We start from the raw sequence: 70,995 nt of genomic DNA, 5'->3' as shown, positions 1-70,995 counted from the left end.
CCCGGCCCGCGGCGCGGGGTGGAGCCGGCGCCCGCCGCGCGCTCGGGCCCGGCGCTCCCGCGGTGCCAGGGCGGCCGCCCGCCGACCGTCCCGCCCGCGCCGGCCTCCGCCCGCCGGCCTCGCCTCGCAGCCTCCGGGGCGCTGGGAGCCCCCCGCCCCCCATTGACCCCCGGAGAGCGGGACGCGGGGGCCCAAGAGGCCCAGGGAGGGCGCCCGGCCCGCGCCGCGCCCACCAGGCGGACGCCCACGACCACGGCGCTTTTTCTTTTTTTTTTTTTTTTTTGCCAGTCCTGGGCCTTGGACTCAGGGCCTGAGCACTGTCCCTGGCTTCTTCCCGCTCAAGGCTAGCACTCTGCCACGTGAGCCACAGCGCCGCTTCTGGCCGTTTTCTGTATATGTGGTGCTGGGGAATCGAACCTAGGGCCTCGTGTATCCGAGGCAAGCACTCTTGCCACTAGGCCATATCCCCAGCCCAGCCTACTGGTTCTGGAAAGCGCGTGGACAGCCGGCGGGCACGGCTTTCAGCACAAGGTCTGTGTACGGCCTCTCCATCACGGGGGGCCTGTCCATCACGGGGGGCCTGTCCATCACGGGGGGGCCTGTCCATCACGGGGGGGCCTGTCCATCACGGGGGGCCTGTCCATCACGGGGGGGGGCCTGTCCATCACGGGGGGGGCCTGTCCATCACGGGGGGGCCTGTCCATCACGGGGGGGTCTGTCCATCACGGGGGGCCTGTCCATCACGGGGGGGGGCCTGTCCATCACGGGGGGGGGCCTGTCCATCACGGGGGGGGCCTGTCCATCACGGGGAGGGGGGGCCTGTCCATCACGGGGGGGGGCCTGTCCATCACGGGGGGGCCTGTCCATCACGGGGAGGGGGGGCCTGTCCATCACGGGGAGGGGGGGCCTGTCCATCACGGGGAGGGGGGGCCTGTCCATCACGGGGGGGCCTGTCCATCACGGGGGGGGCCTGTCCATCACGGGGGGGCCTGTCCATCACGGGGGGGGGCCTGTCCATCACGGGGGGGGCCTGTCCATCACGGGGAGGGGGGGCCTGTCCATCACGGGGGGGGGCCTGTCCATCACGGGGGGGCCTGTCCATCACGGGGAGGGGGGGCCTGTCCATCACGGGGAGGGGGGGCCTGTCCATCACGGGGAGGGGGGGCCTGTCCATCACGGGGGGGCCTGTCCATCACGGGGGGGGCCTGTCCATCACGGGGGGGCCTGTCCATCACGGGGGGGGGCCTGTCCATCACGGGGGGGGGCCTGTCCATCACGGGGGGGCCTGTCCATCACGGGGGGGCCTGTCCATCACGGGGAGGGGGGGCCTGTCCATCACGGGGGGGGCCTGTCCATCACGGGGGGCCTGTCCATCACGGGGGGGCCTGGCCACGGCTCGCGCAGGCTCCTGGGCGCCCCGCTGCGGGAAGAGCAGCCTTTCACAGCCCTGCGTTCATTCTGGAATCATCCAGGCTTCCGGCGGAGCCTGGCAGAGGGGTGGGGGGAGCGGGAGGCGGAACGCGAGCCCGGACTTCAGCTCAGAGCCGTGTCAGGCTCGGGGTCCAGGGTGCCACACCCGGAGCGGGAAGGCGAGGAAGTGGGGGAGCGGCTACGGCCCCTGCCCGCCCGAGAAACCCCTCTGGTGACCCCAGCAGCGAGCGGAGGGCACGGTGCTCCGCGCTGTTCTAGAAGCTTTCTTCAGGACTTGGCCTCAGAGAAAGCAAAGCGCGAGGCGAAGGAGCGGGGGGCTCGCTGACGGCCCATGGAGGCTCTCCAGGCGGTGGCCGCACATATGAAGGCAAATGGCCGACTCGGGGCCTCCTCCCGAGCGGTCTGCGGGGTGCTGAGGTGCCAGCCACAACCCAAGGTCAACTTCTGGGTCCAGACCGCGCAAGGCCCAGCCCAGGGCTGGAGGACACCTCCCCAACTCCGGAGGGGCCGCGGATGAGAGGGGCGCGCGGGTGGGAAGGCCACCCCGAAAAGCTTCGGGAGCGACAGTGGAAAGCGACTGTAGCCCTAACTGCTCTGGAGGCTGAGCTATCAGGATCATGGTTCAAAGCCAACCAAGGCAACAAAGCCTTTGAGACGCTCCTCTCCAATCAACCAGCTCACATCCCAAGTGGAGGTGGGGCGCCCGCCCCCCGCGAGGCCCCTCCGGGAGGGCACAGCGCCCAGGCCCGGGTTCAAGCCCCGGTGCTGTCACAAAAGCAGACACAAGAGGGACTTGCCGCGTGTAGACTACTTGGGGTTCACGACACGATTGACAGACAGTACATTAATCTGTCAAAATCCACTTCACTCCACTCACCAGTGTTGAGTTCAAGCCCCAGCTCTGGCACAGAAGAAACCCCGAACACAACGGCGGCGAGCGGGGCTGGGCCTTCGCCCTGGAGGCTGGCGGGTGGGGCCGCGGCGTGGGGAGCGGGGCCCAGCCCAGAGCGGCCTTCCTTGGGGCCTCACGGGTGACGGAGGCTCGGGACCCCCCACGACCGAGAGGAGGATGAAGGGAAGAGAGGACGGGGGGCTGGCTGGCAAGTTGGCTCCTGAACCTCCAGAGCGCCAGGCGGCGCAGTGACACCACCAGGCCCCACGGTTACGGTTCCACGCAGGCCCGACAGGTATGTCCACCCGGCGAAGCACGACGGCCGATGGAGGCCACGCTAGGTGTGCGACGTGAGGCCAGTGATGACACAGATGCAAACGAGTTTTCATCCTATCCTGGGTCTTCTGACAGGTCTTTGGGCAGTCAGCAAGCATGAGGAAACCCTTGTTTTAAACCCTGCCTGAAGCTGGGCCCTGGCGGCTCCCGTCATTCCAGCCGCTCCCGAGGCTGAGATCTGAAGATCGTGGTTCAAAGCCAGCCCTAGCAGGAAAGTCTGTGAGACTCTTATCTCCAATTAACCACCAAAAAACCGGAAGTGGATCTGTGGCTCAAGTAGTAGAGCTCTAGCCTTGGGCACAAAAGTTAAGAGACAGGGCCCAGGCCCTGAGTTCAAGCTCCAGGACTAAAAAAAAAAAAATTAAACTTGTCTTATTCATGTCTGAAATATCTGTCTTCTGAATACATATTCTTAAAATAAGACACAGAAAAGTCCGCTCTCAGGGCTGGGAATATGGCCGAGTGGTAAAGTGCTGTCTGTCTCGTATGCATGAAGCCCTGGGTTCCATTCCTCAGCACCATGTATGGAGAAAAAGCCGGAAGTGGCGCTGTGACTCAAGTGGCAGAGTGCTAGCCTTGAGCAAAAAGAAGCCAGGGACAGTGCTCAGGCCCTGAGTTCAAGCCCTGAGACTGGCACTGGCACCAGCACACACACACACATTTTAATAGGTCAAAAATCCGAGGAAAGCTAGTACTAGTGATCTACCTTCAGCAGTGGTTTTATTGGGCACATTCATGTAACAGACTCCAAAACCAAGGAAATAGGGCCTGGGAGGGACCTTCTCTTTCCTTCCTTATTCCTAAGCCTTCCACACAGAGAGACACAACTGCGAAAAGGTTGAACAGCTGCTGGCCATTTATGGAAAAGTTGCATTGCTGAACCCTCAATAGATCAGAGGATTAGTTCTTGCTTGTTTACACGTTGCCTAGCAACAAAAGGAAAGGCAAGAGTTGTTTCCTTATGTGATAAGCCCAGGAGGTGTAGCGCCAGGGCCAGAGCTGCGAAGCTCACCAGCCCGGGGCTCTGGCTTCCCGAAGGCCGAGCCTGGGAGACTGAGGCTCTCCCACCTTTCCCGACCCCAGTGCAGGTGCCAGTGTGTGTGTGTGTGTGTGTGTGTGTGTGTGTGTGTGTGTGTACATAAAGAACCTTCCCTGACGCATTGACCTAGCGGCTCACTGCAAGATGTCACAGATGGCTGGCATGCTGCTTGCCTTGAATTAAGGAGCAATACACTTGGCAATTATTTAAGTCGGTAGCCCTTGCAGTGATTAGCACTAAGTACCTGAGCGAAATAAATAATCCAGTCTCCTCTTTGACCTCTCCCTCTGAACTGCTAACTGGCCAGATGGTCTCGTGATGACATTCCTTTCACAGCCCTTCTCTTTTTCTCTTTTTTCTTTCATCAGTCATGGGGCTTGAACTCAGGGCCTGGGTGCTATCCGTGAGATTTTTCACTCAGGCCTGGAGCTCGACTACCAGAGCCACAGCTCCACATCCAGCTTTTTATTGGTTACTTGGAGATAAAAGAGTCTCAAGGACTTTCTTGCTCAGGCGGGCTTTGAACTGTGATCCTCAGAGCTCGGCCTCCTGAGTAGCTAGGATGACAGACACGAGCCACTGGTGCCTGGCTAGAAGGGGTTGGTTTTAGAGTTAATCATTTAACAAGTTCTTTTAGCTAATTCTGGTAGCTACACTAGGGACAAGGCCATAAGTGCTTGTTTCTGGAGCGGGTGGCATGCTGGCGAATGAACTGGAACTGGAAGGCCTGACTGTAAGGTGTTTCAGTGTCCTGCCACAGCTGATCTCTAGCTACCGGGTCACCAAATGCAGAGAAGAGGTTTTGAGAGCAGACTCTGCTTTAGCTTCCCACGGCCTAGAAGCAGCAGCCATTACTCTGCGGTGTTTCTGATGTGATTCACACTCAACCCCCATTACACTGACAATTCAGTGGCCCTTCCCTTAGGTGAGGAAAATGAAAACACTGTCTAGTACCAGACTGCTTCTCTCAATTTACTCTGCTGCCCATTCGGCCTTCCCGGGGTGTTTCAACGAGGTGCCTCCCCGTTCCTCAGTCTGCTTGCCCCTGGCTGGTGCTCTCCCACGCCCTCCCCTCGGGCTCAGCTTCCTGGGGAGGGGATGGTTTGGAATGAATTCGGTAGGAACTTCCTGTCCCAAGCTGTCTTTGAACTCCAGTCTTCGTGATCTCAGTCCCCGCAGTATCATTCTTCTGCTAGGGTTTCTCAAATTTGATTGCACTTCAAGTATCAGCTGGGGGGCCTTGAGACCGCCCAATAGCCGCCCCCCACTGTCACTTAAAATTCATGTACTTCCCTTCCTCAGGTCTAGTTACAAATCCAAGATAGATGGGCCTGAGTGGAGTCTGCGTCACAGGCACGAGGCCAAGTTTGATCCTAAACACCGAAGGGGGAAAAAAAAAATCAAATGTTATCTGGGGACACTGGAACAGATTTGTCCAATATGGACAGATGAGAAGCCTTAAAACCTACAACTGTGCTCTCTAACAGAACTCCACGGTCATGTTTTTCTGGTTACAGCCCTCCCATGAAACTTTGCAGAGGCCAGACACGGTGGGAGAGAAAGAGATCAGTGATCAGGAAATGGACTCCACCCTGGGGACTTTGACTGCCTAGAACTTTCCCCCACTTTACTATCCTTTTCGATTTCAATGCTCCTATGCCCTTGAGTGGTGACTAATAAAACTGTTACTAGCTAGGAGACGTGGGAGGTTGACTTTGCCTTTTAGCCTAAATAGGGCCACATTTCCCATCTCGGTGAGCATTGTACACTATCACGGGTGGGGTGCACTTCACCTCCCTCGCCCTCGTTTGGCTCCTAGCAGAAGGAACAGAAGGAACCACTAGCTGACGTCACGCGCATAGGTAGGTGTGTTCTGCTACCATTCCTCCAAGATGGGTTTCCCAAGGCAGAGTCTCCAGTGTCTGATGAAATCTGAATTCATCTCGCCAGATGCAATCCCATGTAGACTTTTTTCTGGTCTTAATATGCAACTGTAGTATTATGTAAGTTTTGTTGTTGCTTGTGGGGCTTGAACTAGGGGCCTAGGTACTGTCCCTGAGCTTTTTTTGCTCAAGGCTAGTGCGCCATTTCCGGTTTTCTGGTGGTTAATGGAAGAGTCTCTTGGACTTGGTTGCTTGGACTGACTTTGAACTGAGATCCCAGGTTTCAGCCTCCGGAGTAGCTAGGATTACAGGCGCAAGCTCCCGGAGCCTGGTTTCACATACATTTTGTTATCCTCACACTGCAGTCTCATGAAATGCCATCTTTGAATTCCCAGCAAGCATGGCGGAGCCGGCCAGAGACCCAGTAATCGCTCCGTAATCGCTGATGTGTAAAAGCAATGCTTATGACTATTTGTACAAGACCTGCACTCTTGTACACGGGCTGAATAAAAGCAGACGGCGTGGAGTGTGCAGCCGTAGTCCTAGCTACTCAGAAGGGCGAGGCTACAGGACAGGGAGCCCGGAGCTGCAGGCAGTGTAGACAACAAACCCAAACCAAGCTGGGGCCCGCGGCTCCGGGCTGTCCACACTCCATTTCCTGCGACAGGCGGGGGCGTGGCTGTGGCCGTCCAGATAGAGACAGGAGGGAAGGCCACGAGTTCAACCCCAGCACCTGCACACACAAAACCCCAACTCAAACCCTGCACGGAGCCATATAGACTCAAGAGCTCACACAGCTGCCCCTTGCAGGAGGCAGGGTGGGGGTTGGCTGAAGAATTCAGGAGGTTAGTGTGCAAATACATGTGCGTATGCGTGGAGATGTCAAAATGACACCCCTGCCCATGTGTTTAAACTTAAACAACAAAAAAAAGTTCACTTCCACATTTTCTGGTAGCACACACACAGAATTGCAGAGGCCACTTTCTCAGTTTTACTGTCTAATCTAGACTAAAACATTACCTTTAGGAGAGCCATGTTTGTACAGGGCAAATCAGCTTTGCAATGAAAAACGTTTCCTTAGCAACTGTCAAGAGCAGTTTCTAAAAATGATGACTGCCTCGCCCTTTTTCCAGTCCTAAACATCTAACACAGCACTTTATCAAGCCGGGTGCCACTGTCCAATAGCACAGAACAAATGGCCGCCTGCCATTTGTTTGAATGTTCCCAACAGTTATTCAAACCATCTTCTTTCTCTGAACTACGAACACTGCAGGCTTAATATGGTAATGTTGACAAAAGGCTACATTTTTGCACCCACACAAGACATTCTGCTCCATAAATGACAAACTAAGGCACTGTTCTCTAGAATTAAGGGAGAGAAATTCTGTTGAACTCACTGGCACAAATCTGGGTGTGTGGAAACACTCCAAAAATGTAAATATTCATAATCACAGATGAAAACATATTGATCAAATGGGGTGGGGCGTGCCAGCGCTGGGCTTGAGCTCAGGGCCTAGGCACTGCCCCTCAAGCCTTTCACAGAAGCCGCAGCTTCGCCTCGTCCTGCTAGTGAACTGGAGGGAAGTCTTAAGGCCTCTCTGACTGGGGCTGGCCGCGAACCATGAGCCTGCCCTTGGCCTTCCGAGTAGCTAGGGTTATGGGGATAAGGGACCAACACCTGGCTCAACTTTGTAAGACATTCTATTCCTGGTTATTAGACATGTCACCAGCATAGCTAATTCAATCTCTTGGCAGCTAAAAAGCCCAAATAGCTACTCTATTCTTCTTCTTCTTAACACACAAATACTGGAGATGACCAGCTACGAGGCCAGTGGACAGTTGAATGAATGGGGGGTCTGGATTGCAACACTCGCCGGGACACCTGAGTACATACATCTTCCTGGGCTGATTTTCAGTTGACAACTGTGACTCAAGTACCCAGTTCTAAACAGGGGCTCGTAATGAAGCAGGAAAAGAACCAAACGGGCAAGTTGGTAAATTCCTAGTAAGCGCACGACTGACCTTCCTTTCATTCGTGCACTCAAGTGGACAATGGGCAGGCTCCTTTGGACAGCTGTCTTGAGACACAGTATGATGTTGTAGAGCACGTGAGATGAGTGCATTTTTTTTTTCTTCCAGTCCTGGGCCTTGGACTCAGGGCCTGAGCACTGTCCCTGGCTTCTTTTGGCTCAAGGTAGCACTCTGCCACCTGAGCCACAGCGCCACGTCTGGCCTTTTCTATATATGTGGTGCTGTGGAATTGAACCCAGGGCTTCATGTGTAGGAGGCGAGCACTCTACCACTCGGCCACATTCCCAGCCCACACGATAGGAGTGCATGTAGAACACACCAGCTCCCCTTCCTGACTTCCGCAGGCCCTTATCCGTACCTTTCCCAGTGGCCCTACCCTTTCGCCCTGTCACTTCACGGTTCCCCCTTAGAAGGCAACGTTTTACACATAGAAGACTCAGTTTCCACCTTCTAAACGTGAATGCCTAAGGAGAAAGCTTAAAGCCACCCAACTTCCGGTCACTAATCAGGTGGAGATCATGACCTTGCCACACGGGCGGCCTCCTCCTGTAACTCCAGCTACTCAGGAAGCTGGGGACGTGAGGATTCTGGCTCGGAGCCGGCCTGGGTGGTAAAGTCAGTGACTCGTCTCCCAACAGCTGGGGTGGGCCCGCGGTGTCCTTGAGTGAAAAGGCCAAGGGACAGTGTCCAGGCCCAAGTTCAAGCCCTACCACTTGCGTGTGTGTGCCCATGCACACAGACACACCCACCTTCTCAAACTGCTCTTGACATTCGGGGTGTGGGCCTAGGGCGATGGCTGCCCTGGCCATTTACACGTGCCAAGGCTGGCTCCCAAAGCCAGCTGTGCTAGCACTCCCGAGCAATGCCAGCCCTCGGAGGCGAAGGCAGGCTGATCGCAAAGCTTAGTCTACCTCAGAATTGTTGAGGGATAATCCAGTAGTAGCAAAACCCTACAGTACGGTATCCTGCAGCAAAACACCCCCCCCCCCCCCAACTTTCTATCAGGACAGTCACCTGCCTATTACACACGGGCCCAGCACTGCCCAAGCTCAACACATGCACTTCTTTCTGGAACAACATGCTACTCCAGGCTCGTTTTCTCTTCCCCCGTCCTAGGCCTGGGATGGGATCCTTTGCTGGGACCCACACTGCCTTTAGTGGTTGTCCATGTTTGTGTGACAGTAGTGGGGCTTGAACTCTCGGCCCACCACTCTATTCTCATTGGCTTTTTCCATCAAGGCTGGCGCTCAGCCCTCGAAGCCACAGCTCGACACCCAGCCTTTTGCTGGTTAACTGGCTATGTTTCAGGGACTTTCCCACCTGGGCTGGCTCTGAACACTGACCCTCAGATCACAGCCTCTAGAATAAGCTTTCAGGAATGAGCCACTGCTTTGCCATTCACACGATTCCACCTGCACTGTCCTAAAACGGAATAAGCCATTGTGCATCAATATACTGTTGTGATTAAAACAATGAACAGCCTACTTGGACCAACTCACATTTGACTTGCTGCCAGCTCAGCTATTTCATAAGTAATTTTAAGGCTAGCCTACTATACCTAATAATGCCTGGTACTGGGCCTGGAAGTCGGGGCCTAGGTGCTGTCCATCACAGCAAAAACAACAAAACCTCCTCCAACAGAGTAAGAAATACATCTGTCAAATCCAAACTCCCAGATGTTACTAAAAACATTCTTGTAGCAGTAGTAGTAGCAGAGGTTCCTGGGGAGGGAGAGCTCTCCAAAAACGTGACAAGCCATGGTTAATAAAGCCTGTCCTTAAAGGAATAGGCTAGGAACAGGGGTTGGTGGCAATATAACCATTTGCACATCATGGGCAAAGCTTCAAGGATGGCACACCTCGAACAAGCTACTTGTTTGCGTTTTCTTTGCGATGTCACATAGGCCCCTCACACCTTGGTCTTGCATCCATTATTGTTTAAAACCTAAAATATTACTACATACCCTCTGGCCCAAAAGAGGCCTAAGTGTTCCAGGCTAGCCAGGAAGGAGCCAACTACTCAAGTTCACCTACAATGAATAGTGAATTTTCAGCTGGGCTAAAAATGTCTAGGCCAGGTCTTAGAAAATTCCCACGGCTCCTTCTAGTCATCGAGTTAAAAGAAACTGTTCTTGGCACCTTGCTCACTAGATTCTAACACCCTTGCACTTGATATATTATAATGGAATTAAGTTTAGTATCACAGCATGCTATGCTTGAGACAATGTTAGCACTGAAAGGCTCAATAGTTAGTAAAACCTCTTAGCAAAAAAAATATGTGGACAGGAAACTGGTAAAAGCATGAACTCCAGATATCTGTTTGTAGGTTATAGTTACAAGCACAAGCATTTGGGAGGAGGTAATGAGTCTCTCCCTTCATACATTTTTTATTTTCTTGTTATACCTTCCCAAAACAGACATTCAACAACAGTTAAAATGGCCATCTCCCAACACTGGAAAAAAAAAAGACACCAAAAGCAAACAAACAAAAAAAACCCTGAACCCCCCCGCCCCCCCATGAGCGAACAAATTAAAAGAGGGCAACCTAGAGTTCAGCCGAATAAGCCATTGTGGAGCCTTAAGCAGTGAGGTCTTCCAATTTCAGTCATGTGTCTTCAACTTGTATCGTTTTAGTGGAAAAACATAATGTAATTTTGGTGAAATGAGATTCATCTCCCGACTGGATTTTTAACAATTCACCGAATTTCACATTCTTCTTTTGTGAACTGTGAAGAAAATGAATGGCAGCTAGAGGATCAATGGGATTTCCAGCTTCAGCTGCAGATGAAAGGACACTATACCAGGACAAGAAGCCTGTATTGGATTTACAAAGCTAACAGCAGTTTTAAATCTGCAACTTAATTACAAACCAACTACACCACACAATTTTTCCAAATGGCAAAAATACAAAAAAGTGTTACAAAAATATTTCAGAAAAAGTGCATAGTCTAAGTGCATAGTAAATAAAAGCACTGAAAAATACCTTGCTAGAGGGAGTTCAGCTCGGAAAAGTTACCACCAAAGCTAAACAGTTTTATTTTACACAAACTATACTGAAAAATAGCTTTATGAGGCGGATTTCTAGCTAAAAGTATCGAAGGGTTTGTCGACAAATGCCTTAGCGGACAGGATGGTGAGAAAGAAACGCAGCAGCTGCCTACCCGGAAGCTCAGACTGAACTCGGTGTTCTTCAGGATTATGGTACAAACATATCCTTTAATGGTAGAATGTGGCAATCATGAAATTATTGCTAACGTGGATTTCAAACTTAGAAAGAAAGAAAAAAAAAGCAAACCCCAAAACACACTGAACCGACACCATCTGACCAAACACGTCATTTTACAGTGCTTCAAGATTATTTGACAAAATACCTACATTTACACAATAGGCTCCTGGCAACATTTTCAGACAAATGTTCTTTTAATTTATCCTGACATGCTATAAATGAATAAGTTACACTATTTGATAAGAGTTATTGTCAGTCAGTTTTCCTTTCTTTTCAATCTGAGAGAGTACACAGTAGGACTGAGAGGAAGCGCGCGCGCACACAGGACCCAGAGAGGCGGGCGGGGCGGGCTGGAGGGGCAACGACCACAGGAACATCACACAGAGGGAGGGCTGTCGGGGCGAGGCTGCTGCACACAGCCCTTCCACAAGGACTTCGGAGAACACCAGGCTGCAGTTCAACCCTTCCACGCGGTTCATTCTTTCTCAAAACCAGTCCAGCTGCGAGTCGGGGCGGCGGGAGGGACAGGGCCAACCTCGAGCAGCTGCAGGGCTAAGGACTAGGCCTGCTACTCAGGAAAAACACAAGTGAAAGAATGCCTTTTCCCATTCGACTAAAAGAAAAAAACCCATACAAAAACCGGAGAATTTACACACGAAAGCTCTACCAACTTGCAAAGGAGTATCATGGAACAAATGGCCTGAATTAATTAATCTATCAAAAAATGGGGCCGCTTTTACTTCAGTGAGTTAGCAAGGCATTGTTGTTGTTCCTTAAAAAACATCTCAGAAACAGATTTTAGTTTTTAATGAACTTGTAAACAAAAAAAGCTCCCATTTCAAAATAAAAACAAAATCCCCATCATGTAGATGTTTACAGTGATTACATTTATCTAAGCAACATACATACATGTTCAGTTGTAAGATGTTAACTAAATTTCTGTGACAAATATGCTTTTGTTTTTTTAATACCAAGAACATTATAGAGTTAATGCAGAATCCTAAGGATAATCTAGTAGTCACTACGTTTTCGTACGTCTTCACTGTAGGTGCTGTTATTTCTAGCACAGGTAAGCAGGCAGTCTTTCAGAGGCTCAAACACTGGAATCTTTGGTTGCTACCATGTCAGCTGGCTTGCAAACAAGAAGCCAACCATTTAAAGAATGTTTTAAGTGAACAACTTGCAAACCCTGGGGATGGACAGCCTAAGAATGCACAATTGTGAGCATTTACAACCATCACAACTGTGGCTGAGGACTGTTCATGCCTTTCTTCTGAAATGAGATCTCAAAGCAGTATAGTTCAAAATAAAAGGTTTAAAAAAATTGGCATATGCACAATTTCTCCACCAATTTGTGTGTGTCAACCATTTAGTTAACTTTTCCACTTGAAAAAATGCAATAGAAAACCAGACACCATGTTTCACTATCTCAGTTAATATTCACAATTACAGTGGCTACAACTCAGGACACAGCCTCACCCATGCTGCCCGGAGCCAGTTTATACTGAAATTAAGTTCTTTACACCAAGTAAATGGCTGTCCACAACCACTGGCTAGTGTACATATGAACTAAAATTTCTAGATTTGGGGAGAAACAATTGCTGCTCCGATCATCTGCTCTGCTTCTTCTGCTCCGAGGAATTCATGCTTAGAAACCTATTTAGAGAAATCAAAACAGAAAGAATGTTAAAATTCTGCGCTAGAAAAACATGGATTGATAATTAAAGATAATTACAAGTTGAACTCAAATAGACGTTTACTACATAGTATTTTTAAAACATAGAATTGCTTTACCTACCAAATAATAGTTACTACTATGAGCGTGGACTTTTGTGTACACTATTCTGATATAAATTAGGAACCAATGGGAATCTGTAATAGTAAATGTTTTCAAAGCATAACCCCAGTTGTTGCACTAATTTCTATACAGAAATACTTTTGAGTACTTCCACTGCTGCATTAAGATTAAAATTTCATCACTGACTTGAAAAATGAAGTGATTTTTTTGTTGTATTTACTTCATGTCCTTCCACATTGTATTAAAGTCCCTCTTCCTCCACAAGCATACCCTACAACTTCTTCAAAAAGGCAGATTTGACTATAAGAAACTTGCAAGTAGGAAGAGCTGTATAATGCAAAGAAATTCTTTCTTAATTACCTTAATACTGTAAGTACACTTTCTCCTCTCATCTAGAGCAACTCTGCTATCAATGGCCCTTTGGTCTACCCATTCATTCCAAGCTTACAGGAGAGATCTAACGACAAGTTCAGCTTTTTTCTAAGCTCCTTAGCACACACCACGTTTTCATCATTCATGGTTTCCCTTTCTTCTCAGATATTTGTTTTTTTTTTTTTTTTTTGGCCAGTCCTGGGCCTTGGACTCAGGGCCTGAGCACTGTCCCTGGCTTCTTCTTGCTCAAGGCTAGCACTCTGCCACTTGAGCCACAGCGCCCCCTCTGGCCGTTTTCTGTATATGTGGTGCTGGGGAATCGAACCCAGGGCCTCATGTACACAAGGCAAGCACTCTTGCCACTAGGCCATATCCCCAGCCCCTCTTCTCAGATATTTGATACAACATCTTTTTAGGGTTTCACACAATAAATACTATTTATACTATTCTTGAAATGTGTTTTTCACTAACCAGGAACTTTTTCTTTGGAGACAGAAGTCCTCCTCATGGAAGAGATGCATTGTATTCAAACAAAGATTCAAATGCTTTTCTTCTAAGAGCAGGTACTTAATAATCAACATTGTCTCCTAGTACTAAGTCCACAGGGAATAACTCAGATTGTGCCTCACCGCAGGAGTAACCACCTCCCTAGCGCACGTCATTAATCAAAGTTAATAAGTTACGGACATGGAATTATAACCCTTTGATACAACTACTTAATAAAAGAGAAACAAAAAAGAAGCTACGAACTAAAAGAAATAACCAATATCCCATTCAGGTTTGGGTTCAAGTTAGATTCAATTATCTTTACATAAAAAACAAAAAGAAACTATTTTCACAATTCCTGAAACTAGTGGGTTTTTTTGTTTTGTTTTTGCCAGTCCTGGGGCTTGAACTCGGGGCCTGAGCACTGTCCCTGGCTTCTTTTTGCTCAAGGCTAGCACTCTGCCACTTGAGCCACAGTGCCACTTCTGGACATTTTCTGTATATGTGGTGCTGGGGAATCGAACCCAGGGCCTCATGTATACGAGGCAAGCGCTCTTGCCACTAGGCCATATCCCCAGCCCATCTAGTGGGTTTTTATCATTTACCATTATAGTGAATAACTTGGCTATGTTGAATATTATACAAAGTGGTTTTTAGGTGGAAAATCATGGCACTAATGAACGAAAAAGGAAGTACAAGTTATGCTGTCAAGAAAGTATTAGAAGACTTTCCTGTCTTGAATAGCAGGGAAGTTCTGGGTGAGACTTGTATCTGTTCGGAGTTGCTGGGTCAGTTAGTGACTATGGTTAATTATGGGATTGTTAAAGGCCAGCTGAGTCATGTTCCTGGTGGGACAGAGCAGTCAAACCTATATTAGCTCTTCAGGGAGTCACTGGCAGAACGCTCCACCCTGGCACCAGTTTCCCCACTGTCCTAAAACGTGGTCCAAGAAGCAAAAGCCTTGACACATTCGGCAAATATTCAAGATCCAATCTTCAAGTGTTAATAAGCATCCTTTATAGTCTTTGACTTCGATCTTGCAGAAGGAATGGCATCTTGGGACTTCAGAAAGTTCAAGAACACATCTTCACAGTAATATCAGTTAAAAATGATGGCTAAATCCTACTGTTCCTAAAAAGAGAGGGGTGAGGGAGAAGTTGGAGAATCGATGTGATAACTTAGGAGTTAAGGTTCATGTTTGTTTGTTTGTTTTCAAATCTTCAACTGGGAAAGGGTTTAAAAAAACACACCAAACCACAACCACCACCAGACGATAAATAAAAAGCCTCTATTTATATTAACTAAGATGTCGTCCATCTTTTAGTCTTAGGATCTGAGGGGCCTCTACTCAATGTGAACTCCAGGCTTGAAGACGGCTACTGCTGGCGTCCTGACTCCACCCTTCCCTTTTTGCTTTGCTTTTGAGACAGAATCTCTTTAGGCTAGCCTCGACAGCATCCTCGTAGTTACACTCCCCTATTTTTTCCCTTCCCACGTAGATGGGATGACAATGACAAGTACGTACCACCACCACACGCACATTTTCTAATTGGTTGCTGTGGGGTCAACTTTTTGCCTGGGCCGTCCTTGAACTGAGAGTCTCCCAATCTCTATCGCTTGCATAGGTGGGAAGCTCTCCACCTCTTGAGTAGGTAGGATTACAGGCATGCGTCTCGAAACCAGGCTATGCTAGGAGAATTCTGAACCAGACTGGCAATATGTAAAGTTAAAGGGAAACAACCAAAAAAATCCAACAGCCAACCTAAAACTTTACTACAACTCTTCCTTCCCCACAGAAACTAAAAATATTACTGTGAGAGAAGATAAATGATATATTAAGGGTAAAAGGTACTAATTATCCCTAAACTGTGTCAAAAGACAAATAGTTGGAATTATCTTGCCAACCCTATTCCTAGTTTATTCTCCAATAGGCTTAAGAGGTTGATTCTTAAAACACCTGTTCCAAGCCAGCCTGGGCAGCAAAGTCCATAGGACTCTTATCTCCAATAAACTTACTGAGAAAAGGATGGAGAAGTGGTAGAGGACTAGCTTTGAGCCACGGAAGCTCAGGTACAGTCAGGGCCTAGATAGTTCAAGCCCCAAGACCAGCACAAAAAATAACAAAATACCTGCTCCAACTGAATTCTTCTCCAACTGGCAGATGGTCTGTATGATGTACGTACAGCCGGGAAGCACAGCAACACCGTTATTCTTCTGGCTTCTTTGACAGCTGTCAGGTCCTATCATCCAGACAATCTGACAAGCTGTTCCAGGCGCACCAAGTCTTGAAACCAGGCTCCAGATTACCTCCAATCAACTCGGGGACTCTCAATCTTCATTTCCTATTGAGTTCTTTTTCTGTCCAGCTTTACTGTCCACATAAAGTGAGGATTTCCCAAGAGGCAGTGTCCAGGCACTTCTTTGGATCGTGTCCTCATTCTGGACAGGCAGTCTCTCCAAGCATGTCAGGTGCTCTCTGCTATGAGCCGGGCATGCTGCTGACTGACCAGCCATGATCCCCGCAGCAATTGTTAAGATCAGAAAAAGTGAAGCTTGACATAAATAATAGGTGGAGCCCAGTAAATACTGGGAGGTGATTAGAGGAAAACCATAGATATGACAGGATTGGAAAATATTTCTAGTCTCTCTGATGCCAATAATTTTGATATCCACTTAGGACAAAACTATACTTAATATTTATGGCCGGGATTGCGAGCAAGGTGGTGACAGGAAAAAAGAGCAGAATTACGATGTGACGATTCATCTTTGGCTTCCGTGTTCCTGAAATTCTCCCTTGACCACAACCAAAGAAATTGGTTTCTTCTTTCTTTTACTGCGTTTCATGATGTAGACCTGGATGCACAGCCCACCAGCCCCGGTTTCTTGTGCTCTACCATGAGCTAGATGTATGGGTATGCAGGCACTCAGCTCCAACTCAGGGCTTCTCACTACTGCTTGGCCTTTTTGCTCAAGGTTGGTGCTTTATCACTTACATCACACCTCTATTTCTGGCCTTTTGCCTATTAATTCAACTGTTTTATAAAAGTTGCCTGAACTTTCTCTGCTAGCTAACTTGGAACTGTGGTCCTCAGATCTCAGCCCCCGAGAAGCCAGCATTACAGATCTGAGCACCAGCACTTGGCCTTAACTGGATTCTAAATGTCTAAAATCATTTATCCTCCGCCTCCACCTTGCTTCATCACCACCCCCCCCCTCCCTCCCGACTAATTCGACTCAGGGTTTGTGCTTGCTAGACTGGTGCTCTACCAGTTGAGCCATGCCTTCAATCCTGTAAGTGATTAAACTACTTTTCTAGCTGTGACATGTCAAGAAAAGGGAACAGACCTTGCAAGGGTGGTAAATATAATAAAAAAAAGTAAGTAGAATGCCATAGTACTTGAGTATTGAAGAGCTAGTACATATCACAATGAACATTAAGAAAACAGCCTTGTTTCTTGGTCTTTTGATAAGTCTTTGGACTAGTCTGAATAAAAATCAGGACAGAAATCTACTTTCAGATAACAAGCTCATATCAGCTAAATATACCAATCTGTGGACAGAGTGAATTGTTAGGACTCCTTAACTTTTGATGGGAGAAACAATTTATCTACCTACCTATCTACCTACCCACCTGCCTTCCTTCCTTTAAAATTATTGCACTTGGCCTCACACTTGCTAAGTGGACATTACAGAGATTAAAAGAACTAGGAAAATGTAATATGATCTGCACTACTGCAGATACTACAAGGATATGCTTTTTTATACAGCCTTCCTTAGATATTGGACTTAGAATCTTCCCATCTTGGCTCACTAAGATAGCTGAGCACTAACTTCTAAACCTTACAAAAAATGTTTTCAAGATATCAGAGCAGGGGCTGGGGATATGGCCTAGTGGTGAAGTGCTCACCCACCGTATACATGAAGCCCTGGGTTCCATTCCTCAGCACCACATCCATAGAAAAAGCCGGAAGTGGTGCTGTGGCACAAGTGGTAGAGTGCTAGCCTTGAGCAAAAAGCAGCCAGGGACAGTGCTCAGGCCCTGAGTTCAGGACTAGCAAAAAACAAACGAAAAAACAAAGATACCAGAGCAAAAACAGTTTTACTGCTGACATTCTATAGAGTGGCATATTTCAGTAGCAAGTAATATTTAGTCAATATGTCTAGTAATTGATCTATTTCTTTTATTTGAGATGAGGTAGTTTATTTATGTGCAGCACTGTCCCTACATATTTCCCAGACTGGCCTTTAGACCTGGGGTCAGCTGATCCCCCTTGCCTCCGCCTCCGGAGTAACTGGAACTACAAGCACACACACACGCCTTTCGCATGCCATGATCCTTCAAAGTAGTCAATGACAGGTAATTATGCATTAAGAAAAGCTAATTTTCAGAACTTCACAAGTCCATGTTTATGTGGTAATTTTTACCAGCACTGTGTCATATGACATAAATATTTATACATTTCAAGTTACTTTTATAAAAATAGGTACAATGCAAAAATAAGGATCAAACTTATGTTTAATTACAATTTTTTCTTTTTCAAGGGAACATTCTAACTCAGTGGATCCAACTTCTCATCTTTAACACCTAGATAAGGCAGGATAAAAATTCTGCTTATTAAGCCACACATAGTAAAAGAACAAGGAAACTAAGTAAGGTAATTCTGAAGGCTGCTGAAAGCCTGAAGTAAGATGTTCTAGGCCAGATGAGATTTCAATCTGATTTTAGTTCTAGAAAATGCCACTCACGACAATCCTATTATCCCAGCTAGCTTTAGGCAAAAGTTGGCTTCATTGTATGAGAACAATCAAATGAACTATGTGCCAAGTCTTGAGATTAGAGACTCTACTTGGTATTATCTAAATTGTCAGACCATTTTCTCAATGATATTAGCTATCCACCTCATGAGTTTTTTGGCACTATGCTAATGATAAAATATACAATGATAAAATAATCAAAAGTGGCAATTAAATTCCAATTTAGATGCAGAGGCAGAGCACTGGAAAGCATTAGTGTTTGCAACTCCTAAGATTAAAGCCTAATCATCTAAGAAACCCCTCCTTCTACATTGAAGCTTTAACTCTGAACCATTCCTAAACACAGCAATGTGGAAGGAAAGCATCAACTTTATTCCTATTAGATCGGCTGCTGGGATGAGGGTAACATCAGTTAATTACACTTTCTCAAACGATACTAAGATGGTTTTATTCTTAAATTGTAATACACTAAAAATATGTACCCAAAATTAATCTATGAAGACCATATTCAGACTAGAGCAGTCATTCAGAAATTAAATAATTAGGAACAAAATCAAAACCTTACCTGCCCACCACTTGCCCAGAGCAGGCAGGTATTAGGAGGTAAATAAAGCCCCAGAATGGGGGGAAAGAGACACAGAAACATGAACATGGGAGTTGAACTGTATGGCAACGGTGATTAAAAATGGAGCTGTTCCCTAACAGTTCTACTCCTTACAAACAGTCCAAGTGCCAGAGAAAGGAAGAAAGCAACAAATTAGCCTCTCAGTGGCATTTGCCCCAGTTATCTTCAACTTGCACTGCATCCTACAATACCACATTCAATCAGTAGAGCCTGCAATATATTTCAAAATAAATAAAAAAAAATCAAAGAAATCATTTTGAAATGAACTTTCTTGTAGTTAAGCTAACAAGTGAAAGATTAACTTTAGGGTAAAAAAAGATTGGCTGATTTCTGCAGTTATAATGAGCATTTATAAATGAGATACTCTGCAACTGAGAAGATACAAATATTGGGGACAATATTTGGGGACAATGCCAGACTCACCTCTTGAAATTAGATCACGTTCACAATTATTCATTTAAAATACTAAAGCATTAACATGCAAAAAGAAAAAAAAAGCAAAAAACAAAAAAAAACATTGTTAGTCTGAAAGAAAGTCAAAGTATCATGGCTTAACTAGACTCATTAAAAATCAACAAGTGTTAGGTCTAGGATTTTGGATTGATTGATAATTACCATATTCCCAACACCAAATATTTATTTTGGAAAGGGTTAATGAATGAGTAAAAAAGATGCAGTTGTTAAAATGGACCCAAAATCCCAAGAGAAATGATATAATAATATACACACATATATGTATACACAAATACATATACATATATATATGAACAAGGACATTTGGGTTTAAAGTTAGTAGTCAAATTTTCCAAGGACGTCTTTTTTTTTTTTTTTAACCACAGAGCCAATTTTTTAAAAGTATTTTGAAAGCCACCTCCTTGATCTAACACTGTTAGAAAATGAATGTATTACCCAATTTGTATTTAATTTTTTCCCTGTAACGTCACTTGGCTCTTGGCTACTAACCTTTCATGTTACTCTTGGTTTTGTCAGTTTGCTTGCCTGTGGGGGTCTGGGCCTGCGGACCCTGGGCACTGGAGGAGGCCGCCTGCTGGGCTGCTTTCTGCTTTAGCATTGTCCAATCAAAGGTGTAGTCATACTGGTGGTTCAGGGTCCTGGAAGACAAAAGCCGTGCGTGAGTCCGTCAAGACCGTGTCTGCTTCAAGACAGTGAGGGTACTCCTTCTCTCTTTTTCCCTGGGGCTGGGGTGGGCCAGGCAGGCGGCGCTGGCTCCACTCCACAGAGGGCGTTCCTTCAGAACAGGATCATCTTTTTTCAAGTGTGGCAGCTTGTAAAACCTTCTCACCCTATAGATGTAATCTTTTCTCTTTTAACTGCTCAGTGAAGCAATTCCAAGTTTTACATGTCATGACCAAGGGAAAATGGTATTACCACTCTGGCCTGCTGTATTAGATAAAGCCTTTTCAAATGCAGGTCCCTTTTATGTTATTTCCTAATTATTCAGCAGTGTGAAGCCAGGTTATGAGTCCAGTGTTTCTTGGTCAATGCCACCCCTTCCCACTGTTCTCCCTCCTTTCCCTCAACCTGTCACACCCCAAAGTCACATATTCGTTTTTAATGTAATGCACATTGAGTAGAAAGCAGGATGGCATTTGCTCAGCCTTCCTCCTTCCATTCACATGCCCCCTTTGCAAAAACGTCTTTCTACTTCCAAATACAGGCCACTTTTAAATTTCCTTGAAAGGAGCAGGAATGAAAAGACAGCCAGAATTCCAACAGCAACTCAAGCTGTCTAGGACAACTTTTCTGGGACTAAAGGGTTATCTTAATTCTTTCTTCCAGTGAAGAATGAGCCACATAGACTCTGCATTTTGTAATCAACATGGGTTATTATAAACGGGTAGTAGAACTGGAAAGCTCTAGCAAGTACTGACAGCCACTTATATCTAATGTGAATTGCAACAATCTCTTTTTCCCCAGAGGGGGTTACAGTTTCATAGGTAAGGCAGTGAGTACATTTCTTATCTAACTTGTTACCTCTGCCCGCCTCCCCCACTCTGCCCTGTTGCAACTATCCCGAAAAAAGTTTTTGTGATTCAAGGATCTACATTATCTCAAACCAAAGCCATCTATCTCAAGCATATTTGTACTACTAATGGATGATGAAAATATCAAAGAATCGTTCCTTAGGATTTCTGTAGTAGACATTCTTTAACGATTAGATCTAAGCTATTTCCTCTCCTGGGATTTAGTCATAAAAACACTCACAGACACTGACCTGAACAGGATGCGAAATAGCTGCCTCAGGTACATGTAGTCTGGGGCTTCCTCAAAGCGCAGCCCACGGCAATAGTTCAAGTACATGGCAAATTCTGCAGGGAACCCCTAGAGGTTCAAGAGTTGAAACAGAGTAACAAATAAAATCTTTCAAGCCCGAAATAAAAATACTGACCAGCAAATACAATAAAATTCACAAGGGTGTTGTAATGCTTAGCAGAAAGATGACAAAATAATTGTGTGATTTAACCAAAACTTCATCATCCTAACCTCCTAATATTCAATACACTGATAGAAGAAATACATAACCTTTTCCTACAAGCAATGTGTTCCCAAATAACTCAGACAACCCACTGTGTTGTTACTTTAATCACTGGAAGGCAAAGACAAGAGGGAAAGTTGTAACCAAACTTTGTCCCACGAATGGAGACAAAGAATGGGGCACGAAGGCGGATTTTTTTGTTTTTGTTTTTTGTCTTGTTGTTGTCCATCCTGAGGCTTGAACTCAGGGTCTGGGTACTGTCCCCAAGGAACTCTGCTCAAGGCTAGAGTTCAACCACTGTGAGCCACAGCTCCACTTCTGGTTTTCTGGTGGTTTATTGGAAATAAAGAGTTTCACACATGGGACAGGCGCTGTTGGCTTATGCCTGTCATCCTAACTACTCAAGAGGCTGAGACCCGAGGATCAGGGTTCAAAGCCAGCCCAGGCAGGAAAGTCAGTCAGACTAGTCTGGCTTCCAACTCGAAAACCCACATGTAAGTTTTTCCTTCTTTCCTTGTCTTCCTTTGCTCCCCTTCCACCCCCCCACCCCACGTGCTGCAGGTCCTTAGGCTTGAGCTCAGGGCCTGAGCGTGGTTCCTGAGATCTTTTGTTCAAGGCTAGTGCGCTACCACTCTGAAACACAGCTCACTTCCACTATGTTCTTTTCTTTTTGTTCTCCCCCTCACCCCCCCCTCCCCCCGTGCTTAAATTCAGGGCCTGGGCACTGTCCCTTTGTGCTCAAGGCTACTGCTCTACTATGTGAACCAGAGTGCCACTTCCGGCCTTTTCTGAATGATTTATTGGAGTCTCATAGACTTTCTGGCCCAGACTGGTTTTGAACCATGATCCTCCTACCTCTGCCTCTTGAGTCACTAGGGTTACAGATGTGAGCCGCTGGTACCCAAGTTTGAACTTTAGGATGACAGGGCAATCTGTCTAGTAATCACAGTCCCTGAAACATGGTGGGAAAGGTCATCTTCTCAATGGCTGCCACCAGAGACGGAAGGTTGAACAAGGGAAGAACGAGGGACGGAAGCAAGCAGAAAAGATACAGAAAGAAAGAGTCCAACAGAGCTGAGGCCCTGCGGGGTAATCCAGGAGGAGCCAGCAGGCACTCGTGGTAGGATACTTTCCAGTGGTGAAATCTGCACGGTAAAAACCCCAGCCACGTATACTACCAACATCTGTACCCAGCGGACTTCAAAGACTTCACTTCTCTTTTGACTATAGTTTGCTATTTGCTATTTTTTTTTTGGCTTATATGAAAATGTCTCTGAATATTCCCGTTGACTTTATGTGAAATTATGATATATGAATAAGAGCACAATCAGGTCATCCTATTGAACCCTTCCTTGGGATACCATTTACAATTATATCAACTCCTAGTTATCAGGTTGTCCAATTGCATTGCACCATTTCAAGAACACTTACAACCAAGAATATCTAATTTTTCTATAGATCAATGAATTTCTTTAAAAAAACGTTTATCCGCTGTTAACTTTTTAAACAAATAACAAATAAATAATAATCAACACATAAAGAAGTTTATCACATCAAGCATATTTACCTTACATAAAACTTCAACAGGAGTGGACATCTTCTTTTCACTAATCTTTTCATATTTTTGTTTCTTTGTTGCAGCCTGAAGAAAATAATTAAGCAAAGATGCCATCAGTACTATGGAGAAAAACCTTAATAGTATAACTGTACATACAAATAATACCCTACTAGTGATTCAAGATGTGAGAGTTAAATAAAAAAGGACAAATTCATACGAAGTAATACTTATCTACACAAGAAGTGAACACTGTAATTTCAATACAACCATTCAGTAATAAGTTTTTCCATTTAAAGGACCAGTAGGCCTTTTAAAACAGCTACTAAGTTCTGTATCACAGGGATTTGTTAACAAATACTAAAAGAAATGGTGAAACTTGTTGATAAAACCAAAAAGTTCCAAAAACAAAACAAAAACCAAAATGTTTCAACAACTGTATAAATTAGTACCACCCAATAAACGCATTTTCCATAGAAGGAATGGACTCATCTCTAGTTAATCAGAAAATTAAAAAATCACAAGGTGCAGAGCACTGGTGGCTCACGTCTTTAATCCTAGCTACTTAGGAGGCTGAGACCTAAGGATCCTAACTCAAAGTCAGTCCTGCAGGAAAGTCCATGAAATGCTCTTCTCTAATAAACTAAAAGAAAAAAACCCCAATAAAATCAGAAGTGAAGCTGTGGCTCAAGTGGTAGAAGTGCTAGCCTTGAGCAAAAGAAGCTAAAGGACAGCTCAGGCTCTGCCTGAGTTCAAATGACGCACCCCCCCCCCCCAAAAAAAAACCCCAACAAACAGTCATAGTAATCGGAGTGAATTACCTTTAGTCCTTGCCATGGCAGACTGGTTCTATTGAAATACATCAAGACATATCCTAAGGATTCCATATCATCTCGGCGACTAGAAGAGAAGAGGTCATTTTAAGAACTCATTTATGGAAACAAACAAGTCAGTAGTATACACAGAAAAAAGGCTTCCAAAGGAAGACAAGAGCCTTAGGTGAGGTCTTATGCAAGAATGTACTTTTAAAGCCAGGCACTGGTGGCTCACACCTGTCATCGTAGCTACTGCCGAAAAGGAAAAAGGGAAGGGGAAAGGAAAGAGGAGAGGAAAGGAAAAAGGAAAGGAAAAAAAGACTGCATTATTAGCCCTTTAAAGTGAACAAAAATGACTTAGCTAAACGACACTGAGGTTAATGAAAACTGAAAAACAATTAACAAAACACTTAAGTTTTGCAAGAATTCATAAACTTGAAAAATTAACATAACGTTCCTAATCTGGCGAGATATCATTTGTTATTTCTACATGATTTAAAGGTGAAACATTTATTAACAAAAGATGAAGGCTATACTAAAAAACCCACAGAACTCAAGTACAGAAATAAGAGCAGATATTATAAAGGTATTTACTTCATATTAGACTCTGTTACAATTTTTGATTTGTATGCAAAAGAAAACAGGAGGTCCATCAATTCTCTTTCTGTTTCGTAGGCTCTCATACCATTTTCCCTGAGAAAATAACCAGCATTACACACTCTTCCAAACTGAACTGGTATTACTACTATATGTGCCCAACAAGATCAGGAATTGGGGTTGTGGCTCAAGTGGAAGACAATTTATTTGCCTGGTAATTAAATACAAATCTCAGAGTACAATCCCCGCACACTACTAAAAAATGCATCACCCAAGAGCACTGAGTACTACACAAGAAGAAATTCTACTATATGCCTGCTAATTAGGTACAAAGCAGAGTTCAATCCCACATACAACTAAAAAATAAATCACTCAGATCATCCTGTACTAGTGCTTAGTTGTGTCCAGCAAGCTACAAAAACAAAGTCCACAAAGGTGTAGCTCAGTGGCAGCGAGCCTGCTTAGCACGTACAAGGCAGTTCTAGCACTTCCCTCAAAAAAACCGTCACCACAGCATTTACTCTTCTAATTTTTCCCGACGCATTATTTCTATCAAAGAGCCCAAGAAAACAAAGTACCTCATTTAATTGGCTTCTCAGCAGGTAAAACAATTAATAGGCATCCTTCAAATCCTCTGCCAAGAGACATCTTTAGGCATTGCAAAAATAAAAAAACTAATAAAAATAAAAAAAATACTAGCAGTGCCTGCTATAAATTTGATAACCATACTAAATTTTCACTCACCTCTGCTCAATACCAAGATGAGCGTTGATGCTAGCATACCGGGCAGTGCCAGTGAGGTTTTTATCTTCTCTGTACGGTATGTGTTGCCTTGTCCTGTTGTCTCTGTACTTTTTGGCCAAACCAAAATCAATAAGGAATAACTTTAAAAGAGAAATAAAGAGCCATTAGGTTTCTAGCCTGTGCAATTAAGATTTTTCTTATTTACTAAATGGCATGTGTCCTATGTATTCAACTATATCAAAATAAAGTATCATAAGTAGAACAGATAATCAATAGATTTAACACAATAGTTTTTACTACTCATCAGTGAGCAAGTAAAATATACAGTTAGGTCTAGTTGTTTTATCCTTGTTTGCATTTCATAGGCCCAGCATTATATACTCAGAGCCCATTCTTGTACATGGAAAAACATGCATAGGCCTGACAACAACGAAGTATGTCAGGTATGCTGTTTGACATAATGGAATCTGACACCCTGTCACTACTGATAAGTAAGAATGATATCTCAGGATCTACATAAAAGCTATATGGAACTGTGCCCTCCTACAAAGGCCATTCTTCAGTAGAACAACAAAATGTTCACCCTATGAATTAACACAAACTTTACAGTCTGATATTGTCCAAAAAAAAAAAAAATCAAGATATTTTTTAGATTAATAAAGGATTTTCTTAATGAAGCATTTGGTATCACATTTTACTATTTTGTACTGATGTGATTTAGCTACACTTTTGGAAATCTAAAAAAAAAGCAAGGAGCATTTAAGTTAAGGTAGCTTAGAAACTAGCAGTTTAAATAAGCAAGTTAAAAACAAAATTAGCACTTAAAACAAAATAGTTTTATCTTATCTATATTGTACCCAGGAAAGAAGGAACTAAATTTTTCTTAGTACTCCCTGTTTTCAAGTTTTAGAAAACCTCATTACATATTGTCTTAAAGTACTGTTTGCAATGAGGATCAAGGTGGACCAAGGTGGACAGGTATAGGTGTCTGATTACGTGGACACAGCCCAACACTACTGACTCTTCGCTAGCCACGACTACCTAAGCTTAAAGACTCTTCATTAGGCTATTGGGTCTCTTCTGCCACACTTATAATCTATGATGTTTACCTAACACATGTTATGATTTGTTCTAAAAAATAAGCCAAGTTATGGATTTAGGTTTAAAAGCTCTGACAGGAGCCCTCTCTTAAGGAGGAGGAGGATAAATAATAACTAATTCAGTCAGACAATATAAACTGTTTTGAGTTATATAATTGTACAAAGTAACAATGAGACTTATAACCAGGTCAACAATAAAGTATTTTTATTTGGTCTTCCCTAGAAGAATGGAGGTTATTAGTAGAATGTACTAGCTTTAGCTAAGGAAATCAATCCAAGTTATTTTAGGGATAAGGTAACCAGTGCAATATATAATTGAGCAAAAACACTTAAGCAAAACAAAAATTATGATAAGGAATTTTACAGTCTTATATTAAAAACAAACAAACAAAAAAAGCAAAAGGATCTGACAAGATTACAAGTGAGTTTCATTCAAGTCTAAGTGTATATCCTACAGCTCCACTTAGAGCTCAACCCGGCATTTTCCTCACCACTGACGGCTGCTTTAAAGAAACTATCACTAGAGTTCTTTCATTCCAAAGTTGGATAAAACATTTAAAAAGAAACAAAGGCAACACCCAGAAAGTATAAATACTATCTTCCTAAACATGTCAATCTTTATAACATCAAACATAAAAATAAATTAAGAGAAAGTCCTAAAAATGAGAATTTTCTCTTATAAAAACTGAAAAAAAAATCAGGAAATCATTTCAAGAATGGCATCCTACATTCAGCAAACAACTGAGAGGAAACCACTTGGAATAAAAAATGCTAATTACTTAAGAGATGTTGTTCATTAACCTCCAAGTACCTACCAAGCATCTTTAGTAGCTATGTATTCAAGTTAAAAACTAACGTAAACATGTAACAGAAGCGTGTTTACCTTCATTATGTGACTACCAAGGGCTTAAATCAACAGGAAGATGTAAAGGAGGCAGAACCAAATGAGTGTAAGATAAAGGCGTGCATATGCAAAGACACAGGCATAGTTATTTGGTGGGTCAAATTACTTTCCCAGAGATTTCCAAGATTTGTGCTCATTCTAAAGAATGGAGTCCTATTTTCACCAAAATATAGAGATGTGAGGTGATAACCTCTGATAAACTCTTCTGGTGGCTCCCACCTGCAACCCTAGCTATTTGTGAGGTGGAGTAATTCAAGGTAGAAAAATCTGAGACACTCCATTTCTAACTAACCAGCAAAAAAAAAAAAAGGCTGCACCGCAGATGGAGGTGAAGTGGGAAAGTGCCAGCTGTGACCAAAAACCTAGTGCGTGGCTCTGAGTTCAAGTCTTGGTCTTGACACTAAAACACTCTTTTTTTTTAATACTTAAAGTAATTTTCCTCCTCCTAATTGGGCGATGTTTCCTTGTCTTTCTGAAAAGGGTAAGATTACTTTTACTTCACAACCTAATTAAAGTGCTCAAAACTTTAATATGAATTTCCACATACATTATTAAATGACCTTCTAACACCCATCTGCTCTCATTCAACAAAATCTTGGTACAACAGAAAATGTTTCATTATAAAATAGTAGATCCGTTCCGGTATGAAAGGAACTGAGTTTCGGATGGCCCTTCTAGGAACAGGAGGTCATTCTGATAAGGCTTAGGGGCATGGAAGAGATGATATACACCGACATGGCGGTGATGGCTTTTCCATTTTCTTGGTGCTACCACTGCCCCTGAGCTCTGGTGTTCAAGGCTGGTGCTACCACTTCAGCTACAGCTTTGCTTCCAGCCATTTTTTGGTGGGTAATTGGAGATAAGGAGCTCATGCCATTTCCCATCTGAGCTGGCTGTGAACGCCCATCCCCCGCGAGGACAACTGGCAGGAGGCGCGGGTGGCCTTCCCCCTAGGACAAGCCAGGCCGTCCCAGAGCTCGCCGTTTTCCCGCCTCAGCCTCCTGGGCTTGGATCCTAGGCGTGTGCTACACTTCATTTTTTTTTTTTTAATAACCCATACTAATACCATCTTCATAGATACAAAAAAATGGAAATTCAGAATCATCTGATCAGAAGCATAAAATTCTACACACTAAATTGTATTTATTTTCCTTTGACTTAAAATTCACACAGGGGAACAAGTATTTAACTCCCACCAAAGTAAAAAAGAATAAAGCAACGCTCATCTTTTCTTTAAGTATTTAGAAACTACCAAGGATGTGTTAGCCTACAAAAATGTAAACCATTAGCGTATACTTTCATTGTCTTTCATACTACTCCTAATGGCAGTCTACTGTTTAATCTCTACGTTTAGTAGTTACTATTATACTGTTAAGAACATAACACCTTCTAGTTCTGAAGCATATAATGCTCTTAAGCAACCATTTGGTTGAAGGTAAGAATTGACAGAGTGATTATCAAGTCTAGAAACACTAGATCTAAAAGTCTGACCTATACTTACCCAAGGTTCTTAGGAAAGTAGAAGAGAGGTGAGGGGGAATATATTCATTTGATAGTATTGAATGCAACTGAATTCTGTATATTAGGCTCTGCAACTCCAAATACATTTAAAAAAATAAAAAGTCTATCACAAGTTTACTACTAAGTAAGGAATTCCAGCATATACAAACACATTCCCTTATATGGATGTTAGTGTCCTAAAATAAAGGATAGCCTATTTTCATTTAGTTTTTTTTCTAAATTTTACAACTTTTAAGCAAAAGCCAGAAAAAAAATCTTAGTAATGTTATGTTTGCCAAGTATGTCTGAATAATGCCAACGTAAGAGGTTCTTGAGCAAGATCTATATTCTCCAGAATTAAAACGAAACAAAAATAATTAAAATAAAACAATAAAAAAGAAAAGCACATGAATTTGGGATTGAGGTTGGAATAGGAGACAGTTTCAGACCTGGTTTAATCCTGAGAAAGATGGGTCCTGAGAAGTACTAACAGTCATGCTTCTTTTCCTCTTCCCCACTGGAGATTCTAAACACTGAACAGACAATAGAGGGTGGCAGTGCATCAAACAGTATTGCTCACATTGCAACAATGGCCGGCGCAGACAGGCAACACCGAGGCATCAGAGAAAGAACAGGGTAGCCAAATGCCATCCTTCTTCCACAAGCATGGTAGCGTCTCAGTTTTCCAAATAAGAATATCACATGCTTCAGAATATTTGCATTCTACAGAATACTTGAGTTTTTAATGCCACTATTATTGTGTCACTGCCTGAAACAGGGATAGCAATGGTGACATTTGGCTCTTTAATTTTTAAAGCAAAAATGGGGAATTTAGGTCTATGATCTTTGGTACCACGATCTGCCCTTCCCCCAAAAGAGATTGTGCAGGGGGAAAAAATCTTCAGTAAGGAAGAGGTAGAAGGCATTTAGTCACCTTAGAATTTATTTTTGAAAGCATGCAGGGCTGATTACTTGAAGAAATGAGCAAATTCACTAAGATTGGAGTGGCCACTCCCAAATATCAAATTCAGAACAATTTTCCAGTAAATTTAACTTCAAAAATCAATCTCAAAAGCCCTCCCCCAAAACCTTTTCCCCACACAAATAGAAAACTACTGGAACAAACTGACCAAAGAATCCAGTCTCATTACTGGCATTTTGAAATTATAATACCAAAAAAACCCACTAAAAACTAATCACATAAAACACTAATCTAAAATGCTCAAGAGAAACCTTAATTATGTGAATCTTAGTGAAGCAAAATAGTTCATGTTATCCTGACAGTCTCTCCGAGTGACAATAAGCTGCTGCACAAAATTCTTACTATCTGCAAGGACTCAAACCCTAGAGTGGCTGTCACTACTAGGTAACTTGGACTTCCTAACGGCTGTGTTATGCTTAAGGAGGAATTAAACCCCTTAAAGAAGGAGTATCCAGGCCATCATTTAAATTGAAGGAAAAACTATCTACTGCACTGTTGTCATGCAGAAGAACGGGATTTTTAAGGGTAAGAATATGGAAAAGAGAGGGCTGGGTAATGTCCAAATGAAGAGTTAAACTGACAAAACGGCCCCCCGAAAGTCAGTTGTTTAAATTACCAGGTTTTGCAATGAAAATTAAAAACCTGGAAGCTTCATCTCTTTGAAGCTACTATTTGGCTATTAATTTTTAAAAATACAATTTAAGAAAAAAGTTACCTATAGAATGAAAAATCTTTCGTTATTTATGGTACAGTAAAAAATGTAATCTCCTAAAACTTGGTCAGACTAACATTAATATCTCACACATTAATAAGTTACAACAATTCCAATAATACGGCTCCAAGTTGGCATTCATACAGGCAAACAAAGGTAAACATTTACAGCTGGACCTAAAACACCAAACATTCCCTGGCAGTTTTAACAAATAGGAATCTTCCTTCTGAAAACCAACAATGCTCCCCACAAAACAAAACAAAACAAAAAAACCCCAAGTTGTCCTGAAGTTGAGAATTTCTATCAGATCATCAGATTTTCACATGCTTAGTGCATTGCCAATGCTGCCTGTCTGCCCGAGCTTAACAAAGAATGGATAAAGCAATTCACTCTATAACACTAATCATTGCAAGAAAAGTTTCAATACAATTGTTTCTAACTGCAATCATGCGCCACTAGATAAAAAAGAAACCCAATTGCCCCGTAAGTCCATCAGTCTCAGAAACACTAAAGAGCTCTAATTTTGTTGTATGAATGTCATTTCACTTGTCTGCATTTTCCTTTAAAAGTGGTGGAGAACTCACCAGACTTGGCACCCAAGTAAGAAACAGTTAACTACTTTTGAAGCAAGATCCCAAATTAGCCTTTTAAATACACAAATCCAAGCACTGAAGAATTCTCCGTATCAACCATGCTCAGTCAGCAAAAGTTAACTCCATGGTGACAGACAGGTCAGTGTTTCCCACACTGACAAACATGTATAATACAAAACCCACACTAAAGGTTAAATCTGATTTTTAGCATTGAGAAGGAAAAGTATATAGAGATTTTCGCTATTCAAGTGAATGAAAAAAATACAACTGTTCAATAGTTAAATAACAGACGATTCCAGCTCATTAAAAAGCCCTTAGAATTTTGTATTTCCATATATAGGTAACTTACATGGTTGGTAAGTTGAAAAGAATATATACCAAGTTACTAAGTTATTAATGAGTTATTAGCTGATTATCCTTCTAGCACAATCTTTTAAAGCAATTATAGCAATTTCAATTCACTATGGCTTTTTAAAGACTGAAAAGTACCAAAGCAACTTGTCAATATTTTACTTTTTATTGTTTCATGCAAAAAGCATTTGACTAACCTTATTACAGTGACGCCCAATACCCATTAGGAAGTTATCTGGCTTAATGTCTCTGTGTATAAAATTCTTTGTATGCACATATTCGATTCTACTGATCATCTAGAAAAAAGGGAAGCAGAGATAGTTAAGTGATAAAAAGAAAGTAACAGATTATTTCTCAAAGCAATTCAATATTCAAGTATTAGAGTTAACAATGACAACCTAAGAAACAATTAAAAAGTACAAAAAAGTATCTTATTTCTAGCTTTACGATACCTAAGTATAAACTCACAGTGCCCTTTTGCTCATCTTACTCATATTAATGGTCAAAAATATGGGTCTAATCTGGTAGAAGTCTTGGAGTTTGCAACGTTCAAATTACAGACTCATCTCTAAATAACAAAATCTAGAAGTGGAGATGTGGCTCAAGTGTTAAGGCAACTGTCTTGAGTAGAAAGAGCTAAGCAAGAGCTCAAGGCCCAGAGTTTAAGCTCCAGTACTGGCATAAAAGGAAAAACAAAAGAAAAAATTTTGGATCTTAATTTTGTATCCTGAGGTAACATGTTTATAATCAGCCTGGCAGGGTATAAGGGATATATATAGTTCAGTGGACTGTGTGTTTAGCATGCACAATGTCCTAGGTTCAATTCCCCTGTACTACAACACAGGCACACCAAACTAGCTATGTATTACCAAGACCTGTGCTCCATGTTATTTCATATAAACACAGACATAAATATTCAGACTGCAACACACACACACAGATTTGGGAGGTGTTGACCATTTGATAATTCATACTAAAGTAGAAGCCTTTTTTTTTTTTCCTAATTTTTGGGGGGAGGGAGGTGTGTGTGTGTGTATGTCCTGGGGCTTCAACTCAGAGCCTTGAGCTCCTGCTCAGCTTTCTCACTTAAGGCTGCCAATCTACTACTGGAGTTACAACTTCCACTTCTGGCTTTTTGGTTGGAGTCTCCTCAACGTGTCTGTCTGGACAGGCTTTGAACCTTACTGAATCCTCAGATCTCAGCTTCCTGAACAGGAGGGGCTGGTTACTGACACGAGCCACCAGCACCCACTGTTTTAACTAACCATATCCTATACACTCCTGAGAGTCAAGTGAATATAATTGCTTGTAAATTAGGTCAAACCAAACTGTATAACTTTTGTATTATTATTAGCCAGATTGAACCCAGACTGTCACATATACGCTGAAGAAATGCTCTACCACTGAGCTATATATCTTAAGCCTCTTTCCTTGTCAATGTCTACAAATAGCCTTCTGAGTTTATAATTTTTAAGTTTAACATAAGTCTTCCTCAGTTTTTCCTCTACTCACAATATTGTTTCTATTTTCACCCCATTTATAATAAAAACATATCTGTATACATATACATATATATGCACATATACACACATACATACACACGTCAGTACCTATCAAATGCTAGTTTAGTGCTTTTATTTCTATAGGCTATGAATCCAATACAATTGTGAAGAGTTGCTAGTCAGGTATATATTTTTCATTGTCACAGATAACATCCGTTGTCTTTCAAAATAGGCCATAAACTTATTTTAGAAGAGCATTCTTCTCATTACCTCTTATTTCACCTCTTGATTTTGCAAATTTGAAGAAAATCTACTAACTTGCTTGTATGTCTCACACACTTAGTTTGGGTATCTGACCACTATTACTGGTAACTTGGATTTGCTATTTTTTTTCCCTGGCTTGTCCTTTTGCTTATGGAGTTCTCTGTATACAATAAACAATCCTTTATCTGCTATGCAAATGATTTTTAAAAATTTGTCTTTTGACTGTTTAATGGCTTCTCAAAATACAAATTTCTAATTTTTAAATTCTTTTCTACTCGAAATTTTTCTAAGATGTTTTAAAATGTATTCTATATCTAAAGATTGTCAACATTATCTCCTACCTGTATATTCTTGCTCTTCTCATTGATACATACAGTGATGAAATGCCCATCATCAACTTGTGACTATTAGTCCTAGCAAGGAGGTCAGGTAGGCATATGACAGCTAATGGCAGAAACCAGACCACTTTAAGTGCTATCTAACATCTGCAAAGCAAGACGACTATTCTTTTGTGTAACTGCCTTACAAAAAGCATTCCTGCAATCTCATCTTCAGGAATTATATTCTTTCTCCTATTATTCATGTACCCACCCAGACTTTAACTCTAAAACCCCAAATAACTTATTTTTTTCCAATATTTTCTTCTAGATTCAGAGCTCCTAGAGGAAAGGGACTATTTATTCTTTATCTCCCTACAGGTAAGCACTCAATTTCAGTCATTGTATAAATGTTTATGTGCTAGCAAGCCTCCAAAATAACCTTTATTGTGATATACTCATGTTAGTTACATCTTTGAAAGCTTTTTAACCTTATAAAGCTACAGTTTACAACATACCACAAATTGAACATCATAATATGCTAATATTTCCTAAGTCACAAAGAAACTTGGGGAATCAGATGCTTAGATAAGAAAAGCACTACCTTCTAATTCTTTGAACCCAATTTTAAAAATGTGATACCAGGGAGCTAGTGGCTTACACACGTACTTCAAAATATTTGGGAGGCTGCAAGCAGGAGGATTATGAGGCCACACCAGATGTGCCTATGAAACCTTCTCTACACCAACCATAGGTGTGGTGTGTACAGGCTTCTCATCCAACTACAACGGGATGCCTGAAACAGGCAGGCTGCAATCTAGGTGCATCCACGGGGGTGGGGGGGAGGACTGGAGGTATGGCTCCACACCTTTGTCGGGGAAAACCCCGACAAATACACAGAAGGCCAAGTTCAAACCCCCGAAACCAAAACAATTCATCCACCAGTTGTTTGGGGTGGAAAAGGCCTGAATCTAGGCACACGGGAGGCAGACCACCAGTTTTGAGGTCAGCCTGGTCTACATAAAAAGCCCCTACTCTAAGGGCAGAGATTCAGGATAAAGACAAGGCGTCTTGATGTCCTGTCCTGGAGGCTGGCCTCAAAGTTCCAATCATCCTGCCTCGGCCCCGAAATTTTAAGCTTGCACCATGATGCATAACTTTCATCCACATAATTTTACTAAGTACAGAATTTAACTTGAATTATCTCTACCTTTTTCCCCTGCCCTTAAAAAGCAGCAAATCCCAGTTGGGCACTATATTAACCCTAGCTACTCGGGAAGTTGAGATCTGAGGACTATAGTTCACAGCCAGCCTGTGCAGCATCTCCAATTAACCAAAAAGCCAGAAGGCCTGACTGACAGAGCACCGGCCTTCAGCGAAAAAGCCTCAGAGTTCAAGCTTCAGGTCTGGCACCAAAAACTAAATAATTTTTTAAAAGTAACAAGTCGTGGGGCTGGGGATATGGCCTAGTGGCAAGAGCGCTTGCTTCATATACATGAGGCCCTGGGTTTGATTCCCCAGCACCACATATACAGAAAATGGCCAGAAGTGGCGCTGTGGCTCAAGTGGCACAGTGCTAGCCTTGAGCAAAAGGAAGCCAGGGACAGTGCGCAGGCCCAGAGTCCAAGCCCCAGGACTGGCCAAAAAAAACCCTCAAAACAACAACAACAACAACAACAACAACAAAAAAAAACATCTGTGGCTGGGGGGAAAAGAAGAGAACAACCTCTTAAGTTAGTTCAGCACCTCACTATATACTCCAAGGTGGCCTTAAACTTTCAATCTTCCTCTCTCAGCCTACTGCATATTGAGATGACAGGCATGTATCAGGATACTCAATAAACAAAAAGATACCGCTTACAGCCAAGTGCTGATGGCTCATGCCTGTAATCATAGCTACTTAGGAGGCTGAGATCTGGAGATGGCTGTTTGGAGCCAAACCAGGCAACAAAGTACACAGGCTCTTTAGTTAGCCACCAAAAAGTTAGCAGTAGAGCTAGGCTCAAGTGGTAGAGCATTATCCTTGAGCACAAAAGGTCAGGGACAGCACTCTTGCCCTGAGTTCAAGCTCCAGGATCGGGGAAAAAATAAACACAGACAAACCTAGCTTTTAAAAAGGGGCTTAAACATATTTATAGTTTTATTCCCATTGGAGAATATTTACAAGCTAGATTTGCACACTTGAATACACACTCTATAATAGCAGAGTATAAGTATCTTGTTTTCTGCTGGGCACTGGTACTTCACACCTAAAATCCTAGCTACTCAGGAGGCTAAGATCTGAGAATCTTAATTTAAAGTCAGCCTGGGTAGAAAAGTCCATGAAACTCTTATCTATAATCAATCACCACAAAAGCTGGAAGTGGAGCTGTAGGCTCTCAAGTGGTAGACTGCTAGCCTTAAACAAAAAAGCTCAGGGACAGTACTAGGCCCCGGATTCAGGCCTGGGATTGGCACAAAATACAAAACATAAAAAACCCTTCTTGCTTTTCCAAAGTTAAGTCATATCTATATGGGATAATAGTATGATTTTATGAATGCTTAAATTATAGTAGTATTCTCAGCTTTTATTTTTGTCAAAATTCCACATACCTGGTCAGCTAACATAAGTACAGTTTTCATTGTGAACCTCCTTGAGCAGAAATTGAAGAGGTCTTCCAGGCTGGGTCCCAGAAGATCCATGACTAGCACATTATAGTCTTTTTCCTGACCGTACCACCTAGTAAAAGGAGAAAAAGGGAAAATGAAACATGTTTATGAACTGTGATTATATTATCACAGATTTTCACTCTTAGGATGAAGACAGCTTCCCTTCTTGGTTGGCCATTTATTTATTTATTGCCAGTCCTGGGGCCTGGGACTCAGGGCCTGGGCAATGTCCCTGAGCATCTTTTGCTCAAGGCTAGCACTCTTAGTACTTGAGCCACAGCACCACTTCCAGCCTTTCCTGTTTATGTGGTGCTGGGGAATCAAACCCAGGGCTTCATGCATGCTAGGCAAGCGCTCTACCACGATGCCACATTCCCAGCAACTACATATGTAATTTTACATTTTTAGTAGCCACATGTAAAATAAAAAGGTAACATTAATTTTAATAGTATTATTTTATTTAGTCTGATGTATCAATCTCATTTGGTCATACAACTAATGTAAAAAAACATTAAGCTATGCTACATCTTTTTCTCCTATTAGTATGGAGAGCAGCTTCAAGCGTACAGTGTCCTGTAATTCTGCCTGACCCCAATATAATTGCTCGCCAGCCCCCCGGGGGGGCGTGCAGGCGGACGGCTGAAGATGGACACAAGCTGCCTTGTCCAGTGACACAGGGCTGTGTTCTGTAGGGGACAGAACAGTAGAGCTCCAGTCGTAGAGCTCCTGTCTAGTCCACAAAAGTCTTTGGGTTCAATCCCCAACACTAAAAACACACACAAAAAATACAATCAGAGAGATCCATCTATTGAAGAACACTAATGCAAAAATTCTCAACCAATTTCTTGCAGACAAAACTGAACAACACATAGTAATAAAGGTCACAGCTGGGCACTAGTGGCAAACAACTGTAATCTTAAGTACTTGGGAGACTGAAATCTGAGGATCACAGTTTGAAGCCAGTCTAGGCAAGAAAGTTTGTAAGACTCTTACCTCCAATTCACCACCAAAAGGTGAGGAAGTAGAGCTGTGGCTAAATGGTTGAAGATTATCCTTGAGCAAAAACCCCCAAAAGACCCACCTCTGTCAATACCCAGACCTTGAGTTAAGCCCCCCAAACTGGCACAAGATCAAACAATCAATCATACAATGTGACCAAGTAGGCTTCATTCTTCCTAGGAATCCAAAATTGATTCAAATACATAAATCAATAAATAAAATTTATGACATAAATAGGACAAAGAACAAACCACATGACTATCTCAATTGCCACAGAAAAAACCCTTTAACCTAACAACCTTTTATAAACATTGAGAAAAAATTAAGAATACAAGGAACGTAATTAAAACCCAGTGCTGGTCTCACTACTGTAACCCTGCTATTCTGGAGGTTGAGAGCTGTCTCCAGGTTGGCAGACAAACTCAAAAGACTTTCATCTCCAATTCACCAGCAAAAAACAAAAGTGGAGGTGTGGCTCCTACAGTAGAGCCCCAGCTTTGAGTAAAAGGGCCCGGAGTTCAAGCCCCAGTATGGGCACAAAACAACAAAAAACAGTTATGAACAATAAGCCAGGTCTTAGAAAAGGAATCCAAGTAGGGATGGAAAAAATTGTAATTATCTTATTTGCAAATAAAATGATCCTATGCTAAGCAGACCCTATGGAGTTAACAACAAAAACAAACAAAAACCAACCTAGATCTGAGAAATACCTTCAGAAAGGTTAGCAGGGCATAAAACCAACCAAAATAAGTAGCTTTCTCTATACCAACATTAACAAGCGGGGTACTTAATCCTATCTACTTAGGAGGCTCTGAGGATTGTGTTGTTCAAAGCCTGCGTGGGCAGGAAAGTCAGTGAGACTCTCATCTCCAGTGAAATACTCAGAAAAGGCCAGAAGTGGCCCTGTGGCTCAAGTGGTAGGCAGAGTGCTAGCCTGGAGTAAAAAGAAGCTCCAGGACAGTGCCCAGGCCTTGAGTTCAAGCTCTAGAACTAGCAAAAACTAAAACTAACAGTCTGAGGAATAAGAAAAACGATACTCACAATAAAAAATAATAAAATGCCTTGGTATTAATTTAACCAATGAAAAATCAAAATCTACAATAAACTGGAGACACACACATACACATATACACCCAGCAGAGTTCCTGTGCTCTATCAGGAAAATAGTCATACTGCCAAAAGTAACCTACAAGTTTAATGCAATACCCATCAAAATCCTTAAGTTGTTCTTCACAGAAATAGAAAAATCCATGAAAGCATAAAAAAGATCCTTAATAGCAAAAACAATTCTGAGTAAAAGGAACAATGTTAGATACATCATGATCCCAGACCTCCAATTTTGCTACAGGGCCTAGTAACAAAAGCAGCTTGATAGTGTGGCACAAAAGCATCTCAAGACCAATACAACAGAAGATTTAAAAATAAAACCAAGCAGCTACAGCTGTATTTGACAAAGGAGTAAACAATGTAACATATGTCTACCAGAGAAAAGACAACCTATGTAACCAATGGCAGGGAGAAAACTGACTTTGCAATTTCAAGAGACTCAAACTGTGACCCCTACCTTCTTACTCTGTAGAGGAACTCTCAATGGATCAAAGAACTTACAAGATCTGAAACTTTAAAACAGAAAACTACAGGGAAATTTTATGCCGTAAATAATTGTTTGACGATTAGGACTCCCAATTGTCCAGAAACCAAGAATAAGTGGCACATCAAATTAAAAATCAAAACAATTACCAAAATCAGACAATTCAAAGAATAGGGAGAATTTTCACCAGTTATTCAATGTAAGAAGGATTAATAGCCAAAATTTAAAAGGGTAATAACACCAAATAGTAAAAGCACAAATAATCTCAGGGTGCTAGTGACTCACTCACTCTGTAATCCTAGCAACTTGGGAAGCTAAGATCTGAGAATTGTGGTTTGAAGCCATCCCCAGCAGAAACCTTTTATTTTGCTGGTGCTGGGGTTTGAATTCAAGAGCCTGGGTGCTTGTACCTGAGTGTCTTTTTGCTCAAGGCTAACACTTTACCACTTGAGCCACAGCACCACTTCCAGCTTTTTCTGAGTAGTTTATTGGAGATAAGAGTCTCACACACACATTTCTGCCTAGGCTTCGAACTATGATCCTCCTAGCTCAGCCTCCTCAGTAGCTAGGATTACAGGTGTGAGCCACCGGAACCAGCTCATGAAAACTCTTATCTCCAATTAATCATAAGAAAGGTCTGGGACAGCACCAAGCCAAGTTCAAGCCCCAGAAAACACCACTTAATAACTGAGTAAGTGAATTAATAGTTCTCTAAGGAAAAAAAATGTCCCAAATGCTTAACCATAAAGAAAATGCAACTCAACACTACACTAAGATTATATCAACAAAGAACTATTATGGGATTCAGTATGGAGGTTTCTCAAAAATACAAGATATGGCACACACAGATACTACAGACCATTACACGGCCACAGAGAAAATGACTGCGGGCTGAGAGCCTCAGATGAGCTCGCTCCTGGTGCAATTACCTACCCAAACCACTAGGGTGCCTTGAAAACCACACATTCTAATGGGCTGCAGGTCTTGATACAGAGAGCAAGCAGGAGAGCACTGGCATGAGGCTCCTAGCTCAAACCTCAAGGCTGAAACAAAACTTTAACAAAAGGTGCGAAGTCAAACCCCAAACCAATCGAATTAAAACATCAGGTGACAATTTTTCCTTTCTTTAAAAAAACAGCATTTTATTATTATTAAGGTATTATTGTACAGAGAGGGTACTATTTCATAAGTCAAGCAATGAGTACATTTCTTTGTTGGACAATGTCATCCCTTCCTTGGCTTTCACTCAGTCCCCACCCCCTCCTTACATAGTTCATTTTCCACATAGTTTATGCTGAGTAGCACGACTGCATTTGTTCACCCTCCCTCCCTTCCCGTGCCTTTGTCCCCACATAAAAGAAAACCCCATGCAAAAACAAAACAAACAAAAAACACTGCCACTAACACCACCACCACCAAAACCCATGTTTCTATTTCCTGGAATTCATCTGACAATTTTTTTCTTAAAGATCCTAATGTGGATCCAATTTGTGGCACAATTTGGGGAACCACTGTATATAGCTGAATGGGAGGTAGATCTACATAATCATATAACAGCTATGTGATCAGGCAAATTAACCACCCTGGCACACTTACATGAAACCTTAGTTTACAGTATTGTAATGATTACAATTAAACTTCAAAAGAACAAACTACTGCACAGGAAATGGAGAGTAGTCTTTTAATTCTATCAATGTAAGTACCTTTGATTATAGACTGGAGAGAGGAAGTTCTGAGACCTGAATTCAATGCCTTTACATACTAAGCATGTTTTCTACTAACAGACAGACCTACAAGCCTGACTGACTTTCCTGTGCATGTGCGGTGCTGAGGATCACAGCATTCTTGATTGCAAAATTCCTTACTAAGGGGGGAGGGGGGAGGGGGGAATGAGGGACAAGGCAACAGTACAAGAAATGTATCCAATGCCTAACATATGAAACTGTAACCTCTCTGTACATCAGGTTTGATAATAAAAATTTTAAAAATTCCTTACTAAACATTCAGACCATGAGAAAAAGCTTCCTTAATATTTTAAGCAGGTATAATTAATTTATTTGACAGAAAATGGTGTCTAAAAATGACTAAAACCAAGAAAGTAAAAACATACATATTGCTGGGCAAAGGTGGCTCACACTGGTAATCCTAGCTACTCGGGAGGCTGATATCTAAGGATTACGCCAGCCCAGGCAGGAAAAGTCTGTGAGATTCTTAACTCCAATTAACCACCAGAAAACCAGAAATGGCACTGTGGCTCAAGTGGTAGAGTGCAACCTGGAGCTGAAGAGCTAAGGTACAGCACCCCAGGACCTGAGTTCAAGCCCCATGACAGGTAAAGACAAAAACATATATACTTCACATGGGTTCCCAAGTATTTACTCCAAACAAGATACAAAGTAACAAACAAAAAAATCCTCTTAAACTATAATCTATGAGTTTAAAGGGATAATATCCCAAATTATTAACCTCTAGTTACATAATGTGCATTAATAAATCACATTAACTTTTGTAGGGTGCTGGGGACTGAACCCAGGGCCTGTGTGTGCTAAGCAAACACTCCACCAATTGATTTACATCCCTAGCTTAGGTTACTTACACTTACAGGAGAGCTTTTCAATATCTCAATATGAGACCAAAGCAAAGAACAGTTCTTTGAGCATAGAATGAGAAGAGAGTCTATGAGCAGGCATGAAGTGACCTTGACATATAGGTGGGTAATGGCTGCCAGGAGAATGGAGTGATAAGACTCTAGTAACTCTTCTGGAATTCAATGGCTTAATGGAGTCTTGTCCAGCTCAAAAATGCTACTTGGCATTATATTATTAAGTAAACCAATATAAAGTACTTCTAGAATAGTATGAATCGAGTCATGTATCAAGATAAAAATCCATTTCTCATGCATCTAAGTGGAGTTTAATGGATTTTTTAAAAAATTAAAAAAAAACACACACACACTTTTTTCCAGGCCTGGGCCTTGAACTCAGGGCCTGAGCACTGTCCCTGGCTGCTTTTTGCTCAAGGCTAGCCACTCTGCCTTTTGAGCCACAGCGCCACTTCTGGCCGTTTTCTATACATGTGGTGCTGGGGAATTGAGCCTAGGGCTTCATTTATAGAGGCAAGCGCTCTACCACTAGGCCATATTCCCAGCCCTCTTTAATGGATTTTGAAGACATAAAATGTAGTTATCGTTTTTGTTCTCTCATAACAGTACTACATTATCACTTGTATGCTTAATTCTGACAACAAAAGAGTGAAATTTAAGTCGCTTTCAATAACTTAGAGTAAGAGTTGGCTATCTTAACTTCTAGAAGAGTTCACATTCAGACAGGGAAAAAGAGTTGTGGTTAACAAGAAAGGAGCAATTCTACATTCCCACCATCTTCTTTATTCACGATTTCTCTATAAAAGCACACCTCTTACATTACTTCAAATGGTCTTGGTCAACCTATGGTTTACCAGAACCTTGCTAAAATGTTTAAGTCATACGTGGTATTTGTCAGCTTTTCTAGCTGATATTCTCTGAAAACAGGTCTTAAAAATCCCAGAACTGAAAAATCGAAGCCCAACGAGGCAAGAAGTCAGGAGCCCTTTTTCAAACAAAACCTGGCCAGAAGCTGGGCACACAAAAGCAAACAAGTAGTTCGTTTCCCCAGCAGAACAAGGCTGGACCCCCCCACCCCCACCCCCCATGCCTTTCTGCCACCCTGTACTTTCCTTTCCAACCCAAATTAGAAAACTAAAATTACTTCTTATTTTATAGCTAATGGGCCCTAGATCACTACTCAATACCACATGCGGATCTAGAGGTCAAACTCCCAGTATCTAACTGCAATGACTGTATTAGCACTTGGTTGGTAATTATGTCTCACTGTTGCCTAAGAGGGTTACAACAGAAAGAGCAATTTTAAAGGAGCTTCCAGATGTTTTTCACAAGTTGCAAGGACTCATTCATAGCATCCTCTTTCAGCTTTTCTCTTTATACTGGGGGCTAGGCTTCTATTTAACCACAGATCCCTCACAGTACACAGGAAGGCTATACAGGCTAATTTTGTTTAGGATATCCCTAAGTTCCTTAAAGCAAATCCTACAAACAGGTGTAGGTGTGTGTGTGTGTTGATAGGATGTGTGTAGGAAATTGGGTATTTTTTTCTAGTTGAATAGAGGTAATTGTCACTCAGGTTTGTTTGCACAAGCTGGCTTGAATTGTGATCTTCAGATTTCTGCCTCCTGAAGATTAGTATGAACCACTAGCGCCTGGGTAATTTTAATAGTGTCAACACTTCTAAACGAATGACTAACAATACTTCTTTAAACTAGTCAACAGTAAACTGCCAATTTAATTCAATATTTTCAAGTAAATATTTGTTAAGTATGTACTATGAGCCAGTAATGCATAAATAGTAGGGAACAAACTAGAAAGTTGGGAAAGCGTTGCCAGTCAAACAAAAATGTTGATGTAATTCTCTGTCCTTTATACCAATGAGTTGGAAAACTGTGCTTTCACAGTCACTTTACGACCTATGAACCACCTTCGTTTCCACGTAGCTCACCAAACCACCTCCACGACAAATGCACTTTCTTCACTCATCCAATTACCATTCTGCTTTAGCAACCACTCCCAGAAGCCACTCTTCCCGGATGGCCTCCCGAACCAGTTCCCCAAGCTTTCTTCCCTACAGCCAGATCCTGAAATCCAACCTTCTCTTCTAGGAAGCTTTAATCTGAAAGACAGATTATCTCCTTACATCACCTACAGACAGTTTGTAACTACCATAACTCTCAGCACTTACCATCTTATAATAGGCACCTACCAGTCTGCTCACAGTTAATTTCATTTATTCATGTGCTTATTCAGTATATTACTCATGGCCCTTATTGCTGCCTGCGCTGTCCTTAAATAAAAACTACCAGATGAAAGAGCATGTTCTTGAGTTTAGCGCTGAAAATGACAATGTTCAGAAAAAATTCTCCAAGTATATTAAATCCTACCCCATTTATGAAATCTAATCCATCTCCCAACACACACGGATCTCCCCAAACATGATGCTAAATGAAAGGCATCAGACACAAATACCCTTACAACGTATGATGACACCTCTAAGAAATCCTAGGGAGGAAGCAGTGCTGTGGCCCAAGGAGTGGAAAGCTAGCCTCGAGGAGGAGGGCTCAGGGACAGTGCCCAGGCCTCTAGCCCCGCCACCGACCAAAAAACAAGTAAATAAAATGAACAAAAGTAAAAACTAGAGAAAATCCTTGGGAACACAATACTGATGGGAAACACACAATAAGAAGCCAGGATCCTGATTGCTTGACATTCTTTTTTAATTATTACGAATTTCAAGTGTGGATGGATCATCTCGGTTTTCGTACTAACTTTTGCCACAGAGATAAACTTGGAATTTTCCTCCCGAGAATCCATCACTTATCATGTCGTCACCCTGCACTTTCTCCATTAGAAATGAAGATCACACTGGGCTGTTTTCACGTACGTTATTTTGGCCGTTTCCACAGCTTGAATTCCTCTAGCACTTCCATGTTCGTAAAAATAGACATTGGAATAGAAAATATCTTTTGAGCACTGTTAAGAGAGCGGCTGGGCTTTCAGCTGCATTTTAGTTTCTATTCTAGAAAGGGGTTCTTTGACCACGAAAGCCCCAAACCCGACGCTCCAGCTCACGGGAATAAAATTGGCCATTTGAGGAGATCAGGTCTTTGCTTTCACAATAACAGTAATAATGATAATAATAACAACGATGCCGATGATGATGAAACCCGCCCGGATTCCGGTTTCGGATCGCGTCCGCCGAACCGGACGGGGTTCCGCGGAGGTGGCTCAACAGGTCACGGCAGCTTGACCCCGCCGTGGGGGAGCGCGGCGGCCCCGCGGGCGCCCCGACCCCGGCCCGGGGGGGTCCCCGAGGTCCCCACGGGTGGGTCACGCGGGCCGCGGACCCCTGCTTCCCCCCTCCCTCCCCCCCCCCGCCGCCCCCCCTCCTCCACCCCGGGTCTCCAGGCCCGGCCCGGGGAGGGCCGCGCGGGCCCACGCGGGGACGAGGGCAGGCGCGCCGAGCGAGTCACGTCGCTCCCTCCGCCATTTTCTAAGCGGAGGAGGAAGACATGTTGGAACCACACACACTCACACACAGAGACAGACCCAGACACACAACAAAAGGGCAGCCATTTCCGCGGTGTGTGGTGGGGGGGGGGGGTGGGGGGCCGCGGGGGGCCCCGACTCACCGGATGTGCGGGATGCCCACCCCGCCCTGCAGGATCTTGTAGAGCTTGCTCTCGTACAGCAGCTGCGGGTGCCGGGCCTTCTGCGACTCCAGCTTCACCGCCACCTCCTGCGGGGGGGGGGGGGGGAGGAGGGGAAGGGAGGGGAGAGGGCCGGGGGTCAGCCTCCGCCGCGGCCCGGGGGGGGGGTGGGGGGGCCGCCGCGCGCCCCGATCCCCCCGCCGCGCGCCCCGATCCCACCCCCCATCCCCCCGCACCCCCACCTCGCCGTTGGTGATGTTGATGGCCAGGTAGATGTCCCCGAAGGAGCCGGACCCGATCTTGCGCACCAGCTTGTACTTCCCCCCGACGATGAACTCGGCCTTGGAGCCGCTGCTGCTCGCCATGGCGGAGCGCGACCGCCGCGGCGAGGCCCGGGCCGGGGCCCCGACGACGCCTCACCGGGCAGGGGCGGAGGGGGGGGGCGAGGGCGGCGGGAGACGCGGACGCGCCGGGAGGGGCCGGGGCGCGGCCGGGCCCGGGAGAGCCGATCGCGGCCGCCCGCTGCCGCTCCCGCGCCGCCGCCTGCCGCCGCCGCCGCCGGGCCGCGGTGACCGGGGCCGGGCCGCCGCTCGCCCGCTCTCACCGCGACGCCGCGGGCCCCCGGCGAGGCGAGGCGCGGCTAGGTGGGGGCGACGGCCACGCAGCCGCCGCCGGCTTCGGCCCGGAGGGAGCCCGGTCACTCCGCCGCCGCCGCCGCCGCCGCCATCTTGTTCCTCCGGCTCCGGCCGACACAAAATGCCCCCGGTCCCCGGGAGCCGCTTCTTCACGGCGCGGAGCACTCTGGGAAAAGGCTCTCCGGCGCCAGCCGCGCCGGGTCGGCTGCCGCAGGGAGGGCGGAGCCGCGCTCGGGAGCGCCCCGGCCCACGCGCCCCACGTCGTGCGTCACCACGCAGCCGCCCCACGGCGCAGGCGCGCCCCGGCCGCGACGGCGGCGAGGGCGGCGGCGGCGCTCCCGGGCCCGGGGCTCGCCTCCACTTCCGCCCGCCCGGCCTGTCAGCCGCCCAGGGCCGCCGCCGGCTTCCCGGGCGAGGGCCGCCCCTGGACCCCCGGGCCGGAGACGGGAGCGGCCGGCCGGCGGCGGCCCGCGTCCGCTCGGGGCGAGGCCGTCACCGTCCGCCGGAGCCCCGGCCGAGGGAGGGGCTGCGCTCGGGGATCCGGGCCCGGCTGAGGGGCTGCGCTCGGGGATGCGGGCCCGGCTGAGGGGCTGCGCTCGGGGATCCGGGTCCCTGCCCCGCCCCCCGGGATCCGGGCTCCTCCCCCCCCCGCCCCCCCCCCCGATCCGGGCCCGGCCGTGGGGCTGCGCTCCGGGCTCCTCCCCCGCCCCCCGGGATGCGGGCCCGGCTGAGGGGCTGCGCTCGGGGATCCGGGTCCCTGCCCCGCCCCCCGGGATCCGGGATCCGCCCCCCCCCGAGGGATCCGGGCCCGGCTGAGGGGCTGCGCTCCGGGCTCCTCCCCCGCGCCCGTGCTGAGGGGCTGCGCTCGGGGATCCGGGCCCCTGCCCCGCCCCCCGGGCCCCGGGCTCCTCCCCCGCCCCCCGGGATGCGGGCCCGGCTGAGGGGCCGCGCTCGGGGATCCGGGTCCCCGCCCCGCCCCCCGGGATCCGGGCTCCGCCCCCCCCGAGGGATCCGGGCCCGGCCGAGGGGCTGCGCTCCGGGCTCCTCCCCCGTCCCCCGGGATCCGGGCTCCTCCCCCGCGCCCGTGCTAAGGGGCTGCGCTCGGGGATCCGGGCCCCTGCCCCGCCCCCCGGGATCCGGGCTCCTCCCCCCCGCCCCCCCCCCCATCCGGGCCCGGCCGTGGGGCTGCGCTCCGGGCTCCTCCCCCGCCCCCCGGGATGCGGGCCCGGCCGAGGGGCCGCGCTCGGGGATCCGGGTCCCCGCCCCGCCCCCCGCGCCCCGGCCCTCTCTTGATCCCCGAGGCCCAGCCCCGCTTAGAGCCGCTTCCTGAAGGGCGTCGGTCGCTGAGTCCCCCCGGAAAAGGAAAAGACTCCCGTGAGCTGCGTCCTGGTTACGTTGAAAACGACCGTCGTGGCCCACATGTCGGGAAGAGGAGATGGGTAGCGGGGAGGCCTGGACGCGGTAACCTTCCCGAGTTGGAGCCCGACCGTCACGCCCGCCTCGCAGCTGCTCGGCCACGCGGAGGCTGAGGATCTTGGTTCAAAGCCAGCCCGGGCAGCCGAGTCTGTAAAATCAGAAAGTCCACGCGGTGGAGGACTGGCCTTAGGCGAGAGAGCTCAGGGACAGCACCCCGGGCCCCGAGTCCAAGCCCCACGACCCCCCCCCCCCCCACAGGGCCAGTCCTGACCTCGTTTCCATTTACAAACTTTGACACAAGAGAGAGGCCCTTGCTTGCTGCTCTAGGTCATGTAAATCTAGTCTCAGCTGCAAGCACTTAAACAGAACCAACCCTAGATAAGCTGATTGCATTGAAATTAAAATGGAAAAAAATGAAGCTTTTTTTTCTGTTTTCAACAGTCCTGGGGCTTGAACTCAAGGCCTGGGCACCTGAGCTTTTTGCTTAAGGCTAGCGCTCTCCACAGCACCACTTCCGGCTTTTTCTGTGTATGTGGTACTGAGGAATTGAACCCAAGCCTTCATGCCTTCGTGCATGCTACCCAAGTCCTCTACCACAAAGCCACGTCCCCATCCCCAAAGATGGTAAGAGGTCTTTTCTTTTTTTTTGGGGGGGGGGGGGGAGCGGAAATCCTTGGTAGGCTTGAACTCAGGGCCTGGGCGCTCCTGAGTTTTCCTGCTCAAGGCTAGTTAGTGCTCTACCACTTTGGGCCACAGCACCACTTCCAAAAATGAAGTTTTACCTACAGCTTTGAAAGCTGGTTGAGTTGTTTCCAGTCCAGTTTACCTGAAAAGACATTATGACCAAATGGGAAGAAACTTCCCTAAAGTATAGTGTGAGGTTTTGTTTTTTTAAACCATACAACCATGACAAAAACCCGGGGCAAATCAGTATGATTACTCTGTCTAAAGCACTTTTTTCTTTTGCCAATTTAGAGCTGTCTACCCCTAAATCCAGTCTAAATTTTTACCCTAACCTCATATGTAAGTTTTGTGAGGTTTCCAGAAATAACAGCTTTCCTACTGACGTGTTTTCATAGTCATCCAAAATCCAATGAATTCCTCACCTTGAAGAATTCTCCAGAAGAATGTAGGGTATATGTATGAAGGTTGAAGGTTGTCTTGCTGTGGCATTACGAATTGCTTTATTGGTATGGTATGGGAGAGGGTACATGGAGTAAACTAAGTTGGTGATTCTCAAGATCTGGCTCAAGTGGGATTGTTATAAGCCTATTAAATCCCACTTCTGGGACCCATTAATAAAATTTTAAAAAGAACCTTAGAAATGCTTCTAACTCAGATTCCATGGGAGATGTATTTCTATAGCGATGTGAGTATTTGTATTTGTATATCATAACGTATGTAAAATCACTTTGTAAATTGCATTTCAAGTGTATGGTGATTGAACTAGGTGACCTAAATTTTTCTCAAAGTCAACATTTTTTATCCACTAATTCTTGCTATATTTCTAGTGAATTCATCTGACACACACACACACACACACACATTAACATGTATCCTAATTTACCTCTTTTCTGTTGCAACACTGTTCCAGCGCCAACAAGGCACTAAATGTACTAAAACATCCCACAATGTTTTTTTTTTTAAGATGTGATTTCAAGTTGAGTCCATCTTAAGATTTAAATTTATTAGATTTGAGAAGGGCAAACCTTTTTGGGTTTTTTTTTTTTTGTTAATGTACAAAATATCACTTCTGGTGTTGGTTATGACTCAGCCTTCTAAAATCATTTGCAGTAAGTTTCATCCTAAGCAAATGAAGAATTGCCTGTTTTTGGTGCTGCTATTTTAAAATCAGAAATCATTCTGTACTTACTGAACCAGAATCTGCTTTGTTATACTGGAAGGAGTCTTTCAAATGTACCAAAACAATGACTGGTACTTAGATTGATTCACTAAAAATATAATGAAGAGTATGGGACAGAGTATGGCGCACCTTGTGGAACCACCTGCCAAGTAAGCATAAGGTCTTGGGTAGTCCCAATCCCAGTACTGCAAACGCAGGGAAGGGGGCTGGAATGTGGCTTAGCGGTAGAGTGCTTGCCTAGCATGCATGAAGCCCTGGGTTCAATTCCTCAGCACCACATACACAGAAAAGAGCCAGAAGTGGCGCTGTGGCTCAAGTGGCAGAGTGCGGGCCTTGAGCAAAATAACTCAGGGACAGTGCTCAGGCCCTGACTTCAGGCCCCACAACTGGCAAAAAAAAAAGTGTGGAAGGAAGGGAAGAATGGTAAAGGGAAGGGAAGGAAGGCAGGAGAAAAAAGAAGAAAGGAAAGGAAGAGAAGGAAAGGGATAAAAGGACGGGATAAAAATTTCAGACCTTGAGGAAAATTTAGAGAATATCTAGATAATTAAATCATCAGTACATTTAAAGTGCAACTTACAGAGTAGTTTCACAGAAACCTGTGGAACTAATATGAATATAGTAGACATTGATTTAATTGATAAACATAGGAGAAAATAAACCAAATACTCCTTTCAGTTGATCACTTAAGGGATAGGTTAAATAGCATAAGGATATGTGTCTGACCTAAATAGTCCGCACACACAAGGCTCTGGGTTCCAGCCCCAACATGGCAAAAGAAAAAAAGCTGACTTCTAGTTGTGAGTTTTCCTTATATATTTCCCTTACCAGGCACTGGTGGCTCACGCCTTAATCCTAGCTATTCAGAAGGCTGAGATCTGAGGATCTTGATTCACAGCCAGCCCAGTGCAAAAGACCGTGAGACTCTTAAGTCCAATGAAACCGCAAGAAAGCCACAGGTGGAGCCAAGGCTCAACTGATAGAGCAACAGCCTCGAAGGAAAAGGCCAAGTGAAAGTGCAAGGTCCTGAGTTTAAGCTCCAGCACACACACACACACACACACACACACACACACACACGTCCTAGATTTCAGGAAAAGAGAAGTCAGATTGTGGGCTGGGAATGTGGTTTAGTGGTAGAGAGCTTGCCTAGCATGTATGAAGCCCTGGGTTCCATTCCTCAAAACCACAGAAACAGAAAAAGCTGTAAGTGGCGCTGTGGCTCAAGTGGCAGAGTGCTCGCCTTGAGCAAAAAGAAGCTCAGGGACAGTGCTCAGGCCCTGAGTTCAAGCCCCAGGACTGGCAAAAAAAAAAAAAAAGGAAGAAAAGTCAGATTGTAAGATTCTAACTTAAAAAATATTGTTATTTATTAAAGACGACTTGTAAAAGCAAGGAAACAATGTAAATGTGCTCTTTTCATTTGACAACTTCTTAAAATCAACGGAAAATATATTCTATTGGCAAATCCTCAGCTGTGCGCCTCAAACTAAACTATGAGGAAAATTAGATCCTCTGACAGTGAGCATAGCAAGAGATAATTAGGAAGCAATTAGGAGAGACTCCCAAATTAGAAGAGATTAGGAAGTACATTCTTTTTAAAAAACACTATACAGCAAGGCCGTGATTTCGCCTTAGCTTTCAGTAGAGCTTTCTCTGGAGGTGAGAGCAGAACAGGACTTAAATGACCTCTGTGCTTCCTTTTTTTTAAAAAATAAAAACACTTGCTTAGATTTTCGTAGTGGGAAAGGTGGAAATGGCGTTTACATGGATTCAACAATGAAAATCCAGCCAACTTTGCTTCCCAGCCTTCTTCCTTCCCAGAATTAGTCTGAAATAACGCCAGAGGCTTTCCCTGATTTGCCTGAACGGAACGGTCTTGTGGTGTGATATATGAAATGCTGGAGCTCTGTCCTGACAGGAAGGAATGCACACCCCGGCGTTCCATCTACTCGCTGCAGACCTTCAAAGGCTGGCACTCCAGGAGAGCGCAATCAGAGGGGAAATGCGCCACACAACTTGAGGGTCGGGACGGGAGGGGTGGCGTTGACCAAGAAGCATGGCACGTAGAGTCTGACTTACAAGTTTTTAACTCCTATATACAACTGTTTAACTTTAAAAGCTTGTTATTATAAAGGTGATGTGCGGAGGGGTTACATTTATATAAGTCAAGTGCAGAGTACATTTCTTTTTGGACAATGTTACTCCTTCCTTCCTTTGCTCCCTCCCAGTTTTTCCCTCCCACCCTCACCCACAAATTGTATAGTTCATTTTCAACATAGTATCTACTGAAAACCACCACTGCCTTTGTTCACCCTTTGTCCCGCTATCATTATTTAACTATTTTTTTTTATAACAAACTAGTAAAAAACGATGACGTTCTGAAATTCATCTGGATCTCTACCTCACTCCCATTATTCTGGTCAGGCTAACCTGATAATAGTTAGATAAACAAGTGATACTTTTAATTCTATTAATCATGGGAACTATGAATTCCTGGAAATGCCATTGTGGGATATTTGTGGCAGTTATTTTTATTTGGAAGATTTTTATTAGTGATTTGGAGTTTCTGCAGTTTCTATGTCCCTCTCTTAGTCTCTGTTCTCTTCCTCTGCATTGTTCATTAGCAAAGGCCTGAAACTGCTCCCTGTGAGTGACTCATTATTGCTTACTGTAGTAATCTACTCTTCTTTGCAAGGCTAAATTTGGAAGATGCTTGAATTGCCCTTCCAGAGGAGAGCTAGTCCTACAAACACATCCTGTTAACTCTTAACTCTCCATGCAAGACCAGGGAACAATGACACTACAGAGCAAGAACTCACACCTCTCCATTTGATCTCAGCTAACCCACTACCACCGTAAGAACACTTTCTGGAAGGAATAAAGTTGGGTTGTGATTAGACAAAACAAAACAAAACACAACCTTTGGTGGTATAGCCCTTATCCACGAAGCATACAAAGTCAAAGTGTACTGAAGTAAGCCTTTCCAGTTCGATTATTTTGTGGTCCACTAATCCATGCTTTTCCTAGCTAGTGTGAAGGCAGCTGTTATTTGTCTGTCTTCTGTGGCTATTTAAGTCGCTGAAGCTCTGAAGCGCTGTGGTGACTTATCTAGGAACAGCTGTTGGGAATTCCCTGCGTGCCACATCGCTGTTTACAGCCTGTGCCTGTTCAGTATGGCACGGAGCGTGGATGGGCCCGTCCCAGCTGTCTATTCCGGATCCGGGAAATTGGCAGTTCCTACTGCATTGGGTGACTGAAACCATTCCCCTCTCCCAATTGTTTCCATAGCCTATCCGAAATCCAGTATCTCAGTATCTCAGTATCTCAATTCGGCAGCTTGTTGTGTTTTTATGAGGGTCTAGGCTCTGACATCCTTCTTCCTTCCTTCTTCCTTTTCTTCCTCCCTCCCTCGCTCCCTCCCTCCCTCTCGCTCTCTCTCTTTCCTGCTTCTTTGCTTCTTGCTTGCTTTTGTTTTCTGTGTGCCAGTACTTGGGTTTGAACTTAGGGCCTTCTGCTCTTACTTAGCCTTTTTTTTTTCTTTGTTTCTTTTTTAAAAAAAATATCGTCAAGATGATTTACAGAGCACGTTACATACTTAAGGTAGTGAATACATATACATTTCTTGTTACCCCCTTCCCCACTTTTCTCCCGCCTTCCCTTCTCCCAACCCCCCCCCTTGCTTTCATCCTTTTATTTTGTTTAGCCTTCCCAATGATGGACACCGTCATTCTAGTCTACAATGCTTATGAACATTAACCGGAAAACAATTCCTTCCAGATCTGGTGATATGTACATTTCTTTCCTTTTCCTTAGTGTAATCTGTTCCTTCCTTTTCTCTCAGTTCTCCCCCCTCCACCCCCCCGCCCTTGAGTTGCTTAGTTTGCTTTTATCAATGTCCATTGCAGCTGTTGGGCCCCATCTACTGTATTTTCTTTTCACCCGCTTTCCACTCATTCTGTTTCTTCCTCCCAGTTTTCCTCAGATGTGCGCATGTATACATCACATGCCAGGTCAAGAATACAGGCTCCTCTAATTAAGAAGTCCTTTGCGTCCTTATCTTTGGAGTTCTTTTCAGTCTGGATATTAATTTTGGTACATATAAATTCGTGTTTGGAGTTTACTTTTTTGGTGCCTTTCTCTCAAGACTGGCCTTTTTTGTTCTCACTGTGAATTGGTATCTTGGGTCCTGTTTTGTCATGTTTCTTTGTTATTTAATTCTAACACCCACATGTCAGGGAGACCATGCACCTTTGTCTCTGTTCTTGGCTTGTCTGGCTCAGCATGATTTGTTCTAGTCCTTTCCATTCCCCTGTGAATGCCATTATTGTATCATTTCTAATTGCTGTGTAGAATTCCATTGTGTACGGTGCGGCATTTTTTTGATCCATTCATCTATGGTGGAGCATCTGGCTTGTTTCCATGTCTTGGCTATTGGGAACAGTGCAGCACTGAACATGGTGGTGCAGGTGTCCCTGTTGTATTCTGGATCCGGTTGCTCAGTAGTATGGCTGGGCTTTGCCTTTAAAAAAAAAACCAAACAAACCTCAAAGCTGGTGCTTACCCCTTGGGCCACAACTCCATTCCTGGCTTTTTGCTGGTTAATTGAAGATAGTCTGTTGGACTCGTCTGCCCTTGATCCTTAGCTACCAACCTCCTAAATAGCTAAGATTACAGGCATGTGCCACCAGTGTTGGCTAGTTGTGTGTTTCTTAAGGCTGATGCCCTGCTCCTCTAGTTCTAAGTCTCAAACCCAGCATGCCCTATCATTCACCTCTGTCTGTCCCACCAGCCAATCTTCCTAAACAAGGCCCCTTAGTCCTACTTTGCTACTTTGTAATGATTGTCCAGAGCCCAAAGTAAGAAAATGTAACAGGTGTGGCACTACCATGGTGAGTTTTGTTGTTGGTTGTGCGGCTTGAGCTTAGGGCCTGGGTACTGTCCCTAAGCTCTTTTGCTCAAGGCTAGCACTCTACCATTTACAGCCACAGATATCTATACTTCTGGGTTTTGAGTGCCTAATTGGAGAGAAGAGTCTCACGGAGACTTTTCTGCCCAGGTTGGCTTTGAACCATGATCCTTAGATCTCAGCCTCTTAAACAGTGAGCCACAAATTTGTGAGCCTCAAATGCTTGGCTTCACATTAATTTTTTTAAATTTAATTTATTTATTAATTGAACACAATTTTTTTTGACAAGGTGTTGTGCAAAAAGGGTACAGTTACATAGTCGGGCAGTGTGTACATTTCTTGTGATATCTTACGCCCTGTTTTTCTTTCCCTTCGCTAGGTCAGGTAGACACATATACAATACACAATGTATCAAGAACATACACAGTAGCCACGTGGATTTTTTTTTAAATTTAGACAGTTCCTTTTGACAAGGTCAACAGAGTCTTTTAACTGTACCACGAGAATCAAAAATGAAACTTTTCAGGCTATTCTCAGGCTTCAGAACCTTGCTTCTTACCACATGGAAACGCTGGATTGCTTTTTCTCATGCTAAGGCTTTAATGATTCCCAATATTTACTGATTACTGCACTTATTACTTTATTATGTTCTAAAAGGACACCATAGAGAAAGTAATTTTGTTACTTTAAATTACAAAAAAGAAGTTGGAAAAAAAGAAACAGAAAGCTAGGGAAGGTTTGAACTCAGGACTTTATGCGTGCTAGGCAGGCCGGCAAGCCACACCCTCCCCCATTGTTATTTTCAATGTTACATTTTATACTTGAACCCACATTTTTTTTCCCCACTCCAGACTCTGCCTTTTCCTTTCTCCAGCCCCTGCACCTCCGAATTACAGAATACCCTGGGGAGAAAACTGCTTCTTTATTTTATGATTGAGGGAGAACCAGAAATAGACACCTACTTAATGGATTCTAGAATATGCTATAAAGGGCTCCTTAAGAACCTGTAGCACATGATGGTTTTCAGTGCTTATACAACGCTGCCATCTGGTGGACATTTATTCTAGCCAGCCTCCCATGGCGTCAAGCGTGGTCAGAATCACCTACTTTTGTCCAAATAGTCAAATATTAACTGCCATGAAATAGTAACACCACAGAGTCCTATAACCACTACAAACCCGTCTCTCCCTCCCAGTAGGTCATCTGGTACGAGACCAGAGATCAAGTCCTGTTTGTAATTATATCTGCGTTCCATCCAAGCATTGGCACAGCGGTGATAATTATCCAGTATATATTTCGTGACTTACTGGATGATGAGCACAGATCACACAGGACGAGGGCAAAGTTACAGTAGAGCTCTTTTCCAGACTCCCAAATCAGTGTTTTACTATGTGATCTGCATAGACAGTGTGTGTGTATGCATATTGTCTATTAAAAGAAATTGAAATACACTTGCCCTCTTAGGTGGCCGCCGTTCTAGAAGGGTAGTTGTCATGCCTGTCTCTGAGATATGACTGCTGGGTTTATTTGTGTACATATTTATTTATTTATGCCAGTGCTGGATTTGAACTTGGAGCTTTGTGCTCTTGCTTGCTTTTTCTTTTGTCTTTCTCCTTCCTTTCCTTCCTTCCTTCCTTCCTCCCTCCCATCCATCTCAGCAAGGCACAATTCACTTCAAAAGGCAAAATCTAGCAAGCAAACACACAGAACAAGCAGGCTGCCCCCCCCCCCCCATTTATCCCTAATGCAGTAGGCCCCGCCCTTTTGCTCAGGTTGGTTGAGCTTGGATTCACAATCTACTCATGATTGGCTAATGTGAATATGGTAAAACGCATTTACATAAGGTGATTTTGAAATAAGATTAACAGTACACACAAGTAATCTCGAAATATACCCATGCCCTCCGTATTTCTTGGATGGTCTGAGGTGTGTCTCCCATCTTTTCTTTTTTTTGTCACTCATGGGGCTTGAACTCAGGGCCTGGGTGCTGTTCCCGGCTCTTCTCTGCCACTTGGACCCGCAGCTCCACTTGCAGTTTTCTGGGGTTCGCCGTAGACCAGAGTCTCACAGACTTTCTTTCCCTCCCGAGCTGGCTGAGACCCGAGGGTCAGGGTTTGAAGTCGGCCTGGGTGGAAAGCCCATGCGACCCTCGGTCCGGTCCACTAGCGAGAAGCCGTCGATGGAGGCGTGGCTCAGTCGGTGCAGCGCCAGCGCTGGCGCGAACCACCTCCCCAGGGGCTTTCCCGCCGGGCGAGCCGCAGGGCTTTGTGCCGGGGGCCGGGCCCGGCTCACGGCGGTCACCGCGGTGGGGGCAGCAGACCTGTCTAGGGCGGTGCAGGGAGCGGGCGCAAGCCCGGGTGTGGGTGAGCCGGCCCGCGGAGCTGAAGCGGGGTGATGGGGGCGGGGTGATGGGGGCGCGGTGATGGGGGCGATGGGGCGGGGTGATGGGGCGTGGTAATGTGGGCGGGGTGGTGGGGGCGGGGGTGATGGGGGCGGGGTGATGGGGTGATGGGGGCGGGGGTGATGGGGGGTGATGGGGGTGATGGGGGCGGGGTGATGGGGGGTGATGGGGGCGGGGTGATGGGGGTGATGGGGGCGGGTGATGGGGGCGGGGTGATGAGGGCAGACTCGCCCAAGTCCAGCAGCCGGCCTGGCGGCGGAGTGCGGCCCCTCGGCGGGCGGGCAGTGGGATGGAGAGCCCTGGGAGAAGAGGCCACCTGCGCGCGGGCGGCACAGCGCTCAGCCCCGCCCCGCTCGGCCCCGCCCCGCTCGGCCCCGCCCCGCTCGGCCCCGCCCAACCGTACTCAGCCCCGCCCCGCTCGGCCCCGCCCCGCTCAGCCCCGTTTGGCTCGGCCCCGCCCCGCTCGGCCCCGCCCCGCTCAGCCCCGCCCCGCTCGGCCCCGCCCCGCTCGGCCCCGTTTGCTCAGCCCGGCCCCGCCCCGCTCAGCCCCGCCCCGCTCGGCCCGCCCCGCCCCGCTCGGCCCCGCCCCGCTCAGCCCCGCCCCACTCGGCCCCGCCCCGCTCAGCCCCGTTTTGCTCAGCCCGGCCCCGCCCCGCTCAGCCCCGCCCCGCTCGGCCCCGCCCGCCCCACTCGGCCCGCCCCGCTCAGCCCCGTTTTGCTCAGCCCCGCCCCTCTCGGCCCCGCCCCGCTCGGCCCCGCCCCGCCCCGCTCGGCCCCGCCCCGTCCCGCCCCGCGCCGGACCCGGGCCGCGGGCCACCCGGCGCGGACTCCATCCGCCCCAGTGGAAAACCACCCGGCTCCCGAGAGACGACGAGCGAGGCGGCGCGCGCGGAGCCCGGGGACGAGGGCAGAGCCCAGGCCGCCCGCCCGCCCGCCCGGCGCCCTCCGCGGCCACCTGCGCCTGCGCGCGGTGAGGGACCCCCCCCCCCCCCCCCGCCCTCTGCCCTCCGTCCCTTCCCCCCCCCCACGGGTGGGGGAAGGCGGGGTGCGGCCCCCTCCCAGGCCCGAGGGAATGTCACCACTCGGTGGAGAGCCCTTGGGCAGGAGGGAAACTGAGGCTGGGGCTGGACGCGGGGCTGGGTTCCCACGGGGCCGTTCCCTCGTTCACCTCCGGCCAGGGAAGGCGGGCGGTGGCTTCCATGGGGACCTCGCCCTGGAGGCCAGGACCCCTCGCCGCGCACCTGCCGCTGTGAGCGGACCGCGGGGCCCGGGAGGCCCAGGGCAGGAGCTGCGGACCCGAGGGGAGGGGAGCGGGCCCAGGGCCCCCCCCAAACCAGGCCCGGCAGGCCAGCCTGCGGCCCCGGCGCGCTGGGGGTTCCCATACCCCATGGCCAGCCTGCGGCCCCCGCGCGCTGGGGGTTCCCCATACCCATGGCCAGCCTGCGGCCCCCTGCGCGCTGGGGGGACCCCATACCCCATGGCCAGCCTGCGGCCCCCTTGCACTGGGGGGACCCCATACCCCATGGCCAGCCTGCGGCCCCCTGCGCGCTGGGGGGACCCCATACCCCATGGCCAGCCTGCGGCCCCCTGTGCGCTGGGGGGACCCCATACCCCATGGCCAGCCTGCGGCCCCCGCGTGCTGGGGGGACCCCATACCCCATGGCCAGCCTGCGGTCCCTGCACATGGCCTGCCCTGGCCCGCGCCTTCGGGGAGGGGACCCCATGCCTGCCCTGGCCCGGCCCTCCGCCCTCTGGAGGCCTTGCTCCCTAAGAAGCAGGGTGCCCCACCCCCGTTGGGGTGTCGGTGCCCAGCCTCGCCCGCCTTTCAGGTCTGACTGGAATGTCTGCTGTGAGCAGTGACTGTGGGCGGACACCCAGCACTGTGTCGGTTCCTCCGCGGAAGGGAGCTGTGCCAGGGCCGCTCTGCACGCCCTGGCCCTCGGCTACTTCTGTTGAGTAGACAAAGCTGAGACACACGACCCGGCTCCTGACCCGCTGGGCCGGGTTGGCACAGGGCAGTGACCTGGAAGGGATTGGGCTGGGTATGAATACAGGGAAACGTTCACTTGAAAACTGTCCACACGCCGCTGGGCGCCGGTCTCACGCCTGCCATCCTAGCTGCTCAGGAGGCTGAGGGTGGGAGGATTTGGGGTTGAGGCCAGCCAGGGCAGGGACGTCTGCGAGCCTCATCTTCAATTAACCACGCAGAAGCAGGACGCGGAGCTGGGGCTTTGCTGGTAGACTGCCGTCCTTGAGCAAAACAGCTAAGGGACAGTGCCCAGGGCCCTGATTCAAGCCCCCGTATTGGTACAGACTAAAGTTATAAGCATGAAGACGTGGGTGAACCTTCTCGAGCCCCGGCACATGCCCGGTGACGGTGTGTGGAATGCGGCTTCGGGGAGGTCGCGCTCGCGCTTGGCCCAAGGTCAAATGCTGCAAGCGGAGACAACCGGTATCGTGACAAGCACTGCTGCCCGGGCCTCCTGCTTCTGTGAAATGGAGCTAGCACCCCACAGTGTATTTCTAACGAGAGGGGAACATGACATTCGTGGGGACTGGGGCGCACCTCATCTTGCCCAGCAGCGGGGGGTTGTGCAGTTTCTGGCAGGTTCTAGGCGCCGCCCACAGCTGGCTCCCCTCCCCTTGCGGTGCCGGGTGCCGTGGCGGCCCGTGCCCTGGTCCACTCTGCTCGGATCAAATCAATGGCTTTTTTATGTGGCTGATCACCGAGCCGCATGGCGTTTGTGGAGCTTGATTGTCCAGAGCCCGTGCTGTGTATCGACAGGCTTAAGAACTTGACATCCGCCAATACAGGATTGTGACCATGGGGGCCTGGGCCGGCCCATCCACCTATAAAAGAACTGCTCCTACAAGACGCCGTGTTGTCTACCTTCTCCTCCTTTTTTTGGCCTTCCAAATAGAGGCAGGAGGCATGGCTGAGGGCAAGCAGCTGCTGTTTGATTTGGATGAGGTGGAGAGCCTTTTAGGGAGAGACTGTTCCTTGTTTGAAGGCAGCCCGCGCCCCTCCAGGGGTCTGATGGTTCGTGCCTCGGAGGGCCGCACTAAACAGACCTCAGCAAACAGCTCACAGACACTGCGTCAGAATCAACCGAGGGTTTGCGCAAATGTGCCACCCCGCCCTTGCGCCTGAGTTAGAATCTTCGAGGGGAATGGCAGGGTGTGGCTGACCCTGTGGGCCTGACGCTTCTTGCCCCTGTGGTTCCCCGGGTGTTGTGGAGGGTCAGTGAACTGTCTTTTATACCGTGCGGTGTGGTCTGTCTAGCTCTGTAATGACAACCTCTTTCCTAATGTTAATTTGTGTGTGTGTGATATTACAGCACATGCTCTTCTGCTGAGCCACACCTCCAACACGTTCCTACACTGGTTATTATGATTGGTTTGTTGTTTTTTAATTTTGTAGTCATCAGTTTTTCAGATAGAGTCTTGCCTCCTGCCTGAACCCACACCTGGACTGCAACCTTTCTATTTTACACTTGGCGCGTAGCTGGCATGATAGGCATCTTCCTCCATGCCCATGAGAGGGTCTCAGTGGCTTTTTCTTTTTTTCCTGAGCTTGTCTGGAGCCCCAGCTTCTCACCTCAGTAGGGAGGACAGCCCTCACCACCTTGCCCGCCATTGGCTGAGAAGGGAACCCCATGCACTTTTTGCCTGGATTGCACTGAGGCCCTGTCTTCTCTGTCTTAGCCTCCCATGTATTTAGGTTTACCAGCAAGAGCCACGAGAACCCCGGCCAGCTTTGCTCTAGCACAGTGTTGCTTTGCATTACTGGACATACACAGGTGGCTTTCAGGAGGGCAAAGAGGATAGTGTGGAATGACCTGTTTTTTGTTTCGTTTTTGTGTTTCCTCAAGGCTAGCACTCCTGAAGCCCAGCTCCATTTCCAGCTTTTTGGTGGTTAATTAGTAATTAGAGATAAGAGTCTTCCTGCCCTGCCTGGCTCCAAACCACCATCTTCAGATCTCAGCCTCTTTCGAAGCTAGGATTACAGGCATGAATCACTGGTGCTTGCCTGTTGTTGTTGTTATTATTATTTGTAACTGTTCAGACTCCAAGTGATCTGTTTATCTTTCCAAGACCTAGCAAGCCTCCCCTCCCCTACCTTCTTTAAAAAAAGAAATCAAGTGGCAGAAAATCAACTCGGACTGGCTTGGACCAGAGCTGGGGTGGAAAAGAAAATATATTAGTTCATGTAAAACCAAAAATAAAGTGAATCAGTCTCCAGCATGGCTGGACTGAGTAATGGTCTCTGTGCTCACATTCTCTCCCGCTCTCTCTGTTCTATTTCTGGGGTGTTGGCTACCTTCTTAAGTTCTGGTGTGTAGTTTTTATCACCTATGTTCTTCTTTTTTTTTTTTTAATCATGATTAGCTGGTCTTGCCAGCTGCTTGAATTGGATTGGTCACATCTAGATCATCTATGGTGTCCTTAGACAATTTTTTCCCCTTCATTCAGTTTGTCAATGTCACACTAGCATTTCCAGTTTAACAAAAATAGTAGCAAATAGGTTGGGCACTGGTGGCTCATGCTTGTAGTCCTAGCTACTTAGGAGGCTGAGATCTGAGGATTTAGGTAGGGAGCCAATCCAGGAAGAAACATCTGTGTAGCTCATCTCTCCAAGTTGGAAAGCTGGAAGAGGAGGTGAGGCTCCAGTAGTAGAGTGCCAACCTTAAGCAAAAAAAAAAAAAAAAAAAAAAATGCTAGAGCAAGAGTTCAAGGAGCAAGTTCTTACTTTCCTGAACACGAGTCTGAAAATATACTCGGTCGTCACAATAGCGACAAGGCTTGGGAAGTTACGTCCTGGACGCTCTCTGAATATGCTCTTCTCTTCTGCTGCCTGTGGGGACCTCTTCACCAAGCTCTTTCGCTAGAGTTCCCATCTGGCCACTCTCCCTGCTCCCGGTGTTGTCGTCCTCGTTCTTCAATAAGGCCTTCCACCCTCACGGAGTCTGACCTTCGCCTTGGGCAGGCCTTCCATGTGCCACCCTAGAATTTCAGACCCTAAGTGTTGCTTCTTCTTCTTCTGCTTTTTATTTATTATTATTTTTAAAGCCTCGAGAGGGTGGAAAGCTAATGGGTGCTCATGTTTCCTGCTAGGAAATTTAATTTCCTGTTTCGTTTTGCAGGCAGAGTGTTACCATGTAAGCCAGGGCGCTCTGGAATTCTGCACCTTACCTCTGCCTCTTGTGCATTGGGATTGAAAGTGTGCATCGTCGGAATGGGTCAGATCACTTGTTCAATGAAAGTATAAATGCTCAACTCTCTCTGATACTGTGAAAAGAGGAGACAAAAGAATTAACTCAGTCTTCTCCACTCCAGAAGCCAGAAGAACTAGTTTGCTGTCGAAGAATTAACTGCAGCATATTCAATTTAAAAAACAAAACCCAAAGCTGTCAGGCACTGGTGGCTCACACCTGTAATTGTAGCTGAGGGGGGAATGAAGAGTTGAAGTAAACCCCATTTTCAGGCAGCCCCCGTTTTGTTGTCTGTTTAAACTGTGAGCAAACCCAGGGCAAGCTTATTAGGGCCCAGCTGTCAAGAACTCTAACCGCCTGGGAATGCTTCACTCTAACCGCCCCCAGAGTGCCTCGAACCCTGAGCCCATCAGATTTGTACCCGTGTCCTCATCTTGCTTGCTTGAACACCGAATGGCTGTAACTTTGTTCTTTGCCTTTATAAGCCCTGTGTAATCGCAGCTCGGGGCTCCCTCCTCACCTCCGCTGTGTCGGTGGGTAGGACGAGGCCCGGGGCGTCTTGCCTTGCTTTTGCATTTCAGAACGTCTGAGTCTCGGTGGCCTTCTTGGTCGTTTCGCGACTTGGCATAACATGGCTACTCTGGAGGCTGAGATCTGAGGTTTGCCATTCCAAGCTAGCCTAGGCAGGAAATTCAGTGACACTCTGTCTCCAGTTAACCACCCAGAAGGCGAAGTGGAGACGGAGCTTAAGTGGTAGGGCGCTTGCCTTGAGCCCTAAAGCTCAGGCACGAAGCTCAGGACCAACACGTATACAAAAACTGTTTATTATGTTTTACCGTCCAGCACGTGCCGGTTGACTGTAGTTCTTTTTTGAGTGGCAAAGTTGGAGGTTGAGCCCAGGACCTGGCAAAGGTAAGACACACTCTACCACTCCCCTACCCCCGCCCCCGGTGTGAGTTCTTAGTTGCACAGCACCAGACCTGGTGGTGATCTCAGGGCCAGGGGTGAAGCGTGCAAGGGTTTTTCCAGTTCCAGCCAGCCAGCCACACCGTTTAAGGAGAGAAGTGTTTCCAGGGTGTGTTCTCTGAGACTAGCTTTCTTATCAGCCTGGGTCAAGCTGCAAGTGGAACAAGGACCCTCATCCTGCTCTCTCAGGCTGTTGAGCCATGTTTGTCCTCAGAGTGTTGCAAAGATAACGGATCACTTAAAAGCCATATAGATATATGAAATGAATGGAATAAATGTGCATGAGATTACGTATGTATGGATACACACACATGCTGGCTGGTACTTGAACGCTTGGCCTCGAGCTTCCGCTTGGTGTTTCTGCTCACCATTGGCACCCTACCACGTTAGCCAAGCCTCTGGGGCTAGCGTTTTGCTGATTAATTGGGCATCAGAGTCTGTGAGAATTGTCTTCCCAGGCTGGCTTAGAACCAGGATCCTCAGAACTCAGCCTCCTGAGTAGCGAGGGTTATGGGTAGGAGCCATGAGTCGCCTGCTGAGTCTCATTTTTTTTTTTTTTTAATGAAAGACTTCTAGTAAAGTCCCTCGCTTGCTGAGATGGGCAACGCTCTCCTCCCTTTTGCCACTTCCCTCGGGCCTCACGTCCCTGAGACCCCCTTTCCTTTGGGCTGCTCTCGGCTCCGCTCACTCAGCTCTGGTTCAGTTTCTTCAGTTTGGACCCTGGCAATTTTCCTTTATCTCTGGCAAGATCTACCATGCGGTTAACCCTCCATCTGTCCCGACATCTCCAAGTGCCTGGCAGTAGGAAGAGTCTCCAGGTTGTTTTTATTCATACGCTCGCCTTTGTACTGTGTGGGTGTGCGCGTGTGTGTACGTGTGCGTGCGTGTGCGTGCGTGTACGTGTGCGTGTGTGTGCGCGCGTGTGCGTGCGTACGTGTGCGTGTGCGTGCGTGTGCGCGCGTGTGTACGTGTGTGTACGTGTGCATCTGTGCGTGCGTGCGCGTGCGTGTACGTGTGCGCGTGTGCGTGCGTGCGTGTGCGTGCGTGCGTGTGTGTGCGTGCGTGTGTGCGTGCGTGTATGTGCGTGCGTGTGTGTGCGTGTGTGTGCGCGTGCGTGCGTGTGTGGTTTGAGCTCAAGGCCTGGGCACTGTTCCTTAGCTCTATCCCTCGAGGCTGTCTCCGGGTTTTTGGCGTTCGTTGGAGATGGTCTCCCGTTCGGGCTGCCGTTGAGTGGGGCCCTCAGATCTCCGTCTTCTGAGGATCTGGGATCGCAGGTGTGAGCCGCCGGTGGCCCTGTCGCATGTCTTAGTTGAGTTCCCCAGAAGTCCGTCAGGTGTTCATTCTGTGTGTGTCTGTGTTCCTCTCCCTTCCGCAGCCGGTGACCATGGCCGATCCCGAGGCGGACGAGCCCTCCTCCAGGCCGGGGAGTCCCAGCCCCGAGGGCCCGGGCTCTGAGGACAGAGCTCTGCTGCACCAGAGGCTGGCCGTCAGGGAGCTGCTGGACACAGAGGCCTCCTACCTGCACCGGCTCCGCCTCTGCGCCTCCGACATCCGGAGCCGCCTCCAGCAGGTGCCTGGGGGGGGGGGTCACCGCAGCCTCTCTCTCTGGAAAACCTGGGTTCCCCGTGACACCGCAGACTCCCGCGGGAAGGCTGGATGGGGAGGAAGAGGGCGAAGCGGGACGTGGGACGTCTCCACGTGAGCCCCGGGACTCCAGTTATCGGCATGCAGCGTTCTCCAAGGCGTTCCATGCCTGAGGCTTGGCGGGCCCGTCCACCGAGTGGGAGAGGAATGATGATCTCGGGGAGTTAGGCGAGCTAACCAGCAGTCCTTTCCAGGTTAGGCTAGGTTGAGTACACTGACCTGTGTCCGAATTGTCGCTCTGCAGGGCGGAGCTGTGGGGAAGGTGCCACCGTCCCGGGTTTACATACAGCACTTAAGTTTTGCATGCTTTTCCTCCCAGTGTCAGAGAGAATACATCTCTCTCCAGAAAGTTTCAAGAGGGTGAGCGCTGCAAAGATCCTTTTTAGTTCAACACATTTCACCCTTGACCAATAACTAATAATAGACTTTCAGTTAGTGATCGCACAGTGGGTCCAATACCAAAGCGGACAACGCAGGAACCTTTCAGACCAACTGGGACTTTGCTCTGTAGGCACTAAACAAACGAGTACTTACTCTTACTTGTTTTCAGCAAAAGTGAGGGCACGCGAGCTGGTGTGCTGGCACCCGCACGCCTGCAATGCCGCCCTGCGGCCGGCGCTTCCTCTAGCCCGGGCGTCCGGGGTGTTCGTATTTCCACACTCACGCGTCTACGTGGGCGTCCCACGTCAGTTCTTAAAAAATATGGCCCAGCCGGGCTCCAGGGGCGAGAATGCGGCATCGATCTTTCCAAGACGGTCGCAGGTGCCAAGCGTGTCAGAGCTGGAAGGAGGCCTCCCTCCCCACGGGCAGAGGAAAGCCAACGTGGGCGGCAGACCTGGGCTGAAACCCCAGCTCACCCGCCCCTTCCATGCTGGGCATTCGCCTCGTCTTTCTTTCTTTCTATGGAATAATGAGGATGCCTGATTAGTAGTAGTAGTAATTATTGCTAGAGTGTGTCTGTGTCTGTGTGTGCCAGTCCTGGGGCCTGGGGCACTCAGGATCTGGGCACTGTCTCTGAGTTCTTCTGCTCAAGATTCTGCCACTTGAGTCACGGCCCCACTCCTGGCTTTGCTGGTAGTTGATCGGAGGTAAGAGTCTCATGGGCTTTTCTGCCAGGGCTGACTTTGAACCGCAATCCTCCGAGCTCAGCCTCCTGAGTAGCTGGGATGATGGGCGTGAGCCGCTGGCGCCAGGCGAGTGAATGCCTGCTCTTTAAGATCACGACACCCCGTGTTCTTCCGGGGCAGTCTCCCCAAGAGAGATGGGGCCTTGATGGTGGGGTTCAGGTCCGGTCTCCAAGCCTGGCTAACGAAGCCCCTCTGGCAGAACCCCGCCCCCCCATTCCTGACATGGCTCTGTGTTCCTTCCAGCTGCCGCCGGGGGACCTGAACGTCCTGTTCTCAAACATGGATGAGATTGTCCAGCTGAACAGCCGATTTCTTCACGGGCTCCAGGAGGCGGCGTCTGAGGAAGAGGAGCAAGCGCGCCTCGTCGGTAGGAGCCCGAGCGCTGAGCGCGGTCCTCCCGTTGGAGAACAGTCTCCAGAGCGCTCAGCAAGTGGAGCTCAGGGCGACACAACCCTTCCCAGGCAGCGGGGCACCTTACCGGGTCCCTGCGCACCTCTTCAAGGTCCCTCCCCGCACGGTGCGCTGGAGATTGGGAATGCACAGACTTCCGGGGACACGCAGAGCCCCCTGCTTTGTCCTTGTGGTTAGCCCAAAAGAGGACGGAACACTCACCGGCTTCTCTTTTCCTCCATGGGTTTATGTTCCGGGTGAAGCTATGCAAGGTCCCGCCCGCTCTCTCTGCTCTTCAACCAGCCCCCAAGTCTTGCCGCAAACACTCTTGCCCCTTTCTTATGGCATGGTAATGGCGTTGTAAGAGGTTGTTGAGCCTTAGGTATGACTCTTTAACGCCCCCCAGCCTCTTTTGCCTGTCCTGGGGCTTGAACTCAGGGCCTGAGCACTGTCCCTGGGCTTCTTTTGCTCAAAGCTAACACTCTACCACTTGAGCCACAGCGCCATGAGTGGCCTTTTCTGCTGATGTGGCCCTGAGGAATCGAACCCAGGGTGTCATGCGTGCTAGGCAAGCGTCCTTAATCTTTAAATCCAAAAATCGGAAATGCTCCAAAATTCACAATTTTGAGAACTGACATGATGCCACACATGGAAAATCCCTTACCCAACCTCTCCTACCAGGTCACAGTCAAAACACAGGTGCACTAGGACAGGCCTGGTGACGCAGGTGCACTAGGGCAGGCGTGGTGACGCAGGTGCACTAGGGCAGGCGTGGTGACGCAGGTGCACTAGGCCTGGTGACGCAGGTGCACCAGGGCAGGCGTGGTGACGCAGGTGCACTAGGGCAGGCCTGGTGGCGCAGGTGCACTAGGGCAGGCGTGGTGGCGCAGGTGCACTAGGGCAGGCGTGGTGACGCAGGTGCACTAGGGCAGGCGTGGTGACGCAGGTGCACCAGGGCAGGCGTGGTGACGCAGGTGCAGGCGTGGTGACGCAGGTGCAGGCGTGGTGGCGCAGGTGCACTAGGGCAGGCGTGGTGACGCAGGTGCACTAGGCCTGGTGACGCAGGTGCACCAGGGCAGGCGTGGTGACGCAGGTGCACTAGGCCTGGTGACGCAGGTGCACCAGGGCAGGCGTGGTGACGCAGGTGCACCAGGGCAGGCGTGGTGACGCAGGTGCACTAGGGCAGGCGTGGTGGCGCAGGTGCACTAGGGCAGGCCTGGTGACGCAGGTGCACCAGGGCAGGCCTGGTGACGCAGGTGCACTAGGGCAGGCCTGGTGACTGGTGACGCAGGTGCACTAGGGCAGGCGTGGTGACGCAGGTGCACCAGGGCAGGCGTGGGGACGCAGGTGCACTAGGGCAGGCGTGGTGACGCAGGTGCACTAGGGCAGGCGTGGTGACGCAGGTGCACTAGGGCAGGCGTGGTGGCGCAGGTGCACTAGGGCAGGCCTGGTGACGCAGGTGCACTAGGGCAGGCGTGGTGACGCAGGTGCACTAGGGCAGGCGTGGTGACGCAGGTGCACTGGGGCAGGCGTGGTGACGCAGGTGCACTGGGGCAGGCGTGGTGACGCAGGTGCACTGGGGCAGGCGTGGTGACGCAGGTGCACTGGGGCAGGCGTGGTGACGCAGGTGCACTAGGCCTGGTGACGCAGGTGCACTGGGGCAGGCGTGGTGGCGCAGGTGCACTAGGGCAGGCGTGGTGACGCAGGTGCACTGGGGCAGGCGTGGTGACGCAGGTGCACTAGGGCAGGCGTGGTGACGCAGGTGCACTAGGGCAGGCGTGGTGACGCAGGTGCACTAGGGCAGGCGTGGTGACGCAGGTGCACTAGGGCAGGCGTGGTGGCGCAGGTGCACTAGGGCAGGCCTGGTGACGCAGGTGCACTAGGGCAGGCGTGGTGACGCAGGTGCACTAGGGCAGGCGTGGTGACGCAGGTGCACTGGGGCAGGCGTGGTGGCGCAGGTGCACTAGGGCAGGCGTGGTGGCGCAGGTGCACTAGGGCAGGCGTGGTGACGCAGGTGCACTAGGGCAGGCCTGGTGGCGCAGGTGCACTAGGGCAGGCGTGGGGACGCAGGTGCACCAGGGCAGGCGTGGTGATGCAGGTGCACTAGGGCAGGCCTGGTGACGCAGGTGCACTAGGGCAGGCCTGGTGACTGGTGACGCAGGTGCACTAGGGCAGGCCTGGTGACGCAGGTGCACTAGGGCAGGCATGGTGACGCAGGTGCACTAGGGCAGGCCTGGTGACGCAGGTGCACTAGGGCAGGCGTGGTGGCGCAGGTGCACTAGGGCAGGCGTGGTGACGCAGGTGCACTAGGGCAGGCGTGGTGACGCAGGTGCACTAGGCGTGGTGACGCAGGTGCACTAGGGCAGGCGTGGTGGCGCAGGTGCACTAGGGCAGGCCTGGTGGCGCAGGTGCACTAGGGCAGGTGTGGTGGCGCAGGTGCACTAGGGCAGGCCTGGTGGCGCAGGTGCACTAGGGCAGGCCTGGTGGCGCAGGTGCACTAGGGCAGGCGTGGTGACACAGGTGCACTAGGACAGGCCTGGTGGCGCGTGCCTGCAATCCCAGTCGCTCAAGCAGAGGTGTGAGGTTTGCAGTCCCAAGTCTGGCCTGGACAGAGTGTAGGACTTACCTCGAACACGAACCAAGAAGCGGAGTGATTAAGGGGAATGGCTCAAGTATTAGGGCTCCCACCTCACGAGTGGGAGGTCCCAAATTCACTCCCCAATACTACCGAAAAACCACACCACACCCACAGGGCCCCGTGACCACGGTATAAAACCACCTGCCAGCCGTGACTCCGTGACGCACGAATGGCATCTGGGTTTAGTTTTGGGGTCCTACCCTCGAGCTGTCTTCTTATGGATGTAAATATTCCACAGTCGGAGTGGAGAGGCGTGCCCGCGCCGAGTGTGCTCTGCAGGTGTAATCAGCCTGTGCACACGCACCCCCGGGGTGTGTCCGCGCCGTTCTCCCGCCCCAGCCTTGGAAGCGGGTGGGAAGCAAGCGTGGGCAGGTCCGGTGACGCGTCCCGAGTGACAAGCCAGAGGAGCCCGGCGGTGTCACCGCCGCCGGCGTGCTCCACGCGGGGGGGGGGGGGGGACACGCGGACGCGGCCTCGCTGACCCCTCCGCCCGCCCGCAGGCCACTTGTTCCTGGACTTCCAGGAGGAGCTCGAGCGCGTCTACAAGGTGTACTGCGCCGGCTATGAGAAGGCCCTGCTGCTGCTGCAGGAGTACCGGGAGGAGCCGGAGCTGCACCGGGAGATCCAGCGCATCATCGAGGCGGTGGCGTGAGTGGCAGCCACACGGAACCCCTGCTCCCGCCCCACCGGCCCCGGGGCGGCGCCCGCCGAGGAGCGCGGCGGCCTGCGTACCTGTGTTAGTCAGGATAGGTCCTGCCGTGCCGGGAGACAAGCAGCTCCCGAAGCGCGGCGGTTTCTCCCTCCCTTGCGCCGCGCAGCGGGCTTCCCCCTTCGCTTTCCTCACGTGGGAGCCATTGGCAGGGCAGGCCGTCCTACCGCGGGTCCAGAGGCAGGAATGCTGAGGGCGCGGCGCCAGGCTGCTGTTGGAAGGGCTGGGGTGGGGGGGGGCAGGCGTGTGTCCCTCCCGAGCGACAGAGGACCGACGTCCTACCGCACGGCCGGGGCCGGGGGTGGCCCTCACCGCCTAGAGCCGCGCACACGCGAGGGGCACCCGTGTCCACCGGGCACTGGGGCTTGAACTCGGGGTTTCTGCGCGCTCAGCCTGCTTGCAGGGCGGGGTCCTCCCACTCGAGCCTTGTCTCTGGCCGGGCCTCGTGCTGGTTGTTTTAGAGAGGGAGCCTCGTGGCCTTTCTGCCTGTCCCGGCTTCCCGCTGCCGCCCTCCCGACCTCAGGTTTCTGAGTAGCTGGGAATATGGCTGCCAGTACCCGAAGGGAACACACTCTGCTATGGTAAATTTTGAATGAACAGAAGACCCGTAAGAACTGTAAAACATGAACAGTTATACGGCAAGATTAGGCCCCGTCTGCCATCCTAGCCACTCAGGAGACTGCGATCGGAGGATCACTGTTTCAAGCCAGTGCGACACTTATCTCCAATCAACCACCAAAAAAATTGGAAATGGAGCTGTGGCTCTAGTGGTAGAGTGCTTGCCTTGAGCCAAAAGCTCTAGGACACCGCTCAGGCCTTAAATCCAAGCCCCAGGAATAAAAAAAGAAATCTTTTCATTCTTGTTTCTTCAGCCATCCAGTAACCACTGCCAAGGTTACCATCTCTTTTGTGTCTTTGTGAAGTTCCTTTTTGCATGCTCAGTCAATTACAAATTGTCTTCTTATTATCCAGACTTTCAAATGAAAGCTTGTTTTGTTTTTGTTGGACTTGAAGCTCGAACTCAGGGCCTGGGCACATTTTTGCTCAAGGCTAGCACTCTACTATTTGGAGCCACAGCTCCATTTCTGGCTTTGGGGCGGTTAATTGGAAAGAATCTATTGGCCTTTCCTGCCTGGGCAGACTTAGCGCCGCCATCCACAGATCTCAGCATCCTGGGTAGCTACGGTGATAGCCACCAGCACCTGGATGTATTTTTTTTTTTTTTTTGGCCTGTCCTGGGGCTTGAACTCAGGGCCAGGGTGCTGTCCCTGAGCTTCTTTGGCTCCAGGCTAGTGCTCTACTACTGGAGCCACAGCGCCTTCTGGCCTTTTCTGGGTAGTTTATTAGAGATAAGAGTCTCATGGACTTTGCTACCTGGGCTGGCTTCAGCCTCCTGAGTAGCTAGGATTACAGGTGTGGGCCACCAGCCCCTGGCTTGATTTATTTAGCTGCTGTCTGTGCAGGGAGATTTGGTTTGTTTTCCCTTTCCTGTTATTACAGCCAGTGTTACAATGGCTATTTATAAAAGTCAGGAATATAATGAACATCGTGACTCTGGTGCAAGTGTATCCGCAAAGTATGCCTCCAGAAGTGAAATTGCTAGGTCACGGGAAACGTGTGCTGACGATATTGATAAGGGCAAAGGCCGCCAGTTTACCTTCTTGTCACCGCAGAGGCCAAGCCTATTTTCCAAGCCTCGCTTGCACAGTGTGCTGTAAAATTTGCAATATTTGTTCAGGGGTAGGTAAACAATGGGAGAGTAGATCTTAGTATGTTCTTTTTCCTCCCTTCCTTCCTTTCTCCCTCCCTCCCTTCTTTCTTTCCTTCCTTCCTTCTCTTTCTCCTTCTCCTCCTCCTTCCCCCCCGCCCCCGCCTCTGTTGTGGGGCTTGAACTCAGGCCTGGGCGCTGTCCCTGAGCTCTTTTGCTCAAGGCTAGTGCCCTACCACTTTAAGCCAAAGCACCACTTCCAGTTCTCTGGTGGTTAATTGGCGATGAGACTCTTAGGGAGGTTCCTGCCCGGGCTGGCTTTGACCTGTGATCCTCAGATCTCAGGTTCTTGAGTAGCTAGGATTACAGGCATGAGCCACCGGTGCCCGGCTTGGGGTGACATTCTCGCAGATGGTCCGAGTCTTCTGTGTAAGAGGGAGTGTCTGGGTCATTTCCAGGGTGGAGCTATGGGAATGCGAAGAGTCTAAAGGTCACATGCGTATTTGGGTTCTTGGAGTTGCAGTGCATTTCGAGGCCCTTTTCCATGCTGTGTGTATTCAGAGGGTCACGTGACACCGGGC

At 47.7% G+C, this 70,995-nt stretch overlaps 2 protein-coding genes across 5 annotated transcripts in view; one reads left to right on the top strand and one right to left on the bottom strand.

The window, feature by feature from the left end:
- Positions 1–11,629: 11,629 nt before the first annotated feature.
- On the bottom strand, positions 11,630–45,241 carry Csnk1a1 (casein kinase 1 alpha 1). Of its 4 annotated transcripts, none has more exons than XM_048331068.1 (11): positions 45,043–45,241; positions 44,783–44,889; positions 35,899–36,025; positions 31,421–31,519; positions 29,035–29,118; positions 25,082–25,221; positions 23,747–23,825; positions 22,938–23,012; positions 21,110–21,216; positions 19,837–19,985; positions 11,630–12,493 (listed from the first exon to the last, which is right to left on the bottom strand). In XM_048331068.1, the coding sequence occupies exons 1-11, from the start codon at positions 45,163–45,165 to the stop codon at positions 12,486–12,488; spliced, it is 1,098 nt and encodes a 365-aa protein (XP_048187025.1). In that variant the 5' UTR covers positions 45,166–45,241; the 3' UTR covers positions 11,630–12,485. The 4 variants fall into 4 exon arrangements, with proteins under 4 accessions (XP_048187025.1, XP_048187026.1, XP_048187027.1 ...); XM_048331069.1 differs by having other exon boundaries at positions 19,873–19,985; XM_048331070.1 differs by lacking the exon at positions 29,035–29,118 and having other exon boundaries at positions 45,043–45,240.
- An 18,339-nt stretch (positions 45,242–63,580) lies between these two features.
- Positions 63,581–70,995, top strand: part of Arhgef37 (Rho guanine nucleotide exchange factor 37) — a 19,759-nt gene continuing 12,344 nt past the window's right edge. The window contains exons 1-3 of the mRNA XM_048331626.1: positions 63,581–63,768; positions 65,213–65,336; positions 68,498–68,645. Of these exons, the coding sequence (XP_048187583.1) occupies positions 63,583–63,768; positions 65,213–65,336; positions 68,498–68,645 (458 nt within the window). The 5' untranslated portion in view covers positions 63,581–63,582. The remainder of the gene's footprint in view (positions 63,769–65,212; positions 65,337–68,497; positions 68,646–70,995) is intronic.

Source organism: Perognathus longimembris, chromosome 22, assembly GCF_023159225.1.
Source record: "Perognathus longimembris pacificus isolate PPM17 chromosome 22, ASM2315922v1, whole genome shotgun sequence".
In the NCBI taxonomy this organism is placed as follows: Eukaryota; Metazoa; Chordata; class Mammalia; order Rodentia; family Heteromyidae; genus Perognathus; species Perognathus longimembris.
This window is presented reverse-complemented; position numbering and strand designations above follow the sequence as displayed.

Bases quoted from the DNA above. Each gene is read 5' to 3' on its own strand.
- Csnk1a1 (XM_048331068.1), bottom strand. From the start codon at position 45,165: ATGGCGAGCAGCAGCGGCTCCAAGGCCGAGTTCATCGTCGGGGGGAAG. The intron at 44,890-45,042 runs GTGGGGGTGCGG...CCCCCCCCGCAG, and splicing joins TCAACATCACCAACGGCGAG to GAGGTGGCGGTGAAGCTGGA. The intron at 21,217-22,937 runs GTAAATATGCTT...TTGAACCTCTAG, and splicing joins CTGTTGAAGTTTTATGTAAG to GGGTTCCCTGCAGAATTTGC.